Genomic DNA, 60,948 nt, shown 5'->3' with positions numbered 1-60,948 from the left:
CTGTCCCGCCGAAAACCATTCGAACAGGTTGACAGCAGTGGGGTTTTTGTTTAACTACAGCGAGCTACCGGAACAACGTGACAAAAAAGCTAGCTTTTTTCCTGTGTTTCACTGTCAGTGAGTGTTCACAATGTTGTATTTCACTCCATTCTACACCAAACACGTCAGGGAGGACTGCCTTTTGTAGATACGAGTCTGCTGAAGATATCCAGAATATCGGATTTCTTTAACCAAGCCTGTTTCATTCATCATTTGCCTGAGAAAGCGACTTCCGTTGGCCAGCTTCATTGAAAACCATTCAAACCGGTTGACAGCAGTGGGGGTTTTTGGAACTACAGCGAGCTACATGAACCACGTGATCACGTGTCGGCGAGATCAAAGCGTGTCGCAACTCTCTTTTTCTATGGCTCTGGCTCTGACTTACGCAGTTACTATGACGTTGTAGTTATGCGACGGATACACACGACTCTTTTAGAAGCTGAAGCCTAACTCCACGCCGTACTAGTCTACTACTGTCTGTACCGAGTAATTTCTGGAATATTTGTAGCTGGCTAACTGGTAAATAGGAATTATTCCACTTTATTTGTAATGTTTATAATCTGCTGTATTTTTCCAATAGCTGTGTTTTATAAATTTCACTGTCGGTGTTAGCGAAATTTAGTGGAAATGTATCTTAGTGCCATATTAGTCAAAACTACTCAAGCTAGCAAATTAGCTCCTAGCTACTCCACTAGCTAGTTAGGTTAACCAGCTTAGTTTGACAACGTATCTTACGCTTATTTTGTTCACTAAGTAGTATTCAATGTAGTCTGTAGTATTGGTTAGCCTGTTGGGCGAGTAGTGCTACCATACTCCAGTTATCGTGAATTTGCTCAAGTTTGACCTCCTCTATGTAGCGAGCTAGCTTTGTTAGCTGCGGAAGCCTCTGTGTTGGTCTACTGTCGTTAACTCGCTTACTTACAAAAACATTATTGGAGTCGGATTTCAAACTAATAAGCACGCTAGTGTAGTAATATAACATTGCGCACAGCCATATCCACAGATATTTGATGAATATTCTGAAGCTATCTAACTCTAGTCTGCTAACGCGTCATTACGTTCGGTTGTCTTCCACCATGCTAACGTAAGGTTTATTATATCAAGTCAGGAAATCACTGTATGTATATCTTATAACTAGAATAACGGGATTCAAGCAGTCCAGTACCCAGACTGCTCAACAGGACGAAAAGTACAGTAACACAAATTATTATCATGCATTTTAAAAGGTAAGTTAGGCCATATCAAAGGCTTAGCTTACCCCATGATTATGTAAATTGTCATAGCCAATCATTTAGTAAATCATGTATGTTTCGTGTATGTAAAATACATCAAACCATTACATTAAGGAATTTTTGGGGAGTGAGATTTGGGACTAATTAAAATGATTTGGTTTGAATCAAGATTATATATTTTTCCACTAAATGTAAAGAATACAAATCAATTAAAACTCATACGTTTCTATTATCCTATATATTTTTTTACATTTGAAATTGCTTTTTAGGTTGATATTTTTGGTTAAGGTTAGGCTTCTTAAAATAAATGTGATATCTTGTTCAATGTTTCCCCAAAGATTTTTTTCAGGGTGGGTGGTAGACATAAATGTAGCCTCCCATTAATTTTTTTAAGGAATTCACGTGACAGGCCCCACAAGGCAGTGTGAGATACCTGGCAGCGTGAACAGGTAGCCTAGCAAGATAAGAGAATCCTGTTCTATGTGTTTATTAGGGCATTTGTGGACGAGCAACATCAGTATGTTGCAACGAAACTAGCTAGCATAACACAGCTAGCACAGTATAGGCTACTCTGAGTATATGCAAGGAAGTAAATGCCATTGGCTATATGCACACGACACTGATTCTTATTTCTGGGATTTTTTTAAATGATAACAGGTTATGATAAGCCTTATCTATTGCTCTCTTAACCCTACACTCAGATTGTGAGGCTTCTACCTTATTTTCATTGACTGATAACAGGTTGCCCTCACGGAGATCTCTGCCGTTTCCAGATTTTTGCTGAAACTGAGAAAGACATGTTACATTACATTATCCATAGAGAACATGACAGACCACTTATGTATCTGTTAACATTGATGACTAGAAATCATGCTTACAATCAGATTATTGAGTAAATTATAATGTAGCTGAAAATCGTTAACTTGCTAGCCTAGCTAATGTTACTGCTCAAATCCATTACTGTGTGAGTTAGATAAACCTTGCCTTTTGTAATTTTCGATGTAGCTTGAAACTTACAATTTTAACCAATTTTCCCTCTTGCTTGAAGGGCAGCAACGTAGAATCCTATGTACATCGTTAGTTGTCAGTTTGGGAAGATCACGTAAACTCCTCGTAAAAAGAACTTTTTGTGTGAGAACTGCTTGCTACCCAAGTTTTTGACCTGGCTTATGCAATATGCGGAAGTAATGCGTGCATATAGTGAATTCCCAGCACCACATGGAGCAGCTCGTGAGGAGTGAATAGGCAAATTCACACGAATGTAATCGCTGCCAGTGGATCTAGTGTACTCATTGACAGGCAATCAGGTGTCAATAACACAGGCAACGTTGCACAAACTTTAGTTGCAAATGAATTGAGCTTTTGAGGCGACGAGCAAAAAGCGAATTGCCTGTATGTATGAAAACAGCTTTATCTTGCGTGTTTGTGTTTTTGGCCTAAATATATACATTTTGTCATGGTAGGGGAAACACTGCTTGGTCCATGGTTTATTGAAAGTTTTGTCTCATTTATTTCACCAATGGATGTGGCTAGGATGAGGTACTTACCGCTTCCAACCCACAAAATAGACACTTTGTTGAAGGATAAGGCTTGTAACCTCATCTTTTGTAACAAGGTACCTTGTTTACTAGCTAGGTATGCTGCTTTGGGGGGGGGGGGGGGTTAGCTATCTAGCTCACCAGCATTGCTAACTAAACTAAGCTGTAAAACAAATATGTAATCACTGATGGGATGTAGTGTTCATTTAGGAAACCTTAAGATATAGGATGTGCTTGGATGCAAAATAAACCATATTTAACCTGTTGAACAGCTACAAAATATCAGGGCGCCGCTTGAAGTTTTAAGATTCCTATATGTTTAATGTATTGACCTTCCTGCCAAACTAAATTACTAGACCAAATGTACATAATAGTATAGGCCCTAAATTTTCTCATATTAGTGCTGTCAGTTAAACGAGTTATTAACGGCGTTAACGCAAACCCATTATAACGGCATAAATTTTATCGCGCGATAACATTCTTTTTGGCCTAGCAAACGTTGTAGTTTTTTTCACATGCTGTTGCAACAACTACTGACGTTAGAAAAACTACAACACCACACATCTAGCTAGACCGGAAACAAAACAACAGGCACGCCGCACTCACTTGTTTGGGCTTGCGAGCCGGAGAGTAGTAGGCTAACGTTACGTTTTGAGTGGATGGCGAGCGCGAGATGCCGAAATGGATGCCAATAAGATTCTGAATGGAAAGTTTACTTTTAAAAAGTTGCCAAATTCATTGACAAGACCAAAGTGATCTGTGTGTTTTGTCATTGTGAACTGAGCTATCATCGCAGCACGTCCAGTCTGAAATACCACTTGATGGCCAAGCACACAGCTGATGCGAGTTCTCCGCCCCCTCGTCAAAGCTAGGCGATTGATGTTGTTTTCAATCTAAAAAAAACATTTGTACCAAGCAATCCGATCCACTTTTCCATGTTGATAAGAGCATTAAAATGAGAAAAAATAATTGGACAAAAAGAAATCAAGGGACATTTAGAATAGATAAAAATGTGCGATTAATTGCGATTAATCGCAAGTTAACTATGCCATTAATGCGATTAATCGCACTTAAATATTTTAATCGTTTGACAGCACTATAAATTACTTGTCTGTGCAAACTTTCATGGCAATTAAAACCCTTTCTGATTCTGACAAATTCCTACAGGAGGGATAAAAGATGCTCTTGGTGGAAATCCCTTGTTAAAAATCACTGCTCTTTTCTTCCCATTTGGCAGTTTATTCTATAAATTGTCGTCGCCTCTTCCCAGTGGGACGTGCCCAGGAGGCATCCTGATCAGATGCCCGAGCCGCCTCAACTGGCTCCTCTCGACGTGGAGGAGCAGCGGTTCTACTCTGAGCCCCTCCCGGATGACCAAGCTTCTCACCCTATCTCTAAGGGAGAGCCCGGACATCCTGCGGAGAAAACTCATTTCGGCCGCTTGTATTCGCAATCTCGTTTTTTCGGTCACTACCCACAGTTCGTGACCATAGGTGAGGGTTGGAACGTAGATCGACTGGTAAATAGAGCTTTGCTTTTTGGCTCAGCTCCTTCTTCACCACGACAAACCGACGCAGAGCACGCATCACTGCGGACGCCGCACCGATCCGCCTGTCGATCTCGCGCTCCATTCTTCCCTCACTCGTGAACAAGACCCCGAGATACTTGAACTCGTCCGCTTGGGTCAAGATCTCCTCCCCGACCCGGAGATTGCACTCCACCCTTTTCCGGTCGATAACCATGGCCTCAGATTTGGAGGTGCTGATTCCCATCCCAGCCGCTTCGCATTCGGTTGCGAATCGCTCCAGTGAGAGCTGAAAGTCACGGCCCGATGAAGCCATCAGGACCACATCATCCGCAAAAAGCAGCAACCCAATCCTGAGGTCACCAAACCGGACCCCCTCAATGCCCTGGCTGCGCCTAGAAATTCTGTCCATATAAGTTATGGACAGAATACCGAGACATGATCGAAGGTCTCCCGGAGGTGGGAGTTGAAGCTCCTTCTGACAGGGGATTCTGCCAGCCGTTCCCAGCAGACCCTCACATTAAGTTTGGGCCTGCCAGGCCTGACCGGCGTCCTCCCCCACCATCGTAGCCAACTCACCACCAGATGGTGATCAGTTGACAGCTCCGCCCCTCTCCTCACCCGAGTGTCCAAGACATTCGGCCTCAGGTCCGACGACACGACTACAAAGTCGATCATCGAACTGAGACCTCGGGTGTCCTGGTGCCAAGTGCACATATGGACACCCTTATGCTTGAACATGGTGTTAGTTATGGACAAGCCGTGTCTAGCACAGAAGTCCAACAACAAAACACCGCTCGGGTTCAGATTGGGGGGGCCGTTCCTCCCAATCACGCCCCTCCACGTCTCACTGTCGTTGCCCACACGAGCATTGAAGTCCCCCAGGAGGACGAGGGCATCTCACGGAGGAGCGCTTTCCAGCGACCCCCCCCCCCCCAGAGACTCCAAAAGGGGTGGGTACTCTGAGCTGCCATTTGGTGCGTAAGCACAAACAACAGTGAGGACCCGTCCCCCCACCCGAAGGCGGAGGGAGGCTACCCTCTCGTCCACCGGAGTGAACCCCAACGTGCAGGCGCCGAACCGAGGGGAAACAAGTATTCCCACCCCAGCTCGATGCCTCTCACCAAGGGCAACTCCAGAGTGGAAAAGAGTCCAGCCCCTCTCAAGGAGACTGGTTCCGGAGACGATGCTATGCGTCGAGGCGAAGCCGACTATATCTAGCCGGAACCTCTCTACAACGCGCACCAGCTCAGGCTCCTTTCCCGCCAGCGAGGTGACGTTCCACGTCCCTAGAGCTAGCTTCTGCAGCCAAGGATCGGACCGCCAAGGCCCCCGCCTTCGGCCGCCGCCCGTCTCACACTGCACCCAACCCCCGTGACCCCTCCTGTAGGTGGTGAGCCCACTGGAAGGGGGTCCCACGTTGCTTCTTCGGGCTGAGCTCGTCCGGGCCCCATGGGGAAAGGCCCGGCCACCAGGTGCTCCCCATCGAGCCCCACCCCTGGGCCTGGCTCCAGGGGGGGGCCCCGGTGACCCGCTTCCGGGCAGGGGCAACTGGGAACCATTGTTCTTTTTCTTCATGGTGGGTTTTTGAGCCATGCTTTGTCTGGTCTTTCACCTGAAACCTGTTTACCCTGGGTGACCCTACCAGGGGCATAAAGCCCCCGACAACATAGCTTCCAGGATCATTAGGACACGCAAACCCCTCCACCGCGGTAAGGTGGGGACTCAGGGAGGGGTCTATAAATTGTATAATTCTATAAGCCTTTCTTCTAAATTGATACAGTGCCACCAAATGTTGCAATGCCGAATTGCAGTTCCAATTGACAGAAATCCACAGAGAGCAACGCTTGTTACAAGATAGTGTTTTCCGTCAGTACCCACACTAGTAGCACTGGCTACTGGAAGTGCTGCAACATTAAGGGCATTCACACCAGCAGCGGTGTGGGGATTTTATAGCTGGTCCTAAACAGACCCTCGTACATTTCATTTGTACAGAGGGTCTGGGATCGCTCCATTGACAAGCGTTAACTTCCTTGAAGTTTAAAACTATTGGATCTGCCCAGAGCCACTCTGATCTGCCATAATTAATTGCTAGCATTCGCCTTAGCCAACCCCTTCACCACTACTGTAACGGAGCTAGCTGCCCTAGCTGGAAAATCAAACTTTTCCCGAACCCCGTGGGGAGGAGGGCCACAACTTCATGGCCACCAACAAAACTCAGCAAGGATTGTTCTTGCTCCGGCTTTAACTTATGGATATTCGGCAGCGTTGCCACAACCGACCGAATAGCTTCGCTCGCATCTTTCTCCGCCGCCATTACGGAACTACAACTCAAACTAGAGAGGGTACAATTTCTGGGGAAATTATAGGGTGTGCTTGCTTGCGTCGGTTGCAGGTGGGTCCGTCCTCTAAGTTGTTCCCTTCTAGTGATATTTTCAAGCATTTAGCCTACTCATATTGCATATTTCATTAAGAACACCCTTTGAAACAGCTGCGAACCCCCTTTGAAACAAGCTACTGTAACAACGTTGTCACTGGCAGTATATTTCAGATGGAATCGCGATTCAAACAGTACCGTCTGCTAACTGAAAATATGCCCCCCAAAACTTAAATAAGTTTGACATTAATGTAGGGGGAAATGGCTAATTCAAAATAAGTTTGCTAGAGGCAAGCTAGCTGCTGTTGCTCCACATTTCACTGATTGTTTGAAAGCGCCGGAAATGAGAACGTTTCTTTTGACAAAGTTTAGCTGTGTCTTTGAAGACAGTACTACACTGCCAGTGGGCGAGCCGAGTCTGACTGAGGCTAACGTCAAAACAAGCCGCGGTGTCACTCAAATTCCAAGTTTTACACAAATCACAAAATATGCTGACCCGCTGGCTGTCTTCGCAATCGCCATATCTTTAAAACACTGCCCTCCTTCTGATTTTTGATGTAGAATTGACCCTGGTACGAAATTAAGAAAATACTCATCAGAGATCGACAACAGCTGACGCAATCGTCAACGGAGGCTGACAGGGCTCTCACGTAGCAAACCAAAGTTTTACAGCAACCTACATTAAAATCTCACCATCTGGCTGTCTTCACAATAGTCATATCGTCATATCATTGCCCTCCTTCTGTTTTTTGGTGTAGAATTGACCGAACTATAAAATTACGAAAATACTAGACTACTATGACGCTTGCATGGCTGCCGCCTAGGCAGTCTCACGGGCGACCCGCACTCGCTCAAATTACAAAGACTTTCACGACCTAAATCAAAAATCCGAGATGGCAGTTCCACTCGAAATTGTTTTCTCAACTAAGCCCAATGGTTGGTAATTTTGGGAGTTGGCATTTTTCACTCATAATCCAAGCTCCAACTTGCGTGCTAGAACGTCTATCACGTTGTATCCATGCGTCGTTGCTAACGTGTGCTGACATAGTGACGTAGGCTAGCACTGAGTACCCTTCGTTGACAGAAGGCACTTTTTGGCACAAAAAACAATTTCTACTTAAACCATGCAACGGAACGTAAATAAAAATACAAGCAACTCAATCGCTACCAAGACAAAACTTTTGACACCTAGGTTGTCTATGTAGTCCAAATATTGACTGAGACTTAGGGGGGAATAAATAATAATAATAATAATAAAAATAAATATATATGTGAGAGAACAAAGGTTGTGCCCTTGCCGAAGGCAAAGCACACCCAACTAGTGCACAACATCAACGTCATCGTTCTCAGCCACTCCCTGATTGGATAAAATTGTTTCTGAAAACCGACTAATACACCAAAATCCCAGACCTAGTACAGAAGCAAAATGAAAATTGAGCGGAAGTACGTAGGAGGGCAGAGCCAGGCTAGGGATTTCATGCTGTGCTAGTATGAAATAAAAGTTGGAAGCTACGTTCAGCTAGCTAGTTACATTTATCTATTGGCGTCATTGTTTGCATTGTCTGTTTTACAAAAAGACAAAAGTGTGGTGATGGCTAAGTTGACACCAGCCAGCTATGTTTTTGTTTTAAAATCTAGGTAATCATACACAAATGTATTAGCACCAAAACGTTGAGACGGCAAGAATATGGACATCACGTGTTTCTATTTGGGGTCCGTTGATTGGCTGCCAGCCCCAGTGACACAAAAGTTTACAGTTCTCAACTTTTTCAAATCCAGACTCATACACTTTGCTCATACACTCATACACATAGAAAGTTTGTTGTTGGTTTTACTTCTAAGCCAAGTTGGCTCCTTTTCCCTCAACAAACTAATTTCTGCCAGTTAGCGCTATTGTCCAACTAGCCAGGGCTGCGTTTCCCGAAAGCGTCGTAAGCCTAAATTGATCGTAGAATCCATCGTACGACGAATCTTAGTTTTACGGGCCGTTCCCAAAGACACCGTAGCTAAAGTGTCTCTTGAAAATTCGTAGCTCTTGAAATTGCATAGATTAGACACGTTGTTTTGGAAACGCACGTAAGAAATATCGATGGTTTCGTTATTTTGCTCGATCGTTGCTGGGCTGCGTTTCCCGATAACGATGGATCTTAGCTATTACGAGGGTTCTCTACAAGCAAAATGACAAACCATCGTTATTTCTTACGTGCATTTCCAGAACATGCTTGTAAGAAGAACCCTTGTACGTGTCTCTTAATACGGTTCCTGGATGCGAAAATGTGATTGCAACTTCAAGACTTTTGTTCAATAAACTTTAAAGGGGTCATTGATTGCAAAACCGATTTTACCTTGTCATAGTTGAATAACGAAAGTTCGGTGGGTAAAATGGACATAAAGTGAACCTCAAAGTCCAGTGGGCATCATTCACCAATATCTTCCTAAGTTATTTCTTAAATTTGTTCTTAAGTTCCTAAGAGAAATCTGTGTGATTCATGACGTGTTCTTAAACAGCAGAATTGTTCCCAGGTGTGTTCTTAGAATGATGAATCCCAATATTTCGTAAGTTGAAAGCTTGTGCCCCGTTGCTCCTATTTAGCATAGGTAAACGCCCCGTTAATTCCCATAAAAGGGCATGATATGGCAGGGCCGTGTGCACACTCAGAGAAATGTCAAAACGACGTGGTAAAGAAATATTAGTTGCAAGAATATAAAGGAGACAAAATATTCAATTTTAAATTAGAACGGACAAAAACGGTATAACTACTTATTTTGCGCTAACATGTCAGCTCAATTGTGTGTAAGAGTGCTCTTGGGTGTGTGTACATTCTGTTCATACCTAAGAACAAATCCCAAATAAGACAACATTGGTGAATGCCAGAATCTTTGTGAAAAATGCGTAAGTGGGGTTTAAGAGCAAATTTGTTCTTAAGAACATTTGGTGAATGAGGCCCAGTGACACCTCTTTCCTATCTAAATCTCACAACTTGAAACTGCAGCTGTAAAACAATCGGTTTCGAAAAAGCAGAATTTGTGACGTCACAAATGTAGCATCACCTTTGTCACGCCCCATCATTTACATACAGACCAGCCCTCTGGTGTTCTGGCCCAGGATCTCAGACACTAGTTTAGCTGCGCGCTGCTCTGTGTACTTCCACGGGAATTACAAAGGAGAAAGTTTGGAAGTTTTTTTAAGGATATTGAAAATGGACCATCGTAAATGCAGTGTTCCAGGCTGTACAGGGAATGCTGACACTTTTCAGTCTTCCTAAGGAACCAAATACTCGACAGGCTGTGATGTTTGTCTATGAGAAGATCCCTGTGCAGTTTGACCCTAAATTACACATTTGCTCGAACCATTTCACAGAGGACAGTTTGAAAACCTGGGACAATGTAAAGCAGGATTTGCTATGACGCTGTTACTGAAAAGAGGTGCTGTTCCGACCTTATGTTCATCACAACCGCAAACTGTAGTATGATGTCGTTAACAGTTATTAGCAATGCTAACGTATCCTGCCTGTATCTAGTATCGGTAGAATATGTGATGATTTAGTTTATTGGCAATGGGGCTAACGTTATTTCATGTTCCTGGCTGTGTTTCATTCAAATAAATAACCTGTGTTGTCATTTAAATCTACAATTCAAGATGCATGTTTGTCCAGATCTATTTTTCAGCAAGATAGCTATAGCTAACTGAAGCTGAGTTGAATCACGATAGTTTGTTTGCTAAGCTGTAGTGCTAACGTTACCCACCTAAGTCGATCCCGTTTGCTTCGACAACAGAAGTGGAAACAACTAACGTTATCATTTCAAATGGTATCTAGTCAATCTGTTTAAAACAGTGTTGTGTAGACGCAATAGATTTATTTGTACGTTTTTATTTCAAGTCTCCACCTTTGATGTTTCAGTGAGTGCTGTTGGCCGTGTTGCGTCTTTGTTCCGCAGCTTCGCTCATTGTAGAACAACCAATCAGCGCGCAGCTCATCTATATATATTCATATAGAATAGAATATATTCATGAGCACACCATAAAATTAGAAAACCTCTTGTTTTTTCATAGGGAGATTTCACAGGATGCATCAGGGCTCATAGAACAGCACCCGGGCCATTTTCAGGCCAACCAATGTTACATACCCCATTCGGAGACCTTAAGGAACCCAGTCAATCACCCCTTTAACCAAAATAATTGAGTAATCATGGTACGCAAGAATTGTTATTTACTGTCGGTTAGGGGTGGAACGGTACATGTATTCGTACCGAACCGTACGGTACGGGTGTCACAGTTCAGTGCATGGAATTACACAGAGAATACACAGTATAAAAATAAATTAAACTTGCGTGCAAATTAATTAATGTAATGCGGAACTACTGTTAGATACTCGTGTTCTTTAGGGACATCTAATCTGTAGCTCTGAAGCTCTGATTGGCGCCGCCGTGAGTCAGAGATAGGCTAGCTAGCAGCACTAAGGACGAGTATGGTGAGTGGTGGACCCACGAGAGATAGAGGATCCGCCGGCCTTTTTAAGATTGCAAGTTTGTGAAAACTTCGGTTTCCCATTCAGTTACAGTAGTGCAGGCGAGAGAGTGGTGGATAAGACAAGCACTGTGTCGGCGTTGTTCAGCAGTTGTGGGCAGTGACGTGCAGTCTGGGTAGGCAAGGTAGGCACTGCCTACCCTGCCAAAATTCAAACGTAAACATTTTTATTAAATCATTTTATTTAATAAACTTGTATTTGTATTTTTACTGTTTATTTTTTTGAATAATATATGCAATATGTGTGTTATTCCAATTGTTTAGACGTTACGATGATGAATGTAGCAGTTACGCATAATCAAATACAAAAAACATTGTAGAATAAGCAGTGCTTTTACTGTCCGTTCACTGCGGACGACAAGCGAAAAACTCACTTGCGCATTTCGATCCTGTATTGTTCAACATGTACAGTACCAGTCAAAAGTTTGGACACATTTTCCCATTCAAGTGCCTAGCCTCTTACTGACATCACCGCACGTCACTGGTTATGGGGTATGTGAGTGGAAATACATCTAACATGCTAACGCATATAACGCATTTGGCGTGTGCTAAATGACAAAAAATATCCGACGCCATCACCCAGGTGTGCCAATCACTGAAACAAGACAAAAAATTTTTTTCCAACTTCTCCCTACAGTGCTGAACAGGCCATTAGATACAAATAGGGCCAAAATAATTACTTACGCAATCGGAATTTACATGTCATCTTCAATGCGCTGTATTCACTCATAGAGGAACCTGGTTTGTTTTGCTTTTCCCTCCGTTGTACCGAACCGTGATGTCTGAACCGCGGTATGAACCGAACCGTGACTTCAGCGTACCGTTCCACCCCTACTGTCGGTACAGAAAACGTACATATACTAAATAATAAATATTATGATTGTTTTTCATATTAGGGGTGGGCGATATGGTCAAAATCTTCTATCACGGTATGAGTCATTTTATATCACGGTTATGGTATATATCACGGTATAGTAATTGTTCTGTAAATTCAATTAAGGAATGGTACAAAATAACCATACCATACTTCATCATCACACTCGATTATTTATTACAAACAAAAACAACTGCCTGACATGAGACAACACTTGAGGTAAAAACAAAAGACTCAAAAAGTTACGAGTACGAGCGTTCCGATCGCAGTCATGCCATCCGCGTGGTGACCTACTCACAGCTCAATACGGATCCGTAATGCACTCCGACGAAAATTTAAAAATGAGCGAAAGCGATCAGTTTGAGTTTTACTATCCATATCTAACTTCGGTTTCGGCATATCAACCTCGTTAAAACTCGGTCGATATGTTAAAGCCTCAGTTTGATATTTCCCGGCATGACCTCACTCTCAGTAAGTAGTTAGCCTTCACTAGTCATCCTTGATCAAGAATTCTAGCAACGCCACCAGTGTAATTTTACAGCAATTGGTTACCTGCAGAATGGGTCATCAAATATATAATTATTTAGCATCGGCATGTGGTCCGCTTAGACAAAATACACTCCGTTCCGTCAGACCAACGCAAATGTGCTTCAAGGTCAAACGACAATAGCAAATCAAATAAAAGTTAAACTACAATTCTAAATATCGCAAGAATGCGATTTATATGATGGCTTATATACAATACAACAACCAGACATTTAATTGACACGTGTAATACAAAAATATAGTGTAAAATAGGGCTGCACGATTATGGCCGAAATTATAATCACGATTATTTGGATCAATATTGAGATCACGATTAATTATCACGATTATTTGTTGATTTTAAGCTAAACAAATGTTATTGTCTCAATGCATTGTACCTGCATAATGGATGTGAATAAAACTCAAAATATAAAATCAATAAAAACAAATATTCCCATAACAGAATGTAACCAAATGAGAATGTTTCAGAACTATGCAGAAAATACTAGTTTACAGGTTTTTAGAAAGATTCACTCTTTATTTCCCCTCTGCGTTTTACATCGCAGGTTGGAAAAATAATTGCGCGAGGGGATCACGTATCGTTTATCAAGAGTTTGAAACCTTCGTTTGTCACCGTGTTTATTGGGCACATGTCTTTGGCCAAATGAAATGCGACTGCATTCGTTATTTCACTGTGTCTTTGGGAGGTGGATGGGTATGGTGATGCGCTAAAGAGGCTCGCTTCGATGGATGCCTGAGTTGATATTGTGTTTAGATTAGTCTTTGCAACGCATTTCTTGGCCCTCATACATTCATCTAGAACGTTATAGTGTTTGTTTGAGTGGCAACTTTACGTCACTTTGCATATGACCTGTTCTTGTTTTGTGTCACTTGCCTTGAACCCAAAATGCCACACAACGGATGACGATCCAATTCTCGTTAGACATTATTTTGTTTTCTTTGTTATGATAGTTTATAGCCTTATGACCGACTACTCTCTGTTGTGGAATTTTTCTCACGTTACTCTGTTGTGACCGTCTGACCGACTGGCTCATGTAGGCACGTGATCTGACAGTAGGTGTATTCGACTTAATGCAGCGCCGCAGCCGGCTGCCTGCAGGTTGTAGAAAGAGTTTAACATAGCCCAATACATGACAAAATTTTCGACTTTACGGAGCCGTTTATAACTCCTCCCCAACTGCAAGCAGCAACTCTAGCTGGTCGTTTCATGCAGCCAGTCAATGTCGAACGCACCTATTGTTTTACGGAGCGCTAGATTGGCTTTACAAAAAAAAATTAACAACAACTTTGATACGGAGTGTTCTATGAACAGAATGACGCATTTTAAATATTGCTCGATCACGCGAATTTGATCGTGGGAAAACGAAATCGTGATTGTGATTAAAATTTGATTAATCGTGCAGCCCTAGTGTAAAAGTATACCGTGGTTGAAACGGTATAGCCAAATCTCTCCCGGTAGACACATTTCTACCGTCGCACGGTATATACAGTCATACCGCCCAGCCCTAATTTATATCGTAGGTGGTTAAAAATAGATCACATGATTTGCAGAGATCACATTTTTGCAGCACGCACCCCACGCGCCCAGGTGTTTGACACCTGTCAAGCACCCCCCAACACCTTACTCTGGTTATACTTCACATTTTTAATTGCTAAAGATGCCGATGTCTCACTCCTACTGTCCCTTGATTTCTTTAAAGTGACCGTTTTTAACCAGGTGTCCATTTTGATGAATGTAGTAAGTGAAAAAATAAATGAATGAATGATCACTTAGCGCCTAATATGAACATGGCGGGGCTATTGTGACACAGACGTGCTTGTAAAATTAAATTAAATCATGAGTAATTTACAAATTGTAATGTGAAATTGTATTGCTCAATAAAACTTTGGCATGTGAATTTTTACCTCCGAGTTTATAACGTCACAAATTTGCGAGAAAAAAACTCAGAGATTCTTCGACATTATAAAGTCGAAAATATGGATTTTATTTTCTTTCAAGGAACCTCATCGCTTCACTTTGCATGGTCAACCTCATCACATCACAGACGCCGCTTGTCATGTTTAAAGCCTGCAGTAATGGATGCCTGATCAAATTATACTTTTCAATAGGTTCGTGGTTCAACAGGACACAGCCAAGACGCTGCGCTCTTCTAAGCTGATCCACCTCGAGGATTAATTTGAGGATTTGTCGTATTGTGTCCTGTTGAACCACAAATCGAATTTGAATTGCCCGTAGATTTAACCAGCGATATCCTTGCATCTGTCCATTGCATTGTAGTTCCTGATGCACACAAAAGCTATCACCTCATCCAAATAAGTATGATGTTCCCTTCTGAATAGGCCCAAATCACGGCAATGTCTTTTGAAAGTCTGAATGCTTATTACAATCTGGTGATTCTGGGCTAAAATTAGGAGTAGGCCTAGTCTATTTCCTTATTGCTGAATCCTATTTCAAAATTATAATTCTGACTTTTTTTGCAAAATGTACGACTTTAATCTCAGAATATTACCCCCCCCCCTCTTACGGCTCAGTTTACCTCACGCACCCCCGGTAATAGGAAATCATAAAGATATAAAGATTAATTTCGCATCCATGTAGCCTTGTTTTTAGGGTCGGCCTACTGGTGTCTCCACTGAGTCTCTCTGCTTAAGATGCACTTAACGATCTACGACTGATCTGAAGCTCTCGTTAATCTACAAGCATTTTCAAGAGCCTCTTCAGCTACGATGGCTTCGGGAAACGGTCCGTAAAACTAAGATCCATAGTACGATGGATTCTACAAGCAACTTATGTTGCTTTCGGGAAATGCAGCCCAGGCTAGAAAAATAGGTTTGTTTGCAACTACAGTTTAGTTCTGCTAATTAAATGAAAACTACTACAATTAACTATGTGAACTTTCCTTATTATCAAGGGTCTATAACATTGTATAACCTGAACCTAGCAGGAGTATAAGAAATAGAAAAAACACATGCATTTCTATTTAAACTATTTACTTTAAATATGATTGCAACAGTAGGCAGTGTTTCCCTTAGGATTTCCAGGGGGCGGTAAATGTTAGCTTGGCTCTGCCCTCCTACGTACTTCCGCTCAATTTGCATCTGTACTAGGTCTGGGATTTTGGTGTACCGTATTTTACGGAAAATAAGCAGCGGCTTGTACTCCGATTTTAAATTTTTCTTGTGCTTGTGCGGCTTATATTTCGAAGCGGCTTATAGTCCGGTTTTAGAACAAAAAAGTGGCTTCTCTCAAGATATCTACTGACCGTGCAGCTAATTTTATGCTCAACACTTGAACGGGGGCTTATTACTTGAAAGAGGAATTATTTACTGTTCTCTCAGTTACACTATCAGGGCTTGGAAATACAGTGACTTGCTAAATGGCTTGCTAGGCAAATGGCTAGTAGAATGGCTAGTAGAACTAGGGAGTCAGGTGGCTGAGCGGTGAGGGAAGCGGGCTAGTAATCAGAAGGTTGCCAGTTCGATTCCCGGCTGTGCCAAATGACGTTGTGTCCTTGGGACAGGGCACTTCACCCTACTTGCCTCGGGGAGAATGTCCCTGTACTTACTGTAAGTCGCTCTGGATAAGAGCGTCTGTTAAATGACTAAAAGACTAAAGAACATAACATTTCATAATAATTTCAGTTAATCAAACAGCTGCAAACCCAGTGAAATGTTATAGGCTAGGCTAGCTAGCATCGCTAACAACATTACTAATTCAACTTTGGTAGTCTAACCGAGCTCTTTGTAAGTTTGTTTTAGATATAATTGTATATGATAGTGTGGACAATAAGACACGGACGCGGTCTCTTTTCATAACTTGTATTTTACCACTACTCTTCTTGACATCGCCATTCGAACAGCCCTCACTGATTTCACATAATGCTTTCAGCATCAAGCCTACGGCAACTCCCGGGGGACAAAACACCCATGTCCGTTACCACATAGAAAGGTCTGCTACAGTAGGCTATCCTCAGGATTTGCAAGCTAGCTAAACTTATAATATATCTAAATAATTTTGTAGACATAACAATGGATTCTGCCATTAAATGAGTGACTTATTTCTGGACATACTATCCACAACCGAAGTGTGTTACACAATGCTGTAAGATCGCCTATACTCATGCATTGCTCTTGGTACCCAGAATGCCCTGCGGCAAGCTGAAAAGCTACTAAATTAAGGGCATTAGCTTAGTTAAATAAGCATTGTTTGGAGTTCTATTGTTGTGTTCGTTCTGTTTTGATATGTGTAATGCTATGGTCTATAGTTGAGATAATTTGAGTGTTCACCCTGATTGGGAATGTTGTCTAGTTAGATCGCTATCCAAGCTGTCCGCAGCCATAGCATGAACGTTTAAGTGATCATTTGTCAGCATTGGGCCACGCAACGGTAACATTGTTTGCTTATAAAGTGCGGCTTGTACTCCAGTGCGGCTTATACTGCCTTGCGGGGCCCAAAGCTACATAACTAGCCATAGTTGGATAACTATTGCTACATTTGTGTAATATTAGCATCATATTCCCGATTCCATTTATCAAACACCATGTTCTGATTACTAGGGTTTTCCAAAAAATTGTATCGGATAAGAATCTAATTTGCAACAGTATCGATACCAACAGTGCCATCTTCGCCTCCTCCAGTTGACACACAACTTCACACACGGCACCGCTGCAGAGAGGCAGGCACAACCCCTCCTATGGCGTCCGTTTTGTTAAAAGTCGCAAACGCATAGATTCTTTCACATGCGCAGATATAAACTTTTCACTCGTACAATATAAGGACTTATATATAAGGACACAAATTCAACAACTGAGTTGTACAAGTATCTGCGAGCGCCTGGCACGCTCTCATAGGTTAAAACTGCTCACTTCTGTGTGCAGTAAATTTCTGTTCGCTCTGCTGATTTCTGCTGGCGCAAGTCTACATGACTTTTGACAATTTGGGGGCGGAAACCTATGGATATTTTCGTACCTTTTTTTTGCACTACCCTTTTTAGTTATGTTACTGTCATTTTCTTTTTTGCACTATGTTACACAACTTAAAAATAATGTTTATAAAGAAAAAATAATGTATGCCTCTTTTTTCATGGGTGTGGAGGTGGGATATAAAAATTAGATGGTACAAGCAAGCTATATCAGGGCTCAAAATAAACTTTTTTACTTGGTAGCCCTGGGTTAACCCCAACCGAAGCAAAAATGTAGGAGCACCAACCGAATATTAAGGATAGGGTTAGCTAACTGTCACATGACAAGGGAGTACATTAACAAGGTGTGATTGGTTAATATTGGCCATCAACCTGAAATCTGCATGAAAGTTAAGAACGTAAAGATGAAGTGTAATTGGTTATGTAGCGTTGGATAGAACGGTGGACCGGTCACTGGATCAGCTCACAACAGGCACACACTGTGCAGTAGGCTAATTAGCGAGCATTTGAAAGAAATTAAAACGGGTCGCACCATAACGATTATTTGAACTTGCACAAATGCTCCCAAATATATTTTGAGGTTGCAGACATACCAATTTGGGAGCGTATGCTTCCAAAATGGTCGCAATTTCAAGCCCTGTATATGTAATTATTCAGCTGTCACTGTTATTACATTATTGTACTCACTTTCTCCATTGCTGTAATTGTCTCTTTCAGGGTCTCCCCCACAATACATACTAGAGGCCTGGACCTCCTTGAAAATGACAGACACAAAGAGGCTTGCCTTCTCAATCATCCAGTTTCTTCACGATCAATTTCACTCTGGGAATTTATCATCAGATGCCCAGGAAAGTCTAGAGGGTAAGATATTTTTTACCTATTTTAATTGTAATTATACACCTCAATCAGTAAAGATGCAGATCTTCATAGACTTCACTTACAGTATGTAGGCGTAGATTTAGTTCTTACAAGAATCAGCGGTCTTTATCAATGACAAAAGCAGTCCCATTATTCATAGCTATTCTACAGTCTCCACTACTATGCATTGGACAGACTACACTATTAAATACGTTGCTTTACATTGAATTCTAATGAGCGTACATTGCCTTAATTTTTCTGCAGTTGCTGTCCAATGTCTGGAAACAGCCTTTGAGGTCTCAACGGAGGATCAGAGTCTAGCTGTTACGCAAACTTTACCTGAGATTTTTGCCTCTGCCACACCTAAGGTAGACCGTTCATATTTTTTTCAAGTGCTACCTTTCCTCCTCCCTTTAAAATATGATATTGCTTGATATTGAAGGCAGGGTTGGATGCCCCCTGAGAGAACCTCTGAAATGTTCCCGGGAAAAAACACTAGCTTTTCTCCTTTTATGGTATGCTCATTAATATTTAGATGAGCTGCGCGCTGATTGGTTGGTTTTCAACGAGTGAAGCTGGGGAGCAAAAACGGAACACGGCCAACAGCACTCACTGAAACACCGAAGGTGGAGACTTGAAATAAAAACGTGCAACACTGTTTTCAACAGATTGACTAGATATCATTTGAAATGATAACGTTAGTTGTTTCCGCTTCTGTTGTCGAAGCAAACTGGATTGACTTAGGTGGGTAGAACGTTACAGCTTATAGCAACCAAACTATATTGTGATTCAACTCAGCTTCAGTTAGCTAGCTCTAGACATCTTGCTGAAAAATAACCTGACAAAGATCTGGACAAACATGCATCGTGAATTGTAGATTTACATAACAGCACGGGTTATTTATTTGAATGAAAGTCAGGAACATGAAACAACGTTAGCCCCATTGCCAATAAACTAGGCTAAATCATCACACATTCTACCTATGCTCTTGCGTTAGCAAGCTAAACTAGTTTACATGCCTACAGTCTAGGGGTGTGTCTATTACCGAACACTTTACGAAGTACACTGCAATACAGTGCACTACAATACAGTGCACTTAAATCTGTAGTGCACTCCGTCGCTGATTAGTGCTGTCTCAAATCGAACACTTACGTTAACCACTTGGCAGAAGTGACAGACGCAAATCTGCTCGCGGCACCCGCGAATGTAAGGCGGAAGAGGCAGAAGTGACGGACTCAAATCTTCTTGCGAGTCATTTCGTCCGCCATTATTTTAGAAATGAAATGCCAGAGAACAGGCTCTGGAAAAGCTGCCGAAAGGGCTCCTCCTCTTCCGCTACGTAGCCAATATGGCACCCGTTTAGGGCGAGTAGTGTCCATCGTTGTACACTGCATTTTTTGACCGTTTGCAGTGCGTCATCCGGGTACTTTCAGTGTACTGAATTCTGCTGGTTCTGTCAGTGTAAGCGCCCTAAGCACTGAAAGTCAGTGCTCGAAGTGCACAAGTGCGCGGTAGTAGACACAGCCTAGGTGTTTTCGCTATCTAGCTGTTCTTGCATTCCTTGCAAATCAGCGTTAATAAAAAGCAGATGAGCTAGAGTCTAGCTAACATTGACTAGACGGGCATGGCTGATGTTTGTCTATACCGTAGCGTAGAAGATCCCTGTGCAGTTCGACCCTCGACACATTTGCGCGAACCATTTCACCAAGGACGGTTTTGAAAACCTGGCACAATGTAGCTAAAGCAGGATTTGCTATAAAGCTGTTGCTGAAAAAAGGTGTGTTCCGACCTTACATTCATCACAACCGCAAGCTGTAGTATGATTTTGTCAGTAACAGTTATTAGCAATGCTAACGTATCCTGTATGTAGCACCTGCCTTTCTCCAGTTCTTTCAAATAGATAATCTAGACAGGCGTTAGAAATAGGCCAGACTGCTATTTGTTTTCTGACTATTTTTTCGTAAGTTTCCCTTCTAATGCCGACTACAGCTAATCTAGGTAGAGTCATTTGCTAAGTAAAGTATGTTGATGTGTTTAGAAACGTATTTAGCATTCTACCTATGCTAGATACAGGAGACGTTAGCATTGCTAATAACTGTTACTGACAAAATCATACTGTAGCCTACTTACAGCTTGCGGTTGCGATGAGCGTACGGTCGGAACAGCACATCTTTTCAGGTTCAGCTTCTTAGCAAATCCTGCTTGAAATTGTTCAAGGTTGTCAAAACTGTCTTGGGTGAAATGTTCAGAGCAAATGAATAATTGAGTGTCGAACTTCGCCGGGATCTTCTCATAGACAAACAGCAGCCATGCCTGTTGAATGCACACAGCATTTACGACCGTGGTCCATTTTCAATATTCTTGTTATACTTCAAAACGTTATTTTTTGTAATTGCTTAGTAGCCTACACAGAGCAGCGCACAGCTAAACTAGCTTCGGGGATCTACGCTACCTCGGACTGGGCAAGAACACCAGTGAGTGGGCTGGTCTGGATGTAAATTTTGGGGCGTGACAAAGATACAGACCAGAGCCAAAAAAGGCGGTCCCCGGACTGACGTCAGTCCGGTGGCTTTGTTGAAAAGCTAGCGTTTAATAGCCAAATTCTTTCATTTTGAGATTTGCATAGGAAAGAGGTGTCAATGGACTTTGAGGTTCACTGTATGTTCATTTTACCCACCGAACTGTCGTTATTCAACTATGACAAGGTAAAATCGGTTTTGCAATCAATCACCAATTTGAGGTATTTGAAGAAAATAAGATGTTTTTTACGTATTATGTGCTAATGGAGTCAGGTGGCTGAGCGGTGAGAGAATCGGGCTAGTAATCTGAAGGTTGCCAGTTCGGTTCCCGGCCGTGTCAAATGACGTTGTGTCCTTGGGCGAGGCACTTCACCCTACATGCCTCGGGGAGAATGTCCCTGTACTTACTGTAAGCCGCTCTGGATAAGAGCGTCTGCTAAATGACTAAATGTAAATGTAATGATTTTAGAGGGAGGAGCTGCTCTTGAACGTGGCAGCTGCTTCTCCAATGTGACCCTCACATGTGACAGTTAGGGTTTCTGAGGTGATTTTTAAATAATAAATTGCCTTTTTGTGCAGTTTTGATGTTGATTGTAATGGAGTTCACTGGTACTTAAAGAAAATAAGATATATTTGATGTCAATTAAAACAGTTATATTGATTTATCTTGAGAGATGACATGACATGAGTAAGTTTTCCTGACATGATTTTTACTGTAATGCTAGCCCAGAATCATTGCTTTATTAGACTGTTAAAAAAAAAAAAAAAAAAAAAAAACGTATTATACTTTTTATGTGTTTTTGTTTAATGTTTGTAAGTTAATAAAACAAGGTGTAGCGGGCATTTTGCAAGTTTCTTTCCCGTCACCTAGCGGGCCCACAGATGGACAACATGCAGAGCTTTGCTACATACTGTATATCATCCTGTTGACATGAGCAGTCAATTGTAGGGGAAACAATTTTAGCACCATTTATTACACATTTCACCAACTCCATTGAGTCCTCAGTAATATCTGTAAAGAAAAAATGAATCCCCCCCACATTTGACTACTTTTTGACAAGGCTGTAAGCATATTCAAAGTGTGCATTCAAACTAAATTGGGTTCATCAGTACTAGAGCCCGCCTGATTTATCAGTGGGCTGATATCGGCCAATATTAGGCGTTTTCCAAACTATCGGTATCTGCATTTATAATGGACGATAAATGAATATAAATTAAAAAAACAGGACGAAACACCCTTCAACCATGTTGAGTGTTGGAGTTATAGTTTGTCCACCAGAGGGCACTCTACAACGTCCCTGTTGGCAACACTCGTGTTTAGAACGCCACAAACCCTACAACCAGCTGATCCAGCCAGAGTCGGACAGAGTGTTAGGGAAATCTGTTTGTTTTGTTACGCGTTTCTGGATTTATTTTAATATACATATATCGGATTTTTAAATCACCAAATATTTCTGGATTTATTTTAATATACATATATCGGATTTTTAAATCACCAAATATTTGTATCGATATCAGCCTTAAAATCCTTTATCGGTCGGGCTCTAATCAGTACATTTCACTTGCTGATATCTTGTTGTTTTATGTGACAGTGGTCAGTCAGTCTTGTTAACGACATGCTCCCATGTGCCACCCACGGGTTGGTTGGTCAGCTTGCAATTAATTTAGACTGGGAGGGGGGAAATTCAGATTAGTTCCCAGCTGGTAAAGCAGAATTTCTGCCATTTATTGGCCCAAAATTGTGCTTGTCTTGAACAAGTGTCAATGTTCAATGCTGAATTACATTACTGGACACTATACTTTACTAACCACGAGTAATTTGTTTATTGTCTCTTTCTGGCAGCAGCCACACATCCCCCAGGTTAAAATAAACACAAAAACAGATGCCCCCACTGAAGAGGAAGTGGCAGAGGCCGAAAGACTCAAAACTGATGGTAGGACCTTTCCACATATGTGGCCCTTGACTCAAATATACTGCTGTGTAGAAGTACCTTGAGTGTATATTTTCACCCTAAACCTTTTCGATGATTGAACTTTAAAATAATGAATAACTAAGAGAGATGTTATAGAAGTCTGTAACAAGAATTTCTGACAATTTTGTTTTCCTCATCAGGTAATGACCAAATGAAGGTAGAGAACTTTGGTGCAGCAGTGGAATTTTACTCCAAGGCTATTGCTGTAAATCCACAAAACGCTGTTTACTACTGCAACAGGTATTGGCCAACAAACCTACAGGCTTCATCCTACGACCATATTTCTGATTAAAGCATTTTATAAATGCATGTGCATTGAGTTTTGTATACAATACAGTGAGGAAAAAAAATATTTGATCCCCTGCTGATTTTGAAAGTTTGCCCACTGACAAATAAATGATCATTCTATAATTTAAATGGTAGTTTTATTAGAACAGTGAAAGACAATAACAACAACCAAAACCCAGAAAATGAATGTCAAAATTGTTATGAATAGCATTTTAATGAGTGAAAGAAGTATTTGACACCCTCAATCAGATTTCTGGCTCTCAGATGTCTTTCATACAGGTAACAGAGATTAGGAGCAAGATTAGGAGCACACTCTTAAAGGGAGTGCTCCTAATCTCAGTTTGTTACCTGTATAAAAGACACCTGTCCACAGAAGTAATCAATCAGATTCCAAACTCTCCACCATGGCCAAGACCAAAGAGCTGTCCAAGGATGTCAGGGAAAAGATTGTAGACCTACACAAGGCTGGAATGGGCAACAAGTCCATCGCCAAGCAACTTGGTGAGAAGGTGACAACAGTTGGGGCGATTATTCGCAAATGGAAGAAACTCAAAAGAACTGTCAATCTCCCTCGGTCTGGGGCTCCATGCAAGATCTCACCTCGTGGAGTTGCAATGATCATGAGAATGGTGAGGAATCAGCCCAGAACTACACAGGGCTTCTCAAGGCAGCTGGGACCATGGTCACCAACAAAACAATTGGTAACACACTACGCTGTGAAGGACTGAAATCCTGCAGCTCCCGCAAGGTCCTCTTGCTCAAGAAAGCACATGTACAGGCCCGTCTGAAGTTTGCCAATGAACATCTGAATGATTCGGAGGAGAACTGGGTAAATGTGTTGTGGTCAGTTGAGAACAAAATCGAGCTCTTTGGCATCAACTCGCCGTGTTTGGAGGAGGAGGAATGCTGCCTATAGAAGACCATCCCCATCGTCAAACACGGAGGTGGAAACATTATGCTTTGGGGGTGTTTTTCTGCTAAGGGGACAGGACAACTTCACCGCATCAAAGGGATGATGGACCGGGCCATGTACCATCAAATCTTGGGTGAGAACCTCCTTCCCTCAGCCAGGGAATTGAAATTGGGTTGTGGGTGGGTATTCCAGCATAACAATGACCCAAAACACATGGCCAAGGCAACAAAGGAGTGGCTCAAGAAGAAACACATTAAGGTCCTGGAGACCTTAAAGTCTGTGGAGGGAGCTGAAGGTTCGAGTTGCCAAACGTCAGCCTCGAAACCTTAATGACTTGAAGATCTGCAAAGAGGAGTGGGACAAAATCCCTCCTGAGATGTGTGAAAACCTGGTGGCCAACTACAAGGATTTTGTTGTTGTTATTCTGCCTCTCCTTGTTCAAATAAACCTACCATTAAAATGTATAGAATGATCATTTCTTTGTCAGTAGGTAAACATACAAAATCAGCAGAGGATCAAATAATTTTTCCCTCACTATTTACCTGCAATCAATTTTATTTGGTTTGTTTCTGTGAATCAGATGATCTTTCTGGCATAGCTACAATAGAATAAATGCTATCAATCACATTCTCACAATTTCTGTGTAAACCAATGTGTCATTTGCTACTTATTTTTTTATAGGGCTGCTGCATACAGCAAAATTGGTAACTATGCTGGAGCTGTGCAGGACTGTGAACTCGCCATAGGGATTGACCCAAATTACAGCAAAGCATATGGAAGAATGGGGTAGGCACATGAATGAGGAGTCAGTAGCTTAGGGTACAACAAGATCATAAGAAATGGTAATTGTGGATGTGAAGTCTGAGTAGTTTGAATGGAATGTGTAGAATGTGGCTGGCCGTACTTCTCAGTTGAGTAAATACTGCCTTGAAGATTGCAGATACAAGTGTAATTGGATTTTAAATGTTTCATTTCAAGATTGGCTCTAGCCAGTTTAAACAAACACACAGAAGCTGTGAGCTACTACAAGAAAGCCCTGGAGTTGGACCCAGACAATGACACCTATAAATCAAACCTGAAGATAGCTGAGCAAAAAATGGAGACCCCCAGCCCAGTAAGACATCCAAATTGTTGGACAATAAACAGCATATATATGGAATGTCTCATTGTTCATCTTTATACCTTTTTATAGACAGGGGGAATGGGAGGCGTAGATCTGGCTGGTTTGCTCAGTAACCCTGGCTTCATGAATATGGTGAGTTCAGTAACTGAGATACAAGTGGGGTCATTAAGTTCAAACCTTTCAGTGTTTCAGCTATATGTATTTTCAGCAGCGGCCAGACGCTACAAAATCATTGCCGCCCCTGCTTCAGAATTATATGAAATGTCACAAAATTGCAATTGTACAACTGCGGAGCAGAGATGAGTGGAGAGGAAAGAAGAGAGGAGACAAAGACGAAGCACAGGCCATCAAGCTGGGACTGTAAATAGGTTATAAAGTTGGTTGCATGCATGCACCACCCAGGTAAAACTGGACCCCCCCACCCGCTGCTGAAACAATTCCTAGAGGAAACACTGCATTTGTATTTTACTATGACAATGCATCTTCTGTTTTAGCCAGCTAACCATGTTTTTATTTCTTATGTTTTATCCTAGGCATCCAATTTGATGAACAACCCACAAGTGCAACAGCTGTAAGTTGATGCAATACAGTGGGTGGGAAAGGCTTGTCAAAAACATTTTTTTTGTGGATTTATTTGACAATTATTTAAAGATATTATTTGAGCCAAAGCCGTATATAAAGATATAAAGTATATACACCCTGGAAAGACAGAAATAATAATCTAGATGTCAGACTTGTTAAAATTTTTATGTGACGTTCCAACAAACAAGTCCAGTGGAATTTAATATTTATTATTAGGAACATTTTAAATTAAATTAAAACTGATTCTTGCTTTTGATACTGTTTATTCTAATAATGTGATACAAAACACTCGTCAAAAAACGGTGTGCTCATCCCAGTGAGACTAGACTATCCGATAGCCGCGGAAAACAAAGAAGACTAACCTAAAGGTAGCACTACCTTTCAGAACCAGAGAGAACTGAAAAGAGCATCTATCAATGGCATTCAGAAAGCTGCTAACCCCCACAACAACACTAAAGGAAGAAATTAGCTACCAAAAGATTGTTTAAATTGGCGATTGTTAATGTCGTTGACAGATCATGGACAAGAAAAATGTGTAGGGCTGTGCAATATGACCAAAATCTCATATCCTGATATAGATCCTTTCATATCCCTATAACTATACATATCATGACATGGCAGACTACACTATATAATTCACTGGTCAGGTTCAAGTGGACACTGCACCTTTTAAGGGTGCAGTGAGGTCTGGGCTACGTTGTGGGTAGCTAGCTATGGCTATGTTTTCTGTTCAAAAGTATTGTGTTTGTAAGCCTACTTGAATAAATGACGCACAAAGCTGTGTGCCAAATGGAAGAAGTTTGCTGACTTCCCGTCTTTCCAACTCCTTACAGGAGCATTTGTGCGAGTGCAAATAATTGTTGTGGCGCAACATGTTTTCATTTCTCTACAAAATCCTCGCTAATTGCACAGTAGTATGTGCCTACTGTGAGCTGATACAGTGACCGGTCCACTGTTCTATCCAATGTAATTTATCCAATTAAACTTTCTTTAGATTCTTAACTTGAATGCAGATGTTAGATTGGTTAATATTAGCCGTCAATCACTCCCTTCATGAGACACCCGAGCGAGACACAAGTGTAGATTAAATTACCCACACAGTTGAATAATCGCTCACGGACCCACCCCCCTCACACACCTCGGCCAACTCTGGCAGACTCGCTCCCTCCTCGTTTTTCAACATGGAAAGAAAAAAGAAAAAGGTCAAATATGCAGGTCGCACATGTGCGAATAGTTGTACAAAATACTTGCACGCTGTCAAAAATGTTTTTGCAGTCTAGAGCCCCGCATACCCCTAAAGATATCCTCCTAAATAATTAAAGCAGCTGGCTAGATCACATTCATGCCATAATCATAGTTTATGAGAATAAAGAGAGCATTTTTCGGTTTCATTTAGAGGACTTTTACATAACGATTTTAGCATAAATCAATTGAGTTTAACATAGTGATGGGGGTTTAATATTGCCCAAATACAAAAACTATTCTCCGTGGTTTAAATAAAGAGGGGTAAACTGAACAGTGTATAACATTAACCTAATATGCTGGAATTGCAGTAATTTGAAAAAAAAGATGACATTTGGTCGGCTCACAGACAACTTTCCCAGATTGTGAAAGTGCAGATTGTAAGCTTTCAAATGATGTCAGCCATTCAAATCTGAAAATAGTTGAAGATACGCATTGCTGAATGTTGGTAAACCTGGAAAGCTCTAACCCAAATGGGGTTAAGAGAGGTGCAATTGTTGTGTGTTAATCATCAGAAGCGTTGAGTGCTGGTTATTTCACCACAGTGAAGAAAAGAAAACAAAATATGGCACTCGATCAAATTCCAGGATCCTGCTTTTTGACTTATCCTAAATATGTGTTATCACCCAGTATTTTTTACTGACAACATTGCACTTTACCTGTCCCGATTATGGTTCAAGTTGTGTTAAGTTGTTGGTGCAAATTGCATCTTCCGAAAACAGCCTGAAAGATGTATTCATTGTTTACCAGGTGAAACAAATAAATATTCATCCTGTGCACAATGCAATGCACGAGATTAGCCTATTCATTCTAGTTAGTCCGTGGATGTAGGCTAAAATGAATGTATAACAAAAATGTACGCCGAACACACAGAAGGCATGCTTGAAAGTTGACACAACTACTTGTGAAACATTTATATTTAAAGGTACTTGACTCAAGACCAGATCCGCCGATTCACTACTTGATTAGGAGGGGCGATGGGATTGTACTTTGTACAGATGTCGACCATTAGTTGGCCGACAACCGCCCCTTTTCATTGGAGCGTGTCACATTTGACTGGGTTAAATCAGAGCTAGAATGGTCAAAGTAAGGTTAAATTAAATAGATATTTAATAACATCGCAGATGTATAACATCAAATACAAGGCAATTATGTTACAAAGCGAAGACTTAACTCTTAACTACTCTACCGTGATTATTGTAAATCAGAGAGAGAACAATAGGTGGAGAAGGAGTAGGAGAAGTCAGAGTTAAGGAGAATCCCTCATGACAGGGCTGTACACTAACCTTTTCCACTGGTGGCACTTGCGCTGCTAACTTTTTCAGTTACTGGCGCAAAACATGATTTGGTCGCACAAATTATTTATAGTAAGCCGCTCTGGATAATAATGAACAATGGTGTAAACCAAGCCCTGGGTATTTTTCTCCGCCTTTTGAGAAAATTAAAGCTGAAATGCTCCGATGTGAAAATCTTCCACTTATGTCGTCATAAGGGGAAAGGTTACCTCCCCTTTCTCTGCTTTGCCCACACAGAGAATTTGGCCCGCCAATGAGAAAATGAGCTACGACTGCAAGCGCGATATTGTTTTTTCCTCAAGAGACATCATGGCTTGCAATGGCAGTTAGCCCCGCCTCTCTCCTCCTCATAGCATTTAACCTGTTTACGCTCCTGTTTCGCCCGCGAGACAAAAATGCTGCCTCCCCCTTCCTCAGTTACGACGCACTAAATTCTAAAAAATATATTTTTTAGACGCTACACATGTTATACATCGTTGGAAAGCTACGATTCTTGTGCTTCCATTGAAATAAACCAATTCAAGATCAAGTCGCAATAGCAAGCAAAGTCAACGTCTTTTTCCGGTGAACATTCCTTCAACAATGCCAAAGAAAAAAGTTGTACTCACCCTAAGTTGTTCTAATAGGTCCAGGTGTGCAAATCATGCCATCAAAACTTGATCTGCGTAAGTCCCAAGGGTTCAAAGTATCTAACCATGTAAAGTAATTCGTCCAAATACAATGTTTTACGTTCATGAATAGCCATTATCCTTTGTTTCATTATGCAAGTTAGCCGACGGAAGAAACAACTTGTTCACATAAAAGTGTTATTTTCTCCGATTTATCAACGGAGTATTTACAAAATGAAGGTCTCAAAATGTCCGTTGAACCCTCCCCTTTTGATTGACACCTTGTTCGACCCAATAGGAGCTTCCATGCCCCGTTGACAGCCCTCTAAAGCCAACTAGGTCTGTGCGTCCTGCCCCCCCCCGCCCCCCCCCCCCACACTCGTTCTAAACAAATTTCTCGAACTGGCTTCGACTGGCTCTGAAATTAGCTCGTTAGCCTTGTAGCTGACAGCTAGCTGAAAATGCCAATACCTCATTTGTATGCGTCTGTGGAGCCTTCAAAATAACAGTCGATTGCGCAATATGGTTGACAGAATCAGTGTTCTTTGTGCGCCAATCCTTGGAATCAGATAAAGCACTCCAATGTGTTCATGCTTCAGTTTTTGTGTTTCAGTATTACTAATTAGGGATTTAGCTATTATATATGATATTTCTAAGTACCAGAGATGGGCCAGAGATAACAATTATGAAAAATAATACCTTTTTATTTGACCTTGACCTTGGTTACAAAGGGTCATTTTGGAGTCTCCAAAAGACCCTTTTAGAAAATTCCTGGATGTACTCTTATAAAAACATGTGTCAAATATGAATATATTGTGGTATTATGTTTGACTTTTGATTTGAATTGGGTAAGGCTTCAACCTGTGGTCCAATTTAGTCTTCCAGATAATACCTACCACCTCTAGGCCTCTTCAGGCCTCTGTTTTCAAAACAAAATCTAGGCGGAAATAGAAATTTTCACTTTCCTTGTGTTCAAGCTTCTATTACTCAACACTAGAAGGACTGACAGGGGTCCTGACAACAGGGGACATAACTTCAGAGTGTCAGCTTTCAAAAGAGATCATTTACATGCATGTACTCCAAATGGTTCAAGAACAGCTTCCAATTTACTTTGGGTATGCTGTTTAGGCGTTTTCAGGCAAATTTAACAGGAACATGAAAAGGTTAAAGCTACACACACAGAAATGGCACGTCCTAAGGAAAGCTCATTGTGGGACTGCTCATAGTGGCTGTAATTCTGCACCAAGGCTGAATTTCAGGAATGAGACTTCAGATACAGTATTAGGGGACCACTAAGGCCTATATAAAAGCATCCAAGAACAGCATGCCATGGGACCTTTAATTACTTGCCATCTTTTAAACCACATGCCTGCTTGTTTTCTTTTACATTCATTGGGATATATTTACTGCAATATAAAATACTGTAGGCCTACATTATGGCACTTCATTATTTGAAGTTCAAAATGAATTTATTTTAGATTTCAACATACTATGGTTGGGGCACAGATGAGCAGACTCCTCAACTCTTAAGGAAAAATAACGCCGAAATGCAGTCGCGAGTGCTGCTGCGTCACGGGATATGTAGGCCCTACCTGTCTCTACACTTTGCGTGCTTCATACCGTCATTGTGAAGCTTCAATGTTTCGTGTTTGAATTGTTTTGACGCTGTTACAAATTTGGACAGTCCTGCAATTGAAGGCCCACAGAATTTACAGTACACACAGTGCATTGCTCCGTCTTGGTACTTTAAACATTGCCGCCGTCAGTATTACCAGTATTGCCATGGTAATACTACTTTTTCGCATACCTTATGAGGTTTATTTAATTTAGAAGACTTAAGTAAACTGTAATGACAACCACATTTTATGTAGTGAGGAATCTGAAGCGATACGAAAACATTAGACTTTTAAATAGACTACACGTTGCCCCTTGCGCTGGCGAAAATGTTTGGCAATACTAGATTCACCCTCTACAACATCCAGAAGATCGGGAGATACCTGTCTGAGCATTCCACCCAGCTGCTAGTCCAAGCACTTGTCCTCTCCAAGTTGGACTACTGCAACTCGCTGCTCGCCGGTCTCCCAGCTTGCGCAACCTGCCCTCTCCAGAGGATTCAGAACGCAGCGGCCCGTCTGGTCTTCAATCTACCCAGACGCTCCCATGTTACCCCGCTCCACTGGCTTCCCATCACGGCCCGTATCAGATTCAAGACTCTGGTACTGACCTTCCAAGCGGTGAACGGGACTGCACCCGACTACATCAAGTCTCTCCTCCAGCCTTACACCCCCACCCGCCACCTACGGTCTTCTTCTGACAACCGTCTGGCGGTCCCACCGCTCAAGAGCGCCCGGTCCCAACACAAGCTCTTCTCCTGTCTGGCCCCCTATGGTGGAATCAACTCCCCACCTCCATCAGGGACACTGACTGTCTCTCCACCTTCAAGAAAAGGCTCAAGACGCACTTGTTCCGGGAGTACAACGGCACTTAGGAATGCTTGGCTGGACCTGATGTTAGTTTCCTCCAGGATCACAATGACTCGTATTGAGAGACTTGTTGCTCTTGTTGGTTACTCTTGTTGGTTTCAAATTCTTGTACTCGCTGTGAAATATTTTACTGTTGATTGTTTTTTTCTACAGGTACACTCTTGCACTCTTGTGGGGAGTTTCATGTTGTTCAATTGTAACTTGTTTAACTGCATGCTCTTATGGTTCTTCCCTTTGGCACTTATTTGGTTTTCCACCATGTATGTTTCATGTTTTGGCTGTTCGCAATGTTTGGGGCTATCTCGTTGTTATGATCAGTGACCTATGCTCTTTTGTAAAGCTCTCTCTTGGAAGTCGGTTTGGATAAAAGCGTCTGCTAAATGCATAAATGTAAATGTAAATAATACTTATACGCTGGTAATGGCACCTATGACCACTGGTATTCTTCGAGCCACTGGTGTCAAAATTCATATGTCCGTGTCATTCTCAATCACATGCTCCGTACATGGCGAATTGTCCGCTTCATTTTAACACGTCAGATTGAGTAGCCTATATGCGATTGCTGCGTGCGTCTTGACGAGAGGTTGTTTTGTTTTTTAAATCAACGTTAGGCTACACCATTCCGGTAGGGGGGTCGGGGGTCGCGGGGCTAAAGCCAACTTGATGTGTTGAATGCTCAGAGCACGTTTTAAAACGTATTCTTAAAATACACATTACTGTTTTAACAAATGCTCATAATAAATCATAGCATATTACCTAAAACCTACGCTAAGCACAAAAATAATCAGTGATACATTTGCGACCCATTAAAAATAACGGTCGCAATGGCATTTCAAAAGGTCGCAACTGCAACCATTTTGGTCGCAGTGTAGTGCCCTGCATGAGATCAAGAATCTAGAGAACAAGGCTTGACAATTCCCTTTATACCCAAATATTATCTGTAGAACAACCAATCAGACCACATCTTGATCCTTATCAAAATATGACTAGCAATACAACAGTAAGTTACACAATGACATGTGAGACCCATCAAGTAGAGACGCCGTCCAGTAACTCCAGATTTGAGCATATTAGAGGTGGGTGGCAGGATGACAAACAGCCTTACATAGTGAATTTTGGGCAATTGCGCCGCCTAGTGCAAAAGAGCTACAGAGCTGCACAACTATAAATGCTGAGCATGTCTCCGCACACCCCCACATGACTTTAAGAATACAGACCCGCAGAAGTATATAAACTAGGCTTAACCTGCAACGTGTTTGACATCCTTTAGCCGATAAATTACATTTTGCTGAATTTTTGAAGGGCTAGACAACAAACGCTCTTATGAAGTAATCACAGACTAACAACACGGAAATAAAGGACAGATTGACGAAGGCATGTTCATTTTCCAACCGTGCCTTTGCTCCATGCAAGAAGCGCCATCTAGCGACCAGTATGTGTCAGTAACAACGTCCCTGTCTGAAGACTAAGGGGCCATTTGACACCGTCTCGGCGCTTATAGTGTGAAAAAGCACCAAACTCCAGTCTGCTGTTTTTATGCCTTGGTTCCATGAGAAGCCTTTAACCCTTGTGCTGCCTTTGGGTCACATGACCCAAAGGCAGCACAAGGGTTAAAGGGTTAAAACCATCGTTGTGTTTACCAAATTTTACCCAATACAAAAACAAATAAAAATAATTTGATTTTAACCTTCGCAATGTGGGGGGTCTGAGACAGCCCAACGGTTAAAAGAAAATGCTTCACTTTGTTTTTGTATGCGGTAAAGTTGTCGCAATACGATGGTGGGTCAGAATGACCCGAAGATAACACACGGGTTAAAAAACCATGAAGTCCAATTCACTGTTGACATTCTTCACAGATGCTGAGATGATGAGCATCTAGATGCATAGATGCTCATCTGCAAATGTAATTTCCCGCATTGACAATGACACCTACATTTAATTTACGGCAATTGACAGTTTTGATCTGTGCAATAAGATTAACGCAAGCATCTTATAGACAGTATGGGAAATAATGCAGGGACAGCATCAGGTGAACTAAAGAGGGTACAATTTCTGGGGAAATCCTACAATTTCTGGGGAAATTGTGGGGTGTGCTTGCGTCGGTTGCAGATGGGTATGTTTCCAGGCTGCCAGCTGTAGGATGCAGGTAGCAACTCTAGTGCTAAATAACCATTTAGCTGGTCGGCTCCATGAAGACGGGTAAGTAGTGCTCCTGAGACTGATCACCAAAAGAACGAAGGGGAACCCACTTTTCTAACAGATTAAGACATGTTTGTAGGTACCTAGCGAAAAGTAACCTCAACTTTCCTAGACTTAGCTACGGTACTAATGCTGAGGGCTCGCTGATATCGCTGTCTGTCTTACTAGAACTGCGTCGTTGCTAATGTGTGCTGACTTTGTGGCGTTAGGCTAGCACTGAGGTGCCTTGGTGCACACAAGGCAAAAACTTTGTAAACTCCTAAACCGTGCAACGGAACGTAAATAAAAATACAAGCAACGCAATCGCTTCCAAGACAAACCTTTTGACACCGACTCTGTTTATGTAGTCCAAATATTGAGGGATCCTTAGGGCTGGGAAAATAAATAAATAATAATAATATATATGAGAACAATGGTTTGAACTCGCCGAAGGCAAGTACACCCCAATGAGGATGTTGTTGAATCAGTTTTCCTTAGAACCTAAGAAGAATGTAAATTATTATCCAAATCCGGCCAAGTGCGGTACATTAGCCGCAGCGGTGAGGATTGCCTTGTCATGAAATATTTTGATAAACGAATATATCATGATATATACCATTATTCTATTCTTCAGAATTAGACCGTGATCCACATTACCACGTTCCATTTTTTGCCCGGGCTATTTCCTGCATGTCATACCCTGTCTCTCCCTGCCTTTCCTGTCTCTTTGTTAAAATAAATTAAGAAAATGCTAACAGAAATATATATTTTTAAATTGTATAGCTAACTTTTTAGTTTTAACTCGATCACTATATTGTGGAAACCGGGGACTGGGCTGCATATAGGCCTATATTTTATATCAGTTGTATACAGTGTAAGTTTATACACCCTACAAGAAATAAAAGCTTGGAGGTATTGTATTACATTTTATTGTGAAAAATTTAGATTTCTCTATTATTATTATTGTACGTAATGTACAAATAATAATTCCAAACAAAAATTCAAAAAAACGAATCTAAAATCCAAATACATTTGACACTTTACTAAATGAAATGAAAGAAATTGCATTGTTAAAAGTGACTGATTCTGTTGTTCTTCTCTCCAGGATGTCTGGCATGATGTCAGGTGCTTATGGTCCAATGGCTGGTGCCGCAGCCCCTGGAGTTGGGGCAACAGCAGGCATGGGGGCAACACCAGGAGCCGAAGTTGTAGCAGGAGCAGGGGGTGCAAGCACTGGTGATATCTCTGGTCTCATCCAAGCGTATGTATTCTAAAATTGGATCACAATGTCACTAGAAAGTTGTAACACTCAATACTGCATGAATAACAGCTTTGAACTGATAGTGTGTGACTGAAAATAGAAGCCAATCTACACACGTTGATCCACCTGGTCATTGTCTGGAGAGCAAAAACTTGCGAACTGACGTAAAAGGAGATTTACTCAAATAAAATAATTATGACATGACTCAAATAACTAATCAGGGTCTGAAACCAATGTATATACATCAAATGCAAAACTTGGGCTTTAAACCTTTTTAATGCTATTTAATTAAGTTTAAATCAACATACCATGTACTTTTGAACTTTGGTTCTCCAGTGTGTTTTTTGTGTTTTTCTTTGAGAAAGTTGCAAGACTTGATTGGAATATTTATTTGGCCTGGACAGGGATATTTTGTAGTAGGATAGCTATTTATCTCACTCAGAAGTCTTAGAGGCACGCACAAGGGATGTGTTGTTTTACAGCTGATCAAACCAGCAGAAACACATCTGGAGCTGCCCCCCAGAGATCTAACCAATATCCCAAAGCAGTTATCCAGTGATTAGCAGGTCACAGAGGAGATATGATCAGTGTCTGCGTAGGGACGACAGACTATGATGTTACAAATACATTTTACGGAAAAGACATCATCAAACTCGCTGACTGCATTACAGACTGCATCAACTTCAGCGGGGACAACAATGTAACCACGTAGAAATGTTGCTTTCCCCCCCAAAAAAACCCCCAGCTGGATTAGCACCAATCTGACTGCTGTGCTGAATGAGAAGACAAAAGCCTTTAGAGATGGTAATTGGTACAAAGTGAAAAGGAAGTGTCCAGAAAGGGCTGAAATGTTAATGTTAGGATAAAATGTTGCCTGTGGCAGGTATTGGCAATTGTGATTGTGGACGTTTTGGGGGATTTTGAAAGAAAGTGATGACCAAACAATAATTATGTATGTGGTGGTAATTGTAAGCCATTAGTGCAGGGTCCATGATGCCTGTGCCCGTGATGCAGCTGGTGAATAAGATGTTGGTTAGTTGATTCGGTGGTAACTTAAACAACTTTGCTGTTATTGGTAAATGACTAAAGGTAAATGTATTTAGCAAGCCAACATTTCATCCATAAAGAGCTTTGAAAGATGCTCATCCAAGCAACGTCATTTGCGGTACCTCATGTCCTTGGGTCCTTAGCAATACACCAGCCAAAATATGGCCCGTTTTTCAAAATAATAGTGCCACAAAAACTTTGAACACAGACATTGCTGGAATAATACTTAGATATCTTAAAAAATTATTTAAAGCGGGTGATGAGTAGTGTACTACCAGTGCATTTGCTAGCCACTGCCACCTAGTCCTTTCGACACAAGAAGCGCAGGTGCTGTTCTGGCATTTCCAGCTTTAATGTTCTAAGAAAACAATTGAGTCTAGGAGTTGGCTTGTTAACTGTGTGTTCTGGTAGTAAGCGTAAGATGGCTTGCTAGCTGTAGCAGTGTCAACCTCAGTTTGGCAGTTACATTTATTCATTTAGCAGACGCTTTTATCCCAAGTGACTTCCAAGAGAGAGCTTTACAAAAAGTTCATTGATCAATGATCATAAACAATGAGATAGCCCCAAAAACATTGCGGGTAGCCAAAACATGAACCATACATTGTGAAAAGCAAATATGGGCCAATGGGAAGAACCAGAAGAGCATGTAGTTAAACAAATTACAATTAAACGACATGAACCTCAAAAGTGCTAGAGTGTACCTGGAAGAAAGCAAGCAACAATAATATAATTCACAGCGAGCACAAATAGTTCAATCAGTTACAACTAACCAACAAGTGCAACAAGTCCCTCAATAAGTGTCATTGTGTTCCTGGAGGAAATAAACTAACATCTGATCCAACAAATCTTTCCTAAGTAGCGTTGTACTCGTTGTACAGTTGAACTGTACCAGTTGATATCAGTACACAGCTCACTGGACAGCTGGGGTGGTTGCAACACTTCACCATTTATCCAGAAATGAACCAACTTTTTAGTTTACGGTGCAACACGACAAATTACCCAGGGGGTGAATAATGAATCTGTAGACAGTTATTGACTGACATTTTGAACAGTGTGGTAACCAGTCCCTTTTTATCAACCGTGACAAGGTGTTTGTTCATCTACAGTGTACAAAAAATTATAATAATTGTAGTCCTTGATAGTTACTGGATATGATATGTTGCGTAACTGAAGTTGTAGGGTTGAAGCAGAGCCCCTTAAAGGGGTGATTGACTGGGTTTTTTGGGTATGTAACACTGTTCCTTAAGGTCTCCGAATAGGGTATGTAACATTGGTTGAGCTGAAAATGCCCCGGGTGCTGTTCTATGCCCCCTTATACATCCAGTGAAGTTTTCCCGGGAAAAAACGCTAGGTTTTGTCCTTTTATGGTATGCTCATGAATATATAGATGAGATGCGTGCTGATTGGTTGGTTTACAACGAGTGAAGCTGCGGAGCAAAGACGCAACACGGCCACAGCACTCACTGAAACAACGAAGGTGGAGACTTGAAATAAAAACGTACAAATAAATCTATTGTGTCTACACAACACTGTTTTCAACAGATTGACTAGATATCATTTCAAATGATTATGTTAGTTGTTTCCACTTCTGTGGTCGTCACAGGTTATTTATTTGAATGAAACACAGTCAGGAACATGAAATAACGTTAGCCCCATTGCCAATAGAATAGGCTAAATCATCACACATTCTACCTATGCTCTTGCGTCAGCAAGCTAAACTAGTTTACATGCCTACAGTCTATGTTTTCGCTATCTAGCATTCCTTGCAAATCAGCATTAATAAAAAGCAGATGAGCTAGTCTAGCTAAAATTGACTAGACGGGCATGGCTGATGTTTGTCTATACCGTAGCGTAGAAGATCTCGGGTCGAACTGCACAGGGCCTCGACACATTTGCGCGAACCATTTCACCAAGGACGGGTTTGAAAACCTGGGACAATGTAAAGCAGGATTTGCTATGAAGCTGTTGCTGAAAAGAGGTGCGTTCCGACCTTATGTTCATCACAACCGCAAGCTGTAGTATGATTTTGTCGGTAACAGTTATTAGCAATGCTAACGTATCCTGTATCTAGCACCTGCCTTTCTCCAGTTCTTTCAAATAGATAATCTAGACAGGCGTTAGCAATAGGCTAGACTGCTATTCGTTTTCTGGCTATTTTTCGGAAGCTTTCCTTCTAATGCCGACTACAGCTAGTCTAGCTATAATCATTTGCTAAGTAAGGTATGTTGATGTGTTTAGAAACAGCATTCTACCTATGATAGATACAGGAGACGTTAGCATTGCTAATAGGCTAACTGTTAGCGACAATATCATACTTACAGCTTGCGTTTGTGATGAGCATACGTTTGGAACAGCACCTCTTTTCAGCAACAGTGGCTTAGCAAATCCTTCTTTAAATTGTCCAAGGTTTTCATTCAAAACTGTCTTTGGTGAAATGGTTCGAGCAAATAAATAAATGAGTGTCGAACTTCACAGGGATCTTCTCATAGACAAACATCAGCCATGCCCGTCGAGTGTTTGGTTCCGTGGGAAGACTATGACTGTCAGCATTCCCTGTACAGCCCGGAACACTGCATTTACGACCGTGGTTCATTTTCAATATCCTTAGGAAAACTTGGAAAACTTTCTTCTTTCAATTCCCGTGGAAGTAGGCTACACAGAGCCGCGTGCAGATAAACTAGTGTCTGAGATCTACGCGACCTCCATTTATGTTCCTGGGCCAGAACACCGGTGGGCTGGTCTGTAGGTAAATGTTGGGGCATGACAAAGAGACAAAAAAGGTGGAGCCCCGTTGGGGATTTTTTTTAAACCCATCGTTTCACAGCAGCAGTTACAAATTGTGAGATTTGCATAGGAAAGAGGCGTCAATGGACTTTGAGGTTCACCGTATGTCTATTTTACCCACTGAACTGTCATTTTTCAACTATGACAAGGTAAAATCGGTTTTGCAATCAATTGCCCCTTTAAGTGTGGTTTGCTACAAGTAGTATACATATGGCGGCTCGGCTCTGTACAAATGTCTTCTACACCACGCCACAGAAAAGGACAAATGAAGGACTTATTTTAGGCATTCTTACATTTACATTTAGTCATTTAGCAGACACTCTTATCCAGAGCGACTTACAGTAAGTACAGGGACATTTCCCCCGAGGCAAGTAGGGTGAAATGCCTTGCCCAAGGACACAACGTCATTTTTCACAGCCAGGAAACGAACCGGCAACCTTCAGATTACTAGCCCGATTCACTAACCGCTCAGCCACCTGACTCCCTGTTATGTTCTTGTTGTAATGTTATTGTATTGCATTTCTGAAATTGCATTATCATTTGAATATAGTCCTCTATGGCAGTGGTTCTCAACCCTGGTCCTTAGGGACCTCTTGCCCTGCATGTTTTAGATGTTTCCATGCTCCAACACACCTGATTCAAATGAATGATCGTTATCAGGCTTCTGCTGAGCGACTCAATCATTTGAATCAGGTGTGTGAAACATTTAAAGCATGCAGGACAGAGGTCCCTGAGGACCAAGGTTGAGAACCACTGCTCTATGGGCTTCCATACTAGTAGTAGAATGCAGGACCACAAGCCTAAAGACGGGAAGCTCTAATCTGTTTATCGCTATGCCCGTTTTCATGCATTGTCATGATAATTTGATTGAAAACCGAAGAGTAATTAGACTTGTTGAATTCAATCAAATCAAAATGTATTTGTATAGCCCTTTTTACACGCAAGCATGTCACAGAGGGCTTCACATACGCCCATAGAACTGCCCCTCAACCAACCTAAACCCTCAAGGAAGACAAGGAAAAACTCCCATAAAAACTCACTAGAGGAGAAAAAATGGAAGAAACCTTGGGAGGAGCAATTCCGTGAGGGGGATCCCCTCCTCCAGAGACCGTTGGTGAAAGAGAGGAGCAGAACACAGGCTTAACATAGTCATACACCGGGGAAGTGTCAATGGGTTTTGAAACACCAAAAACCATTGTTCAACTTGGTAGATGTGGGAAGGGACCGGGAAACTCGCTGTCACCTGTCATTGAGACTGGTTTCCAGTTGGCGACTAGATCCAGCTTTGGCAGACTGTAACAGATCGACGTCCACTGGCGACCAGGTCCAGCATTGGCAGACCGACGACCAGGCAGGTGCTGACAGCTCAAACCCCCCACACCACAGGGTATGTGTGGAGGGGGGACAGAGAGAGGAGAGCAGGGATTAGAGAATGCCAGGAGCAGCTAACAGTTACAGTAATATTAGAATGAGATCCCCACCGGTCAAGTGTGGACTAGTGCAGCAATTTAGCAGAGCAAAAAAGGGTATTTGATGCAGCCCTAGACACTAATACAGCGCCAGCCCCCCTCGGTTGGAACATGAAATCTGTTCCAGGGGAAAGAACTCTAAGATAAGTTATACGAATAAGAATAAGAATGCCCCGTCCCCCATTGTCACCAACTAGTAACAGAAACAATAACAGTAACAATATACAGTAACAGGTTTACTTTGTGTAAAATCTAGGTGGGGCGACATGAACATATAGAAGCTTTAATTGTAATTTAAAAGTTACATGTGATACATATACAAACACACACTTCAGCTTTACGTTGAAAGTATACACACATACTTTAGCAGTCATAGGACACTCATAGAATTGACTAAACAAGAACGTTTTAACCTAATTTTGAATGTCGAAACGGTATCAACCTCCTCCTTAATTGAGACAAGTAATTTGTTCCAGAGAAGAGGTGCTCTATATGAGAACTTTTGGGAACCACCAGATAGCCGGCATCTTGAGATCTAAGTCCTTACGGGGTGATAGGGTACAAGGAGACCAGAGAGGTAAAGTGGTGCCAATACATGCAGAGATTTGTAGGTTAGTAATAGAACTTTGAAATCAGCTCTGGCTTGGATAGGGAGCCAGTGTAGAGACGAGAGTAGATGTTTTGTGATCAAACTTTCTGGTTCTAGTCAATAGCCTACATTTATGCATTTAGCAGACGCTTTTATCCAAAGCGACTTCCAAGAGAGAGCTTTACAAAAGTGCATAGGTCACTGATCATAACAACGAGAAACATTGCGAGCAGCCAAAACATGAAGCATACATTGTGAAAAAACAAATAAGTGCCAAAGGGAAGAACCGTAAGCAGAGGTGTCAAGTACTTAAGTAGAAAAACACACACAAAACAAAACTAGAGAGGGTACAATTTCTAGGGAAATTGTAGGGTGTGCTTGCTTGCGTCGGTTGCACAGGGGTCCGTTTTTGAATGACATTTTTACAACTGATATTTCTGTATTTTATATAAAAATGCATACTTATTATTTATAAAGATTACATAGATTTAAAAGCTTTTTTTTTTGCTGCTCATTTACAACTGAAAATACGAGTGAAGTGTAGAATGAAATAGATGTCTTCTCATTTCCCCTGCAAGAGGCAGCCTCATCGTTGAATCAAAACGAATACATTTGGCAGACCGGTGTAAAAATTGACCTAATCTCTATGACTTAAACGTCCTTTTAAGTTTTTCCCTTCTCGTGATATTTTAAGGAATTTAGTCTACTCATATTGCATTCATTCATGAATAAAGAACCCCCTTTGAAGATTATTCTACGACGTTACCGGCAGTAGAAGATGGAATCGCGATTCAAACAGTACCATCTGCTAACTGAAAATATGCCCCCAAAAACGTAAATAAGCTTGACATTTATTTAGTGGAAAATCGCTTTCATAAAAAGCTCAGTGGTAGCGATCATTGTCAGTAACAACGCCAAGTGCGATATAGCCCTGTGTGGAGAAGCTGCCCCGGTACTACGGTACAGTACTACACTACTCCTGTGTTCGTTCGTCTTGGTAGCGATTGCGTTGGTTGAATTGGATTTAACGTTCCGTTGTACGGTTTAGGCTGAAATTAATTATTTTCATGAACAGATTGACAAAGTTTAGGCTGTGGCAATGAAGTTAAGGTTAGTAGGTAGATAGACTTTTGGTTTAAGTAAGGGGAGTGCCGAACATGTTCTGTCGCCGTTTGACTTCCTACAGCTGTGTAGATGTTTTTGTAGTGTCTCGGGTAGGCTACAGCGTTGCAGTGAGCAACACTGGTTTGAAACCACAGGTAATTATAATTTCACCCACAAATCGTTTACTTGTAATGTAATGTCATAATAAATCCTACAACGAAAATGTATTTGTGAGGAATGTTTATTTTAACGATTGAAAACAGATGCATCATAGACCACTGTAGTATGTGTTGCCCAGGCAACAGAGGCTAATGTCATGATGCTAATACTTCAGTAACATAGTAGACTACTGTTTCCGAAAGTAGATGTACTTCCTTAATAAAATCAGCTTATATTGTACATTACACGTCACAATTTTGTGTCATATCACAATGTAAAATTAGTAAATACTTATCACCCTGGCCTCTTTGCTTGTGGCGTTTCTGCAGCTGCCTTGCAGTAAAGCAGTTAGCTTAGCTATCTCCCAGAAGTTAACGAGCTGCTAAACTAATGTTCTGCTAGAGGTAGTCACGCGAGTTTTCGTGACGTTAGTGACGTAAGTAGCGTCATTGACTGTGGCTAGCAAGTTAGCCACCGTTAGCTTCACTTTTCGCCAGCAACTCAATCGCTACCAAGACGAAACTTTTGACACCTAGGTTGTCTATGTAGGCCAAATATTGACTGAGTTTTAGGGGGGCAAAAAGAATAAAAAGAATAATAATATATATGTGAGAGAACAAAGGTTGTGCCCTTGCCGAAGGCAAAGCACACCCAATGAGGGCAAGCGCAGGCTTTTTGATTAGGCTACTTAAAAAACGTTATGTTTCATTATGCAAGATATAGAGGAGCCTATAGTTAGAGAATGATTTAGCAGTTTTATTATTACATTAGCCTATTTTATTTATAATTTTCAAAGTAGCCTAACATCAAACCTTTCTTTAGTTTCTTTTACCTTACATTTTCTTTTAGGGCTGAGTGGTCTCGGTTTAACATCATTATTTATAGCGACATCATTATTTATAGCGAAGTAGCCTACCGGACACTGTTAGCTCGCAATGTACAAAGAATGCTCCTGCAACAAAGTTGTTACTGAGTAACAATTAGCCAGCTAGACGCCGGGCAGAAGTTTGTAGCTAAGAAAGAATGCTCGTGCAACAAAGTTGTTACTTAGTAACAAGTAGCCAGCTAGATGCCGGGCAGAAGTTTGTAGCCATATATAAAGGCCTTCATATGTAATTGATTTGCCTGTGAGATTCGCTGATTTTGGGTGTCCAAGATATGATGGTTTCTGATCTGTATCAACAGTCTAGCCATGTAGCTACAGGGCTCGACATTAAGGCTTGTCCGAGACAAGTGTATTTTTTTGTAGGGCAAGTCTGGAATATTAATTTTGGCTAATTGCCCCACTGGACAAGTTATTAAAACTCAAACAAAATAAAATCCAATGTTATTTCACGTAATGTGCCACTCATTACGTCTATCGATTTCATTTGACCGAATTCTGCATTAGCAAAACACAAAAAAGTGTCTTCCTCCCAAGATCTCTACAGACCGTGCAGCTAATTTAATGTCAAGCTTATTTACGTTATTGGGGGCATATTTCAGTTACAGTACCAGATGGTAGGCTACTGTTTGAATCGCGATTCCATCTGAGATAGCTACTGCCGGTAACGTTGTTGTTAGAATAATCTTCAAAGGGGGTTCTTTATTAATGAATGAGTAGGCTAAATGCCTGAAGATATCACTGTGGTAATTTGCATTACAAATGGATACGGACAACGGCATGTCTTTAGTCTGCTGGCATATTTACTGAACTGCTTCCATGACAACCCACTGATACATTTATACAGCCCCAGGTACGGGGCTTCCAGAGGGTCATACTACAATCACGAGAAGGGAAAAACTTGTCATAGAGATTAGGACCATTTTAGAAAAAATAAAAAGTTAACACCAACATTTAGTAACTAAATCCATTGTTATGTCTACAAAATTATTTTAGATATAGTTTATGCTAAGTTTAGCTAGCTTGCAAATACTGAGGATGGCCTACCGAAGTTGAGTAAGCCAATGCTAGCTGTAAGATATACAACATTTCACTGGGTCTTGCAGCGCTGCTTGATTTACTGAAATTATTATGAAATGTTATGTTCTACTAGCCATTTGCCTACTTTAGCAAATCACAGTATTTCCCACCCCTGATAGTGTAACTGAGACGACACAGTAAATAATTTAGTAATAAGCTTTTTTATAAAGATGACAGATTTAAAAGCATTTTTTTTTTGCTGCTCATTTACAACTGAAAATACGAGTGAAGTGTAGAATGAAATAGATGTCTTCTCATTTCCCCTGCAAGAGGCAGCCTCATCGTTGAAACAAAACGAATAAATTTGGCAGACCGGTGTAAAAATTGACCTAATCTCTATGATTTAAACGTCATTTTAAGTTTTTCCCTTCTCATGATATTTTCAGGCATTTAGCCTACTCATTGCATTCATTCATTAATAAAGAACCCCCTTTGAAGATTATTCTACGACGTTACCCGGCAGTAGAAGATGGAATCGCGATTCAAACAGTACCATCTGCTAACTGAAAATATGCCCCCCAAAACGTAAATAAGCTTGACATTTATTTAATGGAAAATCGCTCATTTATAAAAAGCTCACTGGTAGCGATCATTGTCAGTAACAACGCAAAATGCGATATAGCCCTGTATGGAGAAGCTGCCCCGGTAAATTGTACTACTACGGTACAGTACTAGACTACTGCTGTGTTCGTCTTGGTAGCGATTGCGTTGGTTGAATTGGATTTAATGTTCCGTTGTACGGTTTAAGCTGAAATTAATTATTTTCATGAACAGATTGACAACGTTTAGGATGTGGCAATGAAGTTCAGGTTAGTAGTTAGATAGACTTTTGATTTAAGTAAGGGGAGTGCCGAACATGTTCTGTCGCCGTTTGACTTCCTAAACAGCTGTGTAGTGTAGATGTTTTTGTAGTGTGTCTCGCGTAAGCTACAGCGTTGCAGTGAGCTACACTGGTTTGAAACCACAGGTAATGGTAATTTCACCAACAAATCGTTTACTAATGTCAGAATAAATCCTACAACGAAAATGTATATGTGAGGAATGTTTATTTTAACGATTGAAAACAGATAACGCTACATCATAGACCACTGTAGTATGTGTTGCCCGGGCAACACAGGCTAATGTCATGATGCTAATACTTCAGTGAAATAGTAGACTACTGTTTCCGAAAGTAGATGTACTTCCTTAATAATATCAGCTTATACTGTACATTACACATCACAATTGTGTGTCATATCACAAAGTAAAATGAGTAAATAGTTATCACCCTGGCCTCTTTGCTTGTGGCGTTCCTGCAGCTGCCTTGCAGTAAAGCTATAGTTAACAGATGCGAAACGAATGTTCTGCCAAAGGTAGTCACGCGTGTTTTCGTGACGTTAGTGACGTAGTGACGTTAGTAACGTCAGTGACTGTGGCTAGCAAATTAGCCACCGTTAGCTTCACTTTTCGCCACAAAAACTTAACTGAAGCCCAAACCATGCAACGGAACGTAAATTCCAATAGAAGCAACGCAATCGCTACCAAGACGAACCTTTTGACACCGCCGTTGTGTATGTAGGCCAAATATTGACTGAGTTTTAGGGGGGCGAAAATAAACAATAATAAAAATAAATAATAATATATATGTGAGAGAACAAAGGTTGTGCTCTCGCCGAAGGCTTGAGCACACCCAACTATCCAGAAAAACGCGCCATCCGGATAGAGTGAATTTGATTGTGGTTGGATGAGAAGTATAAACATATACCATTCCGACACCCTATTGGTTTATACGTGATCCATCACCTGCACATGACACAAAATCACGTCAAACTCCAGCAAGGAAATAGCAGACGTATGTAGCCTACGAAGATGTCCGTGGCAGAGACTCAAGAGAACTCGAGCAAAATGTACGAACCAAGCACCAGCGAGGAGGTTGGTAGCTAGGAAGATTAGCCAACCCTTCTACATCCCTGGCTGTACCTGGAAGAATTTTTCGACATGTTTGGATGCAAAAACAACTCCTTTCGAATGCGCTGCAAGCTCTGGGCACCCAAGTAGGCTACCACGAGCTAATGGCTTTCACAAACTCGCCGTCTAATTTGAATAAAGGCTATTGATAACATGCCTCTGAAGTTTGACTTTTTGCAGCATTATACTTATAGGCAACTAGTCATCATATCTTCCGCTCCATGAAACACATGTTAATGCTTAGTAGTAGGCTACACATATATGGTTCTTTAATGTATTTGCATTGTACTAAAATGCGTTAATTTTCAATGGGCATAAACAGGTGCAACCCACATTTTTCAACATTAACATTTCAATATAACAAGTCATTATGGCCTTTGGAAAAAAAAATTTGGGGGGGGAGGTGGGGTCGTGCCAGTGACGTGCGGTCAAGGGAGGCAGTGCCTCCCCTGTGTCATCATGAAATGTAAAAAACAAATAATGATGAAAAAAAAAAAATATATATATATATATATATATATAAATATATATATATTTGACCGCTGAATGTAATGTTTGTACACACTTTTATTATACGTTCTCACATTCCATAGTCTAGGCCATATATTTTACGTATATGTATAACATATTAGTCTTGCTAATCTGAAATTCTGGCAAATTAAGAACACGGAGGGTGCAGAGCAAATGCACTCTCTCTGAGCCGCTATAAATTTAACGCTTTTCTTTGGCCAAATATGTAGCGTAAGGGGTCCCATTATCGTCCACCTAGCTCTCGACGCTCGTTAGAAAGTTTACCAAAATGTCGATATAAAACAAATTAAAAACGTTATGTCACAGCATTGTACTTTAATATATAGATACTAGTGCTGTCAAACGATTAAAATATTTAATCGCATTAATGTCACAGTTAACTTGCGTTTAATCGCAATTAATCGCACATTTTATCTATTCTAAACGTCCCTTGATTTCTTTTTGTCCCATTATTTTTTCTCATTTTAATGCTCTTATCAACATGGAAAAGTGGATTGGATTGCATAGTTAGTAGGGCTGTCCCCGACTAAGATTTTCTTTGGTCGACCAAGACTCAACTAAAACAACTGAAAATCGACTAATCGAAATTTGAAACGCTTTAAAAAACAAAACAAAAACGTACAAACATTTTCCCGATCTGACTCAATGGCTGCTGGACATTGCAGATTCAGCCGCTAATAGCCTACTATACTATACTCGTATCACCAGTACTGTTGTAACCGAATGCCGATGGTATTTAGTATCTCTTACAATGTACTACAAATTAAAAATATTGTTTGTTTAACATGCAAATCATCAGAGCGCGCTTATCACTGCCTGAACTAGCAGCATGCGAACTTACGTAGAAGCTGAGTGGGGAACGGTGCAACAGAGAAAGATGTTGGCTTGCCGGAGAAGATAATGTCATTCGATTTGGATGTGATTCTTATAATAGGTATATTCATTTTTTAACCCAGCGCGTTAGCATGAGCGAAGTAGGGCTAGGCCAACTTACGTTTTTCAGGTGGTAGGCTACATCATATTCGACGTCGAACTATGAAAAATAAACCGTTGTTGGCAGAGTTTGCATTCAACGTTTTTCAAGTCACCCGGTACTTTGTAAATGTAAATGTACTTTAATGAAATGCTGCCATACCACAGATTTCTTTGCCATTTTGACTAATAACACCGACAAAGTAGGCTATGGCAGAGTTTGTAGTTCGGCAGCCAATTGTGCTCGTGCCGTGTGCAAAATACCAAACCAAAACAAAGCGCAGATTAACGAAAGGGAAAACAATAACACCTTTTCTTTTAAATTATATATTTTTGAGATGCTTTGTCTTAAATAATGTAATCTACAATTTCTGTAGAACATTTCGTTAATTCAGCAATGATGACACAAGCGGGAATCAGATCTCACACTGTCATATGGCAGCTCGACTAAAAAAATCTTAGTCGACCAAGAGCATATCGACCATAAAATCGACTAGTCGACTGAGTGGGAACAGCCCTAATAGTTAGTGCAAATGTTTTTTTGTTTTTTTTTAAAACAACATTGCAACATTGCCTGGCTTTGACGAGGGGGCGGAGAATTCGCATCAGCTGTGTGCTTGGCCATCAAGTGGTATTTCAGACTGGACGTGCTGCGATGATAGCTCAGTTCACAACGACAAAACACACTGATCAATTTGGTCTTGTCAATGGAACCATTTGGCAACTTTTTAAATGTAACCTTTCCATTCAGAATCTTATTGGCATCCATTTCGGCGTCTCGCGCTCGCTATCCACTCAAAACGTAACGTTAGCCTACTATTCTTTAGCCGGCTCGCAAGCCCAAACAAGTGTGTGCAGCGTGCCTGTTGTTTTGTTTCCGGTCTAGCTAGATCCGGTGTGGTGTTGTAGTTTTCCTAACGTCAGTAGTCGTTGCAACAGCATGTGAAAAAAACTACAAAGTTTGCTAGGCCCAAAAGAATGTTAATCTCGCGATAAAAAAATTAACGCCGTTAAAATGGGTTTGCGTTAACGCCGTTAATAACGCGTTTAACTGACAGCACTAATAGATACACAGCTATAGTATAACATTCCGGTTTTAAAATCCAATAAAGATAGGCCTAGACATTTTATTTTCCTGATTTTAGCAGTGGGACGTGGAACGTCACCTCGCTGGCGGGAAAGGAGCCGGAGCTGGTGCGCAAGGTAGAGATGTTCCGGCTAGATATAGTCGGCCTCGCCTCAACGCACAGCATCGGCTCCGGAACCAGTCTCCTTGAGAGGGGCTGGACTCTCTTCCACTCTGGAGTTGCCCTCGGTGAGAGGCGTCGAGCTGGGGTGGGAATACTTGTTTCCCCTCGGTTAGGCGCCTGTACGTTGGGGTTCACCCCGGTGGACGAGAGGGTAGCCTCCCTCCGCCTTCGGGTGGGGGGACGGGTCCTCACTGTTGTTTGTGCTTACGCACCAAACGGCAGCGCAGAGTACCCACCCTTTTTGGAGTCTCTGGGAGGGGTGCTGGAAAGCGCTCCTCCCGGAGATGCCCTCGTCCTCCTGGGGGACTTCAATGCTCATGTGGGCAATGACAGTGAGACCTGGAGGGGCATGATTGGGAGGAACGGCCCCCCCGATCTGAACCCGAGCGGTGTTTTGTTGTTGGACTTCTGTGCTAGACACGGCTTGTCCATAACGAACACCATGTTCAAGCATAAGGGTGTCCATATGTGCACTTGGCACCAGGACACCCGAGGTCTCAGTTCGATGATAGACTTTGTAGTCGTGTCGTCGGATCTGAGGCTGAATGTCTTGGACACTTGGGTGAGGAGAGGGGCGGAGTTGTCAACTGATCACCACCTGGTGGTGAGTTGGCTACGATGGTGGGGGAAGACGCCCGTCAGGCCTGGCAGGCCCAAACGTAATGTGAGGGTCTGCTGGGAACGGCAGGCAGAATCCCCTGTCAGAAGGAGCTTCAACTCCCACCTCCGGGAGAGCTTCGATCATGTCTCGGGGGGGGCCGGGGACATTGAGTCCGAATGGGCCATGTTCCGGGCTTCCATTGTTGAGGCGGCTGACCGGAGCTGCGGACGCAAGGTGGTCGGTGCATGTCGCGGCGGTAACCCTCGGACCCGGTGGTGGACGCCGGAGGTGAGGGAAGCCGTCAAGCTGAAGAAGGAGGCCTATCGGACTTTATTGGCTGGTAGGACTCCAGAGGCAGCTGATGTGTACCGGCAGGCCAAGCGAAATGTGGCTTTGGCGGTTGCGGAGGCAAAAACCCGGCCGTGGGAGGAGTTCGGCGAGTCCATGGAGAATGACTTCCGAACGGCTTCGAAAAGGTTCTGGGGGGGAAGCAGTGCACTGTCAACGCTGTATATGGTGGGGATGGTGCGCTGCTGACCTCGATGGGGGACGTCCTGGATCGGTGGAAGGAATACTTTGAAGACCTCCTTAATCCCACCAACACGAGCTCCGACGTGGAGGCAGAGTCTGGGGACATTGGGGGAACTGTGGACCAGCTCTATACCCTCGGCGGGGTTCTGGAGGGTGCATGGGAGTTCGCCCAACCAGTCTACACATGTTTTGTGGATTTGGAAAAGGCGTTCGACCGTGTCCCTCGGGGGCTCATGTGGGGGGTGCTCCGGGAGTACGGGGTACCGGACTCCCTGATCGGGGCTGTTCGGTCCCTGTACGACCGGTGCCAGAGTTTGGTCCGCATTGCCGGTAGTAAGTCGAATTTATTCCCGGTGAGGGTTGGACTCCGCCAGGGCTGCCCTTTGTCACCGATTCTGTTCATAACTTATATGGACAGAATTTCTAGGCGCAGCCAGGGCGTTGAGGGGGTCCGGTTTGGTGACCTCAGGATCGGGTCGCTGCTTTTTGCAGATGATGTGGTCCTGTTGGCTTCATCGGGCCGTGACCTTCAGCTCTCACTGGAGCGGTTTGCAACCGAATGCGAAGCGGCTGGGATGGGAATCAGCACCTCCAAATCTGAGGCCATGGTTATCGACCGGAAAAGGGTGGAGTGCAATCTCCGGGTCGGGGAGGATATCTTGTCCCAAGCGGAGGAGTTCAAGTATCTCTGGGTCTTGTTCACGAGTGAGGGAAGGATGGAGCATTAGATCGACAGGCGGATCGGTGCGGCATCCGTAGTGATGCGGGCTCTGCATCGGTCCGTTGTGGTGAAGGAGCTGAGTCGAAAGACAAAGCTCTCTATTTACCAGTCGATCTACGTTCCTACCCTTACCTATGGTCACGAACTGTGGGTAGTGACCGAAAGAACGAGATCGCGAATACAAGCGGCTGAAATGAGTTTTCTCCGCAGGATGTCCGGGCTCTCCCTTAGAGATAGGGTGAGAAGCTTGGTCATCCGGGAGGGGCTCAGAGTAGAACCGCTGCTCCTCCGCGTCGAGAGGGTCCAGTTGAGGTGGCTCGGGCATCTGATAAGGATGCCTCCTGGACTCCTCCCTGGTGAGGTGTTCTGGGCACGTCCCACTGGGAAGAGGCTCCGGGGAAGACCCAGGACAAGCTGGAGGGACTGTCTCTCGGCTGGCCTGGGAACGCCTCGGGGCCCCCCAGGAAGAGCTGGTGGAAGTGGCCGGGGAGAGGGAAGTCTGGGCCTCCCTGCTTAGGTTGCTGCCCCCGCGACCCGACCTCCGGATAAGCGGAAGATGATGGATGGATGGATGATTTTAGCAGTTAGCCAAGGGGCCCCATTATCGTCCACCCAACCACTTTCAATGGAGAAATGTCAAGTTTGACGCTGCGGAAGGCAGATGCTACACATACGGTTTGAGAGCGTATTTACATACTCAAATCTTAAAGTAAGAAGCTGTAATTTGGTGTGCAGCAATATAAGATGTGTACTCATCCATGAGTTAATTTCTTTCGTTGCTGCTGCATATCTTCTTTAAAGGGGTGATTGACTGGGTTTTTGGGGTATTTCACAGTGTTCCTTAAGGTCTCCGAAGAGGGTATGTAACATTGGTTGGGCTGAAAATGGCCCGGGTGCTGTTATATGCCCCCTGATACATCCTCTGAAATTTTCCTGGGAAAAAACGCTAGGTTTTCTCCTTTTATGGTATGCTCATGAATATATAGATGAGCTGCACGCTGATTGGTTGGTTTACAACGAGTGAAGCTGTGGAGCAAAGACGCAACACGGCCAACACTCACTGAAACAACGAAGGTGGAGACTTGAAATAAAAGCGTACAAATAAATCTATTGTGTCTACACAACACTGTTTTCAACAGATTGACTAGATTTACATTTACATTTAGTCATTTAGCAGACGCTCTTATCCAGAGCGACTTAGTAATTACAGGGACATTCCCCCGAGGCAAGTAGGGTGAAGTGCCTTGCCCAAGGACACAACGTCATTTGGCATTTTTCAATATCTTGAAAACTAATGAACTTTCTTATTTGTAATTCCTGTGGAAGTACCGAGCAGCGCACAGTTAGCTAAAAAAGTGTCGGAGAGCTACGCAACCTCCGTTTATGTTCCTGGACCAGAAAACCAGAGGGCGGGTAAATGTAAATTTTGGGGCGCGACAAAGTTGATGCTGCAAGTTGTGACGTCACAACTTGCACTGTTTCAAAAGCTAGCGTTTGGAGGTTGCAGTTTCAAAAAGTGAAATTTTGATAGGAAAGAGGTTTCAATGGACTTTGAGATTCACTGTATGTCTATTTTACATACCAAACTGTCATTTTTCAACTATGACAAGGTAAAATCGGTTTTGCAATCAATCGCGCCTTTAAGAAATTAACGGAAGAAACTGTTGTGGACGATAATGGGGTCTGGAACGAGTTTGAATGAACGATAATGGGGCCGCTTGCTCTAGCTACCTTACCTATGTGTGTGTAAAGAATGCTGATATGGGATATGAAATATAACCATTACTCAATATGCAAGCAGCCAGTTGAATGATGAATTGATGCTGCTCTGTTGAATTCATAGCCTATATTTGTAAATCTGACTTTGAAAGAGTCAGTGCCTCCCCAGCCACGAACCTCACCGCACGTCACTGGGTCGTGCATTATAGACCCCTGTGCCTAAGCTTTTGTCCTTAATGGCATTTTTTCCCCTTACTACTTTTACTTTTATACTTTAAGTAGTTTTGAAACCAGTACTTTTATACTTTTACTTGAGTAAAAAGCTTGAATTGATACTTCAACTTCTACAGAAGTATTTTTAAACCCTAGTATCTATACTTCTACTTGAGTAATGAATGTGAATACTTTTGACACCTCTGACCATAAGAGCATGCAGTTAAACAAGTTACAATTAAACAACATGAAACTCAAAAAGATTGTTTTTTCTACCTGTAGAAAAAACAATCAACAGTAAAATATTTCACAGCAAGTACAATAATTTAAATCCGTTACAACTAACCAACAAGAGCAACAACTAACCAACAAGAGCAACAAGTCTCTCAATAAGAGTCATTGTGATCCTGGAGTAAACTAGCATCAGGTCCAGCAAATCATTCCTAAGTACCGTTGTACCCCCGGAACAAGTGCGTCTTAAGCCTTTTCTTGAAGGTGGGGAGACAGTCAGTGTCCCTGATGGAGGTGGGGAGTTGATTCCACCATTGGGGGGCCAGACAGAAGAACTTGTGTTGGGACCGGGCGCTCTTGAGCGGTGGGACCACCAGACGGTTGTCAGAAGAAGCAGCAGCATTTTGCACCCGCTGTATTTTTAAGTAGGTAATTGGGAGGCCAGAGAACAACACATTTCAGTAGTCCAGTCAGGATGTAACAAATGCATGTATTAGTTTTTCAGCATCATCCTTTCAGAGGAATTTTCGTATTTTGGTATGTTACCAAATTAGATGGGAAAGATGGGAAAATGCAGTTCTGGTAATTTGCTGGGTCCATTGTGACTCCTCGATTTTTTACCAGCTGGCTTTGAGAGACTTTGATGCCGTCTAAGTCTAAGGTCAGATTGGATAAATTATTTCTGTATTTTTTAGGACCGAAAATTTGCACCTCTGTTTTATCCGAATTGAGAAGGAAATTTGCTGTCATTCAAGTTCTTATCCCATAAACACATTTTTCCATAGCGTGTGGTAGTTCTCCAGGCTTTATGGACATATATAGCTGAGTATCATCTGCATAACAGTGAAAATTACCCCAGAGCTTCTAATTATGTTTCCTAAAGGCAGCATGTAGAGCGAAAATAACACAGGGCCTAGAACGGAACCCTGTGGTACTACGATCTAAACCACTGAAGTGTAGTACCAGAAATCCAAACATAGTTCTCCATACGTTCCAGGAGAATCTCAGTGTCAAAAGCTGCAAAGTGAGTGAGCCTCAACATGCAGAATGCTTGGTATAGAGGAAAATTCAGTGTTCATGGCCATTCCTCCAGGACTAGTCTGTAGTTTGTCCCTAATTGCATAGATTTTGCGGTCAAATAATTCTAGGAAATCATTGGGAGAGAGATCTGTACTTTTCTTAGTGAGTTTTGCAACTGTATCAAATAGGAATTTAGTTTTGTGCTGGTTCTTACTAATCAACTTAGAGAAGTATTCTGATCTGGACCTGATGAGGACTTGCTTGTACTCCATTAGGCTGTCCTTCCAGGCCAGGCGTAAAATCTCAAATTTAGTGATAGCCACTTACGTTCTAATTTTCTAGTGGACTTTTTGAGAGTACGGGTTTCCTCTGAATACCATGGAGCCAATTTCTTATCCTTTCTTTTCTTAGGTTTGAGAGGGGCAACCGAGTCTAGTGAGCTGAAGAACCAAATTCAAATCCCTAGTTTTATCATTTAATGATTTATTTGGAACGTTAAGTGCTTTTAGTGCAGCGGGTATTTAGCTGCATTTAGCAGACGCGCTTATCCAGAGCGACTTACAGTACAGGGACATTCCCCCCGAGGCAAGTAGGGTGAAGTGCCTTGCCCAAGGACACAACGTCAGTTGGCATGACCGGGAATCGAACTGGAAACCTTCGGCTTACTAGCCCGATTCCCTCACCGCTCAGCCACCTGACTCTGGTTAGGTGCTGGTGGTAGGCCTACATATTTTGCCACAGAAACAGGAAGTCCCTCCTCTCCCCCAATTTCCACCGGAGACAACCTCACATATTTCCCCCCCCAGTCTATCCCTAACAGCCCCACTCCCCCTTCTACCAGCCCATTCACCCCATCCAGCCATGGGAAAGCAGGAGCTATCATATTAGCTCTGAATGAACAAGCCTGTTCAATACATTCTTTAGTCCAGTTAGATTGAATGATACAGTAAACAAACTGCATGTGCGTGGTCCAGGTTAGAAATGTATCTAAATGATATGCAACACCTTTAACTTGTGTTGAAACTTAAACTTCTGTCCATTTAGGGGTCAACAGTTTGCACAACAAATGCAACAACAGAATCCCGAGCTCATTGAGCAGCTGAGGAGTCAAATTCGCAGTCGACCGCCAAGTGCAAGTAACGAGGAACAACCTTGATACTTACAGGTATGAATGTTGGTAATTAAAGGTTTACAAAAATAAGAATCAATCTATTAATTGTATCTGATTATTATTCATGTATTATTATTCACCTACCTGTAAACATGGATAAAATAAGGGTCTGCTTACTACATTTGTTTTTGAACAGACGAAAACCTGTGGGGAAAGTGAAGACGGGCTATCCTTTTATATGATTTGTATTACTCTCTCTGCTCCATGGACAATAAAGCTTTTCATCGATGAATGCATGCGTGGCCATCTTCCACTTCTGACTCGAAGGAGAATGATCATTGTGACTCAACAATAAAGGCAACATTTGTTATTGTATTGTCTTCAATGGACCTCAGAACTATCAAACGTTCAGGAAGTTTTATGAAACAGTTGAGCCTCTCTTGTAATGCAAAGTCATACCAGTGTAGCAAATGGTTGTAATGTTTAATGTTACTAACCGTCATCCGAGCTGTCTAACTGAATCCTGACTCCAGTGTACTAAAATGCAGTTTACTAGAACAATTAAACTTTTGCGTGTGGAGGTTCGCATCACTACCTTTATGGATCACAAGGATTGTTTGAAAATAAATTATTGAACTGGTAGTAATATAAGATATGTAGAGTATTGTCAAAAATAAATAACGTTCAGTGGAGCCTTTAAAATAGCCTCTACCTGTTGTGTGTTGTATGCAGCATTGATCTAGTCAATCAATAAATCACACAATTCACCAGTTTCTATATATTTTTTTATATGTTTTGCATCAATATTTTGATGCATTTGGTTTCTTGTTTTAATTAAATCATTGACCCAGAGAGACAAAGGATTACTAATACATTTAAATATTCTGTGTATTTTCCTTTTAACATGAAGGGTTGGAACTGTGAATTCATTAAACTCCTTGTGCACTTATTTGCACCTATTATTTAGCCTTGAGTTGAGTTTCCAGAATTTTAGAAATTCCCAACTCATTCTCAAAACCTTTGATTTTATATCTACACACAATACTCTGTGATGGTGAATGGAAAACCATTATTTGATACCTGTTATACAGTATATGTGTATATATTAGTGGTGGGCCGTTATCGGCGTTAACGCACTGCGTTAACGTGAGACTCTTATCGGGCGATGAAAAAAAATATCGCCGTTAGTCTATTCTCAAACAGGGCTCGACAATAAAGATGGCCCGATGGCCCGGGGCCAGTAAAAAGTAACGTCGGGACAGTTAAACTAGCAACTCACTGGCCCGACCGGGCCACTGCAAATTATTGATTGAAAAAGAAATTCGCATTGTAAAAGTTAACATCCTTCATGTTTTGCTAAATGCATAAATAACTTCAGCTTGTGGGGCGCACATTTGACAAATCAAGAGTTGAGTAGTGAGTGACGAGTGGTTGTCAAATTGTAATTCTCTAATATCGATACATTTTTAACAACTGGCGCAAGACAATAAAGTGACGATGGCAGCAAAGTAGAGCTACGAGCTCAAACGGAAGCATTTTTATTTATGGAACGAAGATGCACTGTGTCTGTTAGATGATTTTCTGTCAGAGGAGGGGCCAAGGAAAGCACCACAATGAAAAGAGTTGACTTTGTTTATTAAGTCGAGCTGCTCGGATCACGTCACCACGACAGGCAGAGTGGTTGGCATGAGTGAGAAAACATGTCTCTCAGAAGTCCTTTATATATGGCTGGACTGTACAAATATAGTTACCATCACAACATCTCCTTAAACGGTACTCATTCCACAACTTGATGCACAGAAGAAACAACACACAGGTGATGCTGTCATTAATCATTGCTTGTACTATTCTCTGCATCTTGCACTGAACCTAAGTTGACCCTAGCACATTCCTTGATCTATATGTGTATTGTCCAAGGCCTGCTCCGTGACCTCTTGACCACAGCAAGAGACAACCTCACACATGTATAGAAAATCTGCGTATCAGTGTCGTCTGTCGTATGTTCCCGTCTAAAGCAGACAAAAGTGGATCTTTTTACACAGGCACCGACAATTTTCGAAAACAATCCCTGACCAGCCATGCTAGCAAACAGCACCCGGTTTGCGTGACAGCTAAGCGGATGGTTGACAATCCATCTTCCAGGCCGTTGACCATGCTGGTCAGGAATTTAAATGTAGATGCCCATCGTGTTATTGCACGACTTATAACAACGGCATATCACGTAATTAAGACGGGCCAGCCGTTGACCTCGTTCCCCCAGGCTATTGAACTGCAGCAGAAGAATGGTGTCGACTTGGGTACTTAGTATCATACTGATGAAATGCTATGGAAGCTTTTATATATTAGCATTGAGGGACCAGAGGTTTCAGTTTCAGCCTGACAGAGTTGTGCAGAGATGGCTGTCAGCAGGGAAGAGAGCACGTCATGTTTGAGGTTAAAAGTCAATTGTTTTGCTGACTATTAACTTATATCCAGGATGTGTTTAATAAATGGTTAAACATGTTAACAGAATAACACAACTTAGAAGTCTTGATGACTTTCACCTTGATATTTTAGCGCGGATGTATACCTATCCGAATTGCATTGTAGGGGGCGAGAACGAGTCTTCGAACCTGTGTGTATGCCTTGTGTATGAAATTATCACATCAAACGTGACGTGCTAACATGGATGCAGCTATGAAGCCGCCTGGTTTGCTTCAGGGAAAATGTATTTTTAAGAAGCTTCCCAATGGAAACCTCGACAAGACTAAGGTTGTTTGCACCTTGTGCTATGTGGAATTAGTTTACTGTAGGAGTTCTTCCAGTCTCAAATACCAACTAAACGCAAAGCATCCCTTAGCTAATGCGGAAGATGCCGGGCCAAGCACTGATGTAGCGCAGGGGAAGAGTCGTCGTCAAACGTCGTTAATCTAGATTAATCTAGATTAACGCCAAGATTACAGTGAGATTAATCTAGATTAAAACATATAATCTATGCCCTCCACTAGTATATATGTGGAAAAGTTTTTTTTTTTTTTTTTTGAGAAAATACAAGAAGGGTGTTATTTAGTCGGCGATGGTGGACGGGACCACTCCTGCTTCTCTTAGTGCTTCCGGAAGAGCCACTGGTAGTCCTCTCCAGTGATGACCCTTGCAGCCACAGTCAACCCATCCATCCATCATCTGCCGCTTTTCCGGGGGTCGGGTCGCGGGGGCAGAAACCTAAGCAGGGAGGCCCAGACTTCCATCTCCCCGGCCACTTCCACCAGCTCTTCCTGGGGGACCCCGAGGCGTTCCCAGGCCAGCCGAGAGACATAGTCCCTCCAGCGTGTCCTGGGTCTTCCCCGGGGCCTCTTCCCAGTGGGACGTGCCCAGAACACCTCACCAGGGAGGAGTCCAGGAGGCATCCTTATCAGATGCCCGAGCCACCTCAACTGGCCCCTCTCGACGTGGAGGAGCAGCGGTTCTACTCTGAGCCCCTCCCGGATGACCAAGCTTCTCACCCTATCTCTAAGGGAGAGCCCGGACATCCTGCGGAGAAAACTCATTTCGGCCGCTTGTATTCGCGATCTCGTTCTTTCGGTCACTACCCACAGTTCGTGACCATAGGTGAGGGTAGGAACGTAGATCGACTGGTAAATAGAGAGCTTCGCCTTTCGACTCAGCTCCTTCTTCACCACGACAGACCGATGCAGAGCCTGCATCACTGCGGACGCCGCACCGATCCGCCTGTCGATCTCGTGCTCCATTCTTCCCTCACTCGTGAACAAGACCCCGAGATACTTGAACTCCTCCGCTTGGGTCAAGATCTCCTCCCCGACCCGGAGATTGCACTCCACCCTTTTCCGGTCAATAACCATGGCCTCAGATTTGGAGGTGCTGATTCCCATCCCAGCCGCTTCGCATTCGGTTGCGAACCGCTCCAGTGAGAGCTGAAGGTCACGGCCCGATGAAGCCATCAGGACCACATCATCCGCAAAAAGCAGCGACCCGATCCTGAGGTCACCAAACCGGAACCCCTCAACGCCCTGGCTGCGCCTAGAAATTCTGTCCATATAAGTTATGAACAGAATCGGTGACAAAGGGCAGCCCTGGCGGAGTCCATCCCTCACCGGGAACAAGTTCGACTTACTGCCGGCAATGCAGACCAAACTCTGGCACCGGTCGTAAAGGGACCGAACAGCCCCGATCAGGGAGTCCGGTACCCCGTACTCCCGGAGCACCCCCCACATGAGCCCCCGAGGGACACGGTCAAACGCCTTTTCCAAATCCACAAAACATGTGTAGACTGGTTGGGCGAACTCCCATGCACCCTCCAGGACCCTGCCGAGGGTGTAGAGCTGGTCCACAGTTCCACGGCCAGGACGAAAACCACATTGCTCCTCCTGAATCCGAGGTTCGACAATCCGACGGACCCTCCTCTCCAGAACCCCTGAATAGACTTTCCCAGGGAGGCAGAGGAGTGTGATCCCCCTAAGGTTGGAGCACACCCTCCGGTCCCCCTTTTTAAAGAGGGGAACCACCACCCCGGTCTGCCAGTCCAGAGGCACTGTCCCCGATGTCCACGCGATGTTGCAGAGTCGTGTCAACCAAGACAGCCATACAACATCCAGAGCCTTAAGGAACTCCGGGCAGACCTCATCCACCCCAGGGGCCCTGCCACCGCGGAGCTTTTCAACCACCTCGGCGACCTCAGCCCCAGAGATAGAAGGGCCCCCCCTGATGTCCCCAGACTCTGCCTCCACGTCGGAAAGCGTGTTGGTGGAACTAAGGAGGTCTTCAAAGTATTCCTTCCACCGATCCAGGACGTCCCCCATCGAGGTCAGCAGCGCACCATCCCCACCATATACAGCGTTGACAGTGCACTGCTTCCCCCTCCTGAGTCGCCGGATGGTGGTCCAGAACCTTTTCGAAGCCGTTCGGAAGTCATTCTCCATGGCCTCGCCGAACTCCTCCCACGCCCGGGTTTTTGCCTCCGCGACCGCCAAAGCCGCATTCCGCTTGGCCTGCCGGTACACATCAGCTGCCTCTGGAGTCCTACCAGCCAATAAAGTCTGATAGGCCTCCTTCTTCAGCTTGACGGCATCCCTCACCTAAGGTGTCCACCACCGGGTCCGAGGGTTACCGCCGCAACATGCACCGACCACCTTGCGTCCGCAGCTCCGGTCAGCCGCCTCAACAATGGAGGCCCGGAACATGGCCCATTCGGACTCAATGTCCCCAGCCCCCCCCCGAGACATGATCGAAGCTCTCCCGGAGGTGGGAGTTGAAGCTCCTTCTGACAGGGGATTCTGCCAGCCGTTCCCAGCAGACCCTCACATTATGTTTGGGCCTGCCAGGCCTGACCGGCATCTTCCCCCACCATCGTAGCCAACTCACCACCAGGTGGTGATCAGTTGACAGCTCCGCCCCTCTCCTCACCCGAGTGTCCAAGACATTCGGCCTCAGATCCGACGACACGACTACAAAGTCTATCATCGAACTGAGACCTCGGGTGTCCTGGTGCCAAGTGCACATATGGACACCCTTATGCTTAAACATGGTGTTCGTTATGGACAAGCCGTGTCTAGCACAGAAGTCCAACAACAAAACACCGCTCGGGTTCAGATCGGGGGGGCCGTTCCTCCCAATCACGCCCCTCCAGGTCTCACTGTCATTGCCCACATGAGCATTGAGTCCCCCAGAAGGACGAGGGCATCCAGCACCCCCCCCAGAGACTCCAAAAAGGGTGGGTACTCTGCGCTGCCGTTTGGTGCGTAAGCACAAACAACAGTGAGGACCCGTCCCCCCACCCGAAGGCAGAGGGAGGGCTACCCTCTCGTCCACCGGGGTGAGCCCCAACGTACAGGCGCCGAACCGAGGGGAAACAAGTATTCCCACCCCAGCTCGACGCCTCTCACCGAGGGCAACTCCAGAGTGGAAGAGAGTCCAGCCCCTCTCAAGGAGACTGGTTCCGGAGCCGATGCTGTACGTTGAGGCGAGGCCGACTTTATCTAGCCGGAACCTTTCTACCTCGCGCACCAGCTCCGGCTCCTTTCCCGCCAGCAAGGTGAGGTCCACGTCCCTAGAGCTAGCTTCTGCAGCCGAGGATCGGACCGCGAAG

The 60,948-nt window shown here is 42.8% G+C and overlaps 1 protein-coding gene across 2 annotated transcripts; it reads left to right on the top strand.

Annotated features, from left to right (window-relative positions):
- The first annotated feature begins 427 nt into the window (after positions 1-427).
- sgta (small glutamine rich tetratricopeptide repeat co-chaperone alpha) lies at positions 428-55,570 on the top strand. Of its 2 annotated transcripts, none has more exons than XM_062452695.1 (12): positions 428-558; positions 18,299-18,442; positions 18,704-18,807; positions 22,805-22,892; positions 23,072-23,171; positions 24,814-24,918; positions 25,111-25,246; positions 25,325-25,387; positions 25,789-25,826; positions 34,749-34,904; positions 54,800-54,920; positions 55,063-55,570. In XM_062452695.1, exons 2-11 carry the CDS (start codon positions 18,343-18,345, stop codon positions 54,909-54,911), a joined length of 1,002 nt encoding a protein of 333 aa, XP_062308679.1. In that variant the 5' UTR covers positions 428-558; positions 18,299-18,342; the 3' UTR covers positions 54,912-54,920; positions 55,063-55,570. The 2 variants fall into 2 exon arrangements, with proteins under 2 accessions (XP_062308679.1, XP_062308678.1); XM_062452694.1 differs by having other exon boundaries at positions 22,802-22,892.
- The last annotated feature ends 5,378 nt before the right edge of the window (positions 55,571-60,948 follow it).

This window comes from Osmerus eperlanus, chromosome 26, assembly GCF_963692335.1.
Source record: "Osmerus eperlanus chromosome 26, fOsmEpe2.1, whole genome shotgun sequence".
Classification (NCBI taxonomy): Eukaryota; Metazoa; Chordata; class Actinopteri; order Osmeriformes; family Osmeridae; genus Osmerus; species Osmerus eperlanus.
This window is presented reverse-complemented; position numbering and strand designations above follow the sequence as displayed.

Bases quoted from the DNA above. Each gene is read 5' to 3' on its own strand.
- sgta (XM_062452694.1), top strand. From the start codon at position 18,343: ATGACAGACACAAAGAGGCTTGCCTTCTCAATCATCCAGTTTCTTCAC. The intron at 18,808-22,801 runs GTAGACCGTTCA...TCTTTCTGGCAG, and splicing joins TTGCCTCTGCCACACCTAAG to CAGCCACACATCCCCCAGGT. The intron at 25,827-34,748 runs GTAAGTTGATGC...TCTTCTCTCCAG, and splicing joins AACCCACAAGTGCAACAGCT to GATGTCTGGCATGATGTCAG.